General features: G+C 35.8%; 1 protein-coding gene across 1 annotated transcript; it reads left to right on the forward strand.

The window, feature by feature from the left end:
• Positions 1-8429: 8429 nt before the first annotated feature.
• Positions 8430-59547, forward strand: AHR (aryl hydrocarbon receptor). Its single transcript, XM_080817989.1, has 11 exons — positions 8430-9123; positions 20104-20291; positions 36857-36960; positions 39817-39906; positions 42192-42315; positions 43029-43159; positions 44561-44763; positions 45886-45995; positions 46682-46823; positions 53575-54817; positions 57432-59547. Exons 1-11 carry the CDS (start codon positions 9059-9061, stop codon positions 57576-57578), a joined length of 2547 nt encoding a protein of 848 aa, XP_080674115.1. The 5' UTR covers positions 8430-9058; the 3' UTR covers positions 57579-59547.
• The last annotated feature ends 12542 nt before the right edge of the window (positions 59548-72089 follow it).

A 72089-nucleotide genomic window follows, 5' to 3' on the forward strand; every position in this document is an offset into this window, starting at 1 on the left:
TCAGTAATATCTCAGTAGTATCAATTAAGTTGTAACTTTCATGCCAAAAGCTTTTTAAAGGAACTTTGGGAACATATTTTTATTTACCCATTTAATGATCTAAGTACAGAAGTTTTTTACCTATACATTAAAAGAATATAAATTGCTAGATATAGGTCTATTTAGAACTAACAATACAACATTGAAATGAAAAGAAGGGGTTAAATTCATGTTACTATGGAAAAAATTCAGTTTTTGCAAAGTTAACATATAACTCAGAAATATTCAAGGATAACTAAAAAGTCAAAGTTTTCATTTTATATCTTTTGTCTACTTTCTGTCTATAGTGAAAGTTCTTTATCAGGATTCAGATGACCGTTTTTACTAATACAGGCGTATGTTGACTTTATTTTTTTTTGGTGATGGCAGTGGTGGCGATTTGTTTCAAAGAACTGTGTGAAAAGTAGGCAGAAATCTGAGTGCTCATGAAATCTTAGTTTAAGCAATATGGAAAAACACAACATCTAATAAATTAAATATTTGAAAATCCTGGTTTCTGAAGATAAGGATTGTTTGCATGACAAAATAATCTAGTTGGCATTTCTTTAAATACTGACCGATTCCAAAATAATTTTTTGATATTCATGCTCTTTTTTAGAAACACATTTGCTTTCCGTGATTCTTTATTTGTTGATTTAGATAATCTCCGAAAAGGATTCAACCCAAAGCAGGGACTAAAGGAATTGAAAAGATCTGTTCAAAACTGGGAATGAACTGAAACCTTCCAATGGGTTTCCATCAGGACTCCTTACCTCTTGTAAAGGCATATGGGAAATCCATCTATGTTCAGACAGGAAAGAAACTCAACTAAAGTTTTACAAGGGAAATTCTTTCCCCCTGCCTTAGAAGGGAAGGGTGGAGAGCCTGCTATTATATGAGACTCTCCACCCTTAGCCCTAGCCCCTTGATTCATTATGTAACCAGATCTCCTTTATCATTGTCAACTTACCAGTCAGGTGATGGCAGATTTTTACTATGCTTGGTATAAGGTTTGACTGTCCTAAGTAGTCCTAAGAGCCTTACTTATCATTCTTGTTCTGCGAGCATTAATGTGAAAAGATTTAGCTTGGTGTGCAAGCTAACGTTTTTCCCCAAAGATTTTTTTTAAAACCTATTATTTTAGCATATAAGACTTATAGATATAAATCGTGACTATTGATGCATTATAAAGTCATATTCAGGGAGTATATGCAAGACAATTGATTAAAAAATTTCAAATTTGTAGCATAAGAACAAGTAAAACAATATTTGTGAGGTATTAGAAATTTAGAAGAGACTAGGATAAGGACAGAAATGAAATTATTAGCATTTTAGTATGTATAACTAACAAATACAGTAAAATGATTTGTAGTTAGCATAAACCAACTAAATTCTTGGAAAGCACAACTAATAACATATATTCCTCAGGCCACAGATACTACAAAATGGGGATCTTAGTCTTCGAGGTTTGTTCTCACACTGAAGTGCAGAAATTTCATGTGAGTCTTTTTTTACTTATCTTCCATCTGTTTCCTGGACTATCAAGGGTTAGAACAAGATCTAAAGCTCTATCTTAGGAAGAGCTGCGTGATTAATTATCAGTCTTGGCTTCATCTCTCACTGAAACTATTATTAGACTTCGAATAATTATTTTGTTTCTGAATTCTAAACTTGAGAGTAAAGGTTGTTTTTGTCCTTTTTCTTTTTATTGTGAAATTTTTCAACATATGGGAAAGTTGAAAGAATAATACCACAAATAACTATATACCCTTCACAGTTGTATATGGGTATGTATAAATATGTGTATCTGTGTATATGTGTGTGTGTGTGTGTGTGTGTGTGTGTGTGTGTAATTTTCTTTCTCTTTCTTTCTTTCTTTCTTTTCATAGATCATTCTTGGATAAGTTGCAGACAGGATATTTCACACTTAAATGTTACAGCATGCATTTCCTGAGAATAAGGATCTTCTCGTACATACAATACAACTATTATCCCCCCAAATCTTGATACCCACACCACAACCTACACCATGAAATCAAAATCTGTGTAAAGAAACTCTAAACATTAGTATTTTTTAAAGTTTCCAGGTAATTACGATGCATAACAAAAGGTGAGAACCACTGTCTACAGATGAGTAAATCCAAGTTAAACATTTTCCAGAAAGAAAACACTGTTTTTTTTTAATTATGCATAAGAATAAGCTAGTCTTTCAAGTTCAGCAGGTCTAAATTATAGATTTTAGATCAGAATGGTATAATAATTTATATTTCCTTAAGTTTTTCTTAGCATGTTTAATATAACTTTAAAATATGTCTTTAAAAAATAAAAATAAATAAAAATATCTCTTTAATATAAATGTATTTGATCTTCATTTCAGTTTCTTCTATATGATCATTTAAAATGCATAAAATACATATCATTGTAGGAATCCAAAATATATTTATCTGTAAAGTTAAATGGCTTTAAACAAAAAATATTTATATATTTGTATGTTATTTAACAAATATTATAAATCAGATACGAATCTTAGCATATGAAATATAAAACTTCTTCTTAACCTATCCTGTAGTCAAATTTCACATTTGTAAAGTTCCAACAAGCAAAAGTCAAAATCTAAATGGAATGTTTTTTAAAAATAAAAAAATAGAGGGGCGCCCTGGGTGGCTCAGTGGATTAAGCCTCTGCTTTTGGCCCAGGTCATGATCTCAGGGTCCTGGGATTGAGCCCCGCATCGGGCTCTCTGCCAGGCAGGAAGCCTGCTTCCCCCTCTCTCTCTGCCTGTCTCTCTGCCTACTTGTGATCTCTCTCTCTATATCAAATAAATAAATAAAATTTAAAAAATAATTAAATTATTAATTAACAAATAGAATACATGTCAATGTTTTAAGAATGTTCTTTCATATACCAAAAGTCTTATTGTTTCTTACAATAAAACATTATCCCTAAGTAAACAAAAATAATTTTCACTCATAACAAATTATTCCTACATTTTCTTATTGGTGTTAAGATTGGTAGTGGCCCAAAAGGTATTTCAAAAACTCTTTAATACCTGTTAATTACTTTTTGTTTTCGGCTTCTACTTATGACATTGTTGTGGAATAACCAAGCAAGGAAAGAAGGCATAAAACATTTAGAAATAGCCATTAGATATTTATGTCTGCTCTCTGGTGTTAGAATCAAAACACTTGATATATATACTGATTATTTTTAGAAATGAATCAAACTGGTTCACAGTGACTTAAATATTTTTTATTGGAATAGAAGTCATAAGACTTGCATTCTAGGCTATGATAAGCAAGACATAACTTTATCTCTCTGGGCCTGAGGTTACTCCTCTGTTAAATGAAGGGTTTAGCTCTGTTACAGATTCCCAGACTTTCCCAGTTCATGGTATTCTTAGTGTGTCAGTAATTTTTTCACAGCATCACAGGGTAAAAGAAATACCTTACAATTCCATTTATTAAGCAGTTATGTCCAAACTTATTATGTATGTCTATCCTAACCTCTTAGTAGCTATTTAAAAAAAAATAATGCACATACTTTTTAAAATTTTTATTTCATTCTTTTTAAAAAATTTATTTTATCTTTTCTTCAGTGTCCCAAAATTCATTGTTTATGCACCTCACCCAGTGCTTCATGCAATACACGCCCTCCTTAATTTTATTTCATTCTTAATGAGATGTGCACATCTATCAGACATGTTACACATTCTTAAACCTTGGAATTGGGCTGGTAACCACTACCCTCATTTCCTATTTCATAATCATTTTCTTGAGGTCCTTGTGTTTTATAACTACAACTTACAAAAACCCAGCATCACAAAGATATGTTGTCATTGAGTGAAAGAAGTACTGAACTACATGGGTACTAGCGGCTTGCATGGTGTCCAACCAATGTCATTGTGTTGGCGAAATGAAACGAATGAATACACGTACTATGACAGAATAGGGTTAGCATTCAATTTAGTTATTTTTCCTTTATTCTAAAACAGCTGCTATTTATAATACCATTCCTAAAACTTAGTTTGTTTTCTTATAATACTTAGCAGGAAAAAGGAACTCATAGACCTATAGCTGCACCTGAAATCTCAGAAAGTAATCTCACATAAACTAAGTAAAAGGCTAATGTCACTTTGGATGAAGCAGTAAAATATTCATAAACTCTTCCAGGCAAATTATTTATTATAAGAAAGAAATCATGTTATTTCATAAAAATTGCTCACAGAAAATTTTAAAATCTGACTGATGGCTACAAACCACACTTTGAGAAATATGTTCAACAGTGGTCATGTTAGAGGTAGAAAGTGATAGTTTCTAGAATATGGCTACCCTTTTTTTTTTTTAATTGAATTATACTACAAAGACTGATTTCATTGACATACTAAGCAAAAATTGTCAAAGAAATGAATGGTGTTACTATTAAAGTGAAATAAATTCTGATAATCTTATTCTTATGATCTATTATACAAAGATCAGTTACTAAACTAAGACTGTAATATGTATAGCATCACAGAATTTCTGCATAATGAAAATAGTCCTGAAGTCAAGCAGAAAATTACAGTATGGAAGTAGGACAAAATAAGAGAATGATTATGCCAAGCAACTAACAACTTTAAAAAGGGTAGACATTTTGTAAAAACACTAAATTAATATCAGTTCATGGGAGTTAGTACATTTCATTTATCTCTTTTCTAAAAGAAGTTTTAAGCTACACAATAAATAAATTAAGTTTCAATATGCATTTTTACCCCTGAGGTTCTTTTGCTAGGAGGAAATTATTTATTTACACTTTATACATTTTAGATAGAATGGTGATGGACAGGAATACAGGGATGAAGGAAAAAAAGAGAAGGTAAAATAGAGACATCAAAGTTCCCTGTATGCACCGTCATCTTTGGTTCCCTCCTTTGCCTTAAACTGAAAATTTACTTTCACTGAGGCTATCATCTTCAGAATGTTGCCTATTTATTTTCTTTCATCACACATCCAGGATATAGGGTTGATGTCCACCTAGTTCCCTGTTGCCATTTTCCAAATTACTTTTACTTCCTAGACTTGTAAAATTAAAACAAAAACCATCAACCACAAAACACACCTGGCTTGTTTGTAGATCCTGCTAGAATACCGGCCTCATCACATCTCCTTCATCTTTCTGATCAAAAATTACCAGTCTACTACATTTCACCTACTGTCTTCCTTTCCCCCAGCTTCTGTGGAGTAGTGCTTCTCAAACTTTATGTACACTTAAATTACCTGAAAGATCTTGTTCAGTTCAGATTCTGACTCAGTAAGGACAGCCAGAGAGTCTGCCTTTCTTATAACTCTCTAACAAGCTGTGGACCACTATGAAGAGTAAAGCGCTAGAGGAGCTATTTCCACTATTACCTAATCTTCTATATACTCCTAATTCCCCTATTCTGCTGTGGCACTCATTCCTTCCTGTCTTTACTATTTTTAATAGCTTCCATTGCTCCTTATCTTTCTTACACTGTCAATCTCAATCTCTCCTCTCAATCGCTTGAGTATCTCCCATTAACTAACACACACACACACACACACACACACACACACACACACACACATTTTACTCCCCTCCTAGCTACCATACTAGGTCTCTCCCTTTCACAGCCAAACTTAAAAAAAAAAAAAAATTGTCTGTGTTTGCTTATGCCCTTTTTCATCACAAATCCAATTCTGTGTCCACCAACATAATGCTCACTACCAACATAATGTTCACTAAAGTCATCAATGACTCCATACTGAAAAGCCAACAGACATTTTCGGTTCTCATCTTATGTGAACCTATCAACATCATTCAATACTGTGAACCACTCCTGACATTTTTCCACTTTGTTCTCCATGACACGGTGATCTGCTTATTTTCCTGTTACCATTCTAGTGACTCTTTCAATTGTTTTTTTAGGTCCATCATCTTCTATTTAGCTATAAGATATTAAATAGAAATTCTTTAGAGACCAGTCCTTCTTTCCTAGCATATATTTGTATCCTAAAACCTCCATGCTCTGTCAACTAAATGCAAATAACTTCTAAATTTATGTCTCCAGCTTAAATGACTGCTTTGAGTTACAAACTTGTGTATTCTATGGCCTACCTGACATCTTCCCTTAGATATCTCAAAGGTACCTCAAACATGAGAGATCCATGCTGAATTAATAATTTCCCAAAAATACATGCCACGTAACATAGGCAGATACATAGTCCAGAAAACTATTAAGTTTTTGATACTTCCTCTTCCCTCACTGTCATATGTCCACTCTATCCTCCAAGACCTCCCAAATATCTATGGAATCTATTCAGTTTTCTTCATCTCCACCATCCTCTCCCCTAGTGTCAATAATTGCCATCTCTGGGGTAGTCTACAGCAAACGGTTTCTTAAGGAGTATTACTTTCATCCATGCCACTCTGCTCCTCCCTCTTTAATCTGTTCTACACCCTGTAGATATGATGATACTTTTTAAAAACAAATTTCACATCCCTCACACCTGCCAAGCTCCTTCTGACTAAAGGGATGTTGCTTGTACTGTTGCATTGGCTTGGAATGCTCTTGCCCTATTTTCTCCTAGGTAACCCTGTTTCTCCTTCAAATCTCAACTCAATTACCATTTTTTGGAAAAGCCTATCTTTGCCTTAATGAATAGGTCAAATTCCCTAAAAGATTACAATATTACAATATTCCTGGAAAGCATGGTACATTTCTGTTTTTTTGTTTTTTTTTTAATTTTTTTAAATATTTTATTTATTTATTTGACAGAGAGAGAGAGATCACAAGTAGGCAGAGAGGCAAGCAGAGAGAGTGGGGGAAGCAGGCTCCAGGCTGAGCAGAGAGCCTGATGCGGGGCTCTATCCCAGGCCCCCGAGATCATGACCTGAGCTGAAGGCAGAGGCTTTACCTACTGAGCCACCCAGGCGCCCCTACATTTCTGTTTTTGTTCACCATTATCTCCCCAGTACTAGCACAATTCCTGACACAAATTTGTTACCTTCAAAATAGCTCTTGATGAATTAAGGTGTGGAGAGGTTAATATCAGTTTAAGAATCCCAAATAGTATGCCATTTGGGTTGGGCACTCTATTTCTGTAATTATTGAAGAATAAATGGAGGGAGATGAATTAGGGATATTGCAAAGACTAAAATGTAATAGCATTTGCTGTAATAATTAGAACTGGAAGGGAAGTTGGAGATATTTCATAGGTGATCTACAGAATGGCAGAGCCAATGATAAAGCAGTTTCAGCTAAACCAAACAATAAGTTCAGTTTATTGATGCACCAAATTTGAGGTTACAAACTCACCAGGTGGAAAAGGCTTGAGGACATATCAAACTGTAGGAATGGATATGGTGGGAGATATCATCTAGACATCTTAGTCCGGATATCCTTCTGTTCCTGACAGGTAAACATATTTCTCTCTTTGTGTTCACCATCCTGGTTATCAGCGCAGAGTCAGAAATCTTGGAGACATTTGAGATCGATGTCTTCTTCTATTTCCTTATCCCATTCTATCATCATCTATTCATTCTTTCTTCTTTCTGTCCTACTGCCACTTCCCTGGACTTTGACCTGGACTGTTTCAACAACTCTCTTACTTCTCCCACTGCATCCAGGCTTGCTCTCCCGTAATTGAGTTTGCACGTTCCTCCCAGAGTGACTTTCTGAGACACTACACGGTCACTTCCTGCTGAGTATCTTTAAAAGGCTTCCATTGACTACAGGACAAAATCTAGAGTCTTCGTTAAGGCTTTGTGATTTGGTCCTAGAATTCCTGAACTTCACTTCCAGCTCCTCTCTCCAATCTACCAGATTACTTATTATTTCCAAATGCTACGTGATGTCCTTCTTCCTTACTTCCTTTCCATCCCACTGAAATCTGACTGTAGAGTAACGAAGTTATTCTGGCTGGGGAAAAGATACGATATTGTCTAGCATGGGGACAAAACAAAACAAAAGAGAAGGCCAGGGAAACTCTTAGCCTTCAAGTTCAACTCGTATGTGGCCTCCTGAATGAAGTCTTCCCCTCTAGGAAAATATTTAGAGTCCCACTGGTTATCTGCCAACTCACTCTAATTCTTAGCCAAAAGTTTGCCGAGTCACTCTCACGTAGGTGAAGTTAAGCTCACTATTTGGTATGTCTGTATTGCGCTACTCTAGCTACAAAGAGTTTGGCTACTACATAATCTGTTGTCACACCTCTTTTCTGGACTGCAAATGTTTCCACAAAACCCACCCCTTGACCTCAAGAAGATGGCTACTGGAAGGGAGGGCGGGGGCGCGTCGTTACGTCTTCCGTCATCACACGCAGGGAGGGTGGGGCCCTCAAGGGAATGGAATAGAGGGGCGGGGCCAATAGGATGGGGCGGGGCTACGATATGCTGGGCGGAGCCCGAGAGGGGTCGGGGGCGCGTCTGCTATTCAGCCGGTGTGTGCCTCGGCGAGAGGCGTCGCAGGGAGAGTCCACTCGACGCTCGGTCCCGAGAACGTGACCAGGACCAGAGACAGCCGCGTAGCCGAGCGGAAGCTGGTGGCACCGGAGTGCGGCCGGAGTCCGAGTTCTGCAGGCGGGAAGCATCCGAGATAGGGGAAGCCCCAGGAGCAGCGCGGCGGCGCCTCCCTTACCCAAGGGGCCGCGGCGACGGTCACGGGGCGCGGCGCCACAGCGCGCGACCCAGGCCAGGATTCCAAACAGGCGGGCCAGGCTCCTCCTCCACCCGGGCCGACTCACCTGCGGACTGCGCAGCGCCGCCTCCTCCCGTGCAGACGGCACCTGCGCCGCTTCGCTCACGGGTCTCCGCCCCTCGCCCCTCCGCTCCAGACACGGGTAACGCACCTGGCCGCGCAGGGCTGCTGGAGCCCCGGTTCGGGGCGCGCGGCGTCTGAACCACCGCCTCGGGAGGACGCAGGTGGAGCGGGCGTGACTTCGTGGAAGCCGGCGCCGGCTGCTGCAGTCGTCCGGGTTGCTGCCGGATCCCGGGCACGGGGCAGTCTCGCCCGCTCCCGGGGAGGAGCCGCCGCCGGCTGGGCACCATGAACAGTAGCAGCGCCCACATCACCTACGCCAGTCGCAAGCGGCGGAAGCCGGTGCAGAAAACGTGAGTGTCCGGAGCGCGTCCCCTGTGCTGGTGCGGGGGGGTGCCCTACTCCGCCCCCAAATCCTCGCCGTCTAGAGATTAGGTTCATTCCCGATACAGTCTGTGGAATCGAGATTGGGAGGCCAGTGGAGAGACCCAGGCCTTGGATTTTTCCATTTTTAATTACTGCATTTAAAAAATTGCGCGCGCCCCCGTCCCCGACGCGCACGCACCCTCTCGCACCCCCATCCTTCTGCACCCCTGTTCTCTTTTCTGTGTTCCTAATTTGTTGACAGGTCTAGCCTGCCCTGTGGGGCTGGTGGATTAGTTAACATAAAACCGTCTTGAAATCCCTTCCACTTTTAATATCCTCATGGGTTAGGTTAAAGTACGGTTATTATTCCCATTCCTTGGTAGGGCCAGATGTTTTAAAGAGCTAAACACGTGTCGTCTGTAAGAAAGGCTCTGAGTTCCTGTGAAGATATTTTTCGTTCCCTGCAACTGGGTTTCTGCTGCGCTTCTATTTACTTATTTGGCAGTAATTTTGTACCGCTCAACGTGATATAACAGTAAAATATATAGAGGTGGTAGCGGGGATGAGTGAGTGTGGTGGACAGGATATAGTGGGGGATTTGTATGTTCAGCCACCCTTTGGGGGAGCTTCCTTACACTTTTGAGGTGATTTTAGGGTGTGTGAATTGAAAGATTTGGAGCTGGAATTATTGAACCAGACGTGTGCATTCCTAGCATCTTTCTTTAATTACCTTTTCCTCCTGCTTCAAAGTTTTGCAAATTCTAATAGAGCTATTAGAAACTTAGATATTTTGTTTGTTTTGGTGAGATATTTGTGTAAAATGGTAAATACTTTAAGATAACGTTTCAGAAAAAAATCTGTGCTTGACACAGATTGACTGCTGGGAGTTGGCTGTATTCATGTGTTTATTATTAATGGTGATCTTTGAGTTACTTAACATTTTTCAAATTTTCATAAACCATTTTAAGAACACAAACGTTTACTCAGCACAAATCAGAAGTGTGCATTTTGCTTAAAACTTAATTTAGGTCATTAATCCAGCTCAGAAAAATAACAGTTTAAAATTTTGATTTGGAACCAGTAACTGGATTTTTCATTATGTGTCATTATTCTGGAGTTTTAATTTCCTTTTAGAATTTCAGTTATCATAGTTCTTCAGATTTAGGGTTGGCATTAACAGAGGACATTAACCTATAAATATACTGATTAAAATTCGAAGTCTTATCCTGCAGTGGGGCTGACATTAGGAGTACTGCCTAGTCAGCAGTTTTGTGTCTTGGCAGTTCTGTGACATGCATTTTGTGGAGTGGTTTCTTATATAAAAATGTATTCACCTAACTTAACCTTGTCCTCGATGGTTATTTAAAATTGAGAGGTATCCCAAATGCCTGTTCTATGTATTTATTAATACAGTAGTACACTTAGCATAATATAAAATAGAGACATCATGGGTTTTATGTGTATGATTAGAAAACTTGAACATCTCAGTGGTGAATTTTTAGGTTTCAGTCATTGTTGTAACAAAGTATCTGCATGACCCTTAAAAAAAATCAAACGCCTTAGTATTGTATTCATTATAAAGTTTAACAACTTTGGCTTTAATTAACATTCTATTAAAGATCTTCCCTTTAAATATGTTACATTTTTTATTTGTATAAGATGTACCTTTCATTATTTTATCTTAACATTTTAATAGACTTCCTAAAACCTTTTAATATATTTGTATTTAATAATCTCTCATAATACAGTGTAATTAAAGCATTTTCCACATTCACCTTCATCTTATTTTAGTTAGTATAGATGTTTATCAGATCTTTGTTGAGCACCATGCATTGCTTCTAGTCATATAAATACCTCAAAATGTCACTACATTGCTTCCTAAGAAAAGCCTACTACTGGCATTTACAGAATCAGGTGAAATTGCTTATAACTTTTTACCTGAATGAAAAATGGTTCACTCTAGAAGGCAGTTAATCAAAGTTCATTTTAGGAATGTGGCCATTAAACCTGGTATTAAATTTAATATGAATTTTTAGTTACTAGTTTTTAGCTAATGAGGACTTAAATAGGCCAACAGTGTCAGAAAAATAGATCCAGTCTGAGCTGAAAATGCTATTGAGATCTATTTAATTTTAATCCCTTAAGTGAGAGTCATTTTATTTTAATGAAAAAATGTGCTATTATAATTATAGGACTGTTACTTAGACAGCCATTTTAATATACAGTTCCATAAAATTTTGGAATCAAGTAGGTGGTAACTTTAACCTAAAGTTCTTCCAGTCCATCTTCAGTTGAATTTATCAAACAAGATAAACTCCCTCTAGTGGCAAATCTCACATTGAAAATTATCTAATTGGTAGGAAATACAACTTCTATGTGTTCAATTTAATCCCACTAAAGTATCTTGTACATAGTAGATGCTCAGTAAATGTTTCCTTTCTTTTTGGAGTAATTAAATTAGGAAATTAAAGCATATGAACCAAGCTTGCACCAGACCCATATTCCTAAAGGAATTTTCAAAAGATACCCTTAGCAATGGATTCTTTTGTAACTTTCCTTAAAGTGTTGCTCTCTATATGTAATAACCCTGTTTGGAAGGCAGACAGGTTTTTTGTTTTTTTTTTTTTAACTTAAATTTTTTCCTGTTTTATTTTCTTTGGAGGTGAAAGTATTTTCATTTGCTTACTTTGCTTAGTTAACTTTCTTAATTTGTCTCATCAAAATAGGTTAAAAGCACACTATTGAGTTAAACAGAATCTTTTTTCTTAATAATAACTTTATATATTTTTATAGTTTTAAAAATTTTATTACTACAGAGAAAGTTTTAGTGGAACTTCAATTTACTGTAATTCTAGAAAGGTATTACTGATCATTGGTAAATAATAGGTGTTGAGTAAATACTATCTATGCTGAAAAATGATAATCACAGTAATGGTCAAAATAGCCATCATGAAATGTCAGAACTGGTAATAACTTCTTAGTCTTAGATGATCCTTTTTCCTTTATTAACATAATAATAATGTTATATAATACAAAAGAATGGTCTTTCTTGCAATATTTGCTAAATTGCTATTCTATTTAAGTCCAATGAGCCTCATTTATATAATAGTAGAATAAAATTATGTATTGTTTTACTAAAAATGTTTTATATAAATGTACTATGATTCCATTCTAAATAGCTTTTAAAATAAAAAGATAAGTCTTTTGAATTACGTAATTATTGCTTCACCATCATTTTTCTCTCAGATGGTTTAACTTAGTTTGTACATAGTGACTGTAGAGACTCTTACATATTGGAACTGTGAAACGAGTAAGTGAAAGTGTTCAGTTATCAGCATTTGTGGAAAATAAATGGCAAATAGAGGGAAAAGTGAGAAATAAATTGAAGGAGCTTTAGGTCTAAGTTAAAGAATGAGGTCTAGTTTCCTTGCTTTCGTAGATCTGAGCAAGTGATTGACCAATAGAGCAGGACAGTCAGCACCTACACTGCCACTTTCACAACTAAACTTAACAGAACAAAAGCTTGTTATAAACTGTAAAGGTTGTTAATGATATAAATGAAACGGAAATGTAAAAGTCTATTCTTTAAAGATTTCAGCTTACGTTATCACAGAACAATCAGTTCTCCTGTAAGAGGCAGTATATGATTATGTTCTCAGTTATGGTTAGGCTGAAAGGTGCTACTCCCCTGACAAATAAACTTACATAGTATGTGCTTAGCATGTATGTAATTAGGACAAGTACTTAGAAATCAATACCATGCAAATCTCTAACAGTAGTACATTTCTACTTCCACACTTCTTTGAAAATGGATTTTTTTGCACAGTGGTTTAATTATCAAAAAGCTACTGTTTGTTAGGACTTACTGTGATATTTGTGTGCAAGGTGCTTTATATACATTTTATTTTAAAATGGTAGTATGAAAGGTATTATTATTTGTTTTATAGATGGAAATCTGAGGTTCAGATTCAGCATTGTCAGGTAGTAAATGAAAAAACCTGAGTTTGAATATCAGATTTCAGGTTTTATGGCTCCAAAGCTTATGTTATTACCAACTTCACAGTATTGCTCATGTGAATAAGTTTAGTGATACATAGGGCACACCTGTATATTAGGGATTTCCTGAATGTCCAGTGTTTCTCCTTACATACTTAGTGTTCTGAAATAAATGACTTACCATTTCCCAGACTTTTGTTTAACTCCACACTTGCACTCATGCTCTTTCCTCTTAGTCTTTTCCTACAATCTTCATAATTTACTACCTCCCTCCCTCCCTTTAAAATACTGTTTTCAGGGGCACCTGGGTGGCTCAGTGGGTTAAAGCCTCTGCCTTTGGCTCAGGTCATGATCTCAGGGTCCTGGGATCGAGCCCCATATCGGGCTCTCTGCTCAGCAGGGAGCCTGCTTCCTCCTCTCTCTCTGCCTGCCTCTCTGCCTACTTGTGATCTCTGTCTGTCAAATAAATAAATAAATCTTTAAAAAAAAATACTGTTTTCAGTGGCTGTATAGTATTCCATCATGTGAATATTCCATAACTTAACTGTTTTTCTTTTGGGAGTAAATTCTGTTATTTCCATCCTTTTAATACTTTAGTATTTCAGAGAATACTCCTGAGATACATGAATTTCAGGCAAATCTTAGTTGTTTCCTTACGAAAAATTCCTGTAAGTGGAATTTGGAAGTTCAAAGTTTTATATGTATACGTTCAAGGTGGCACCAAATGTGCTCTGAAACATAATGTCAAATTACTCTACAGAAAATTTGTTCCTGTTGGTTATATGTGAGAGTGTCTGTGCCCTTGCATTTTTGCTTTAAAATGTGGTTTGCCAATTTCATAGGCAAAAAAGATAGGAGGGGTAGGTAATTGAACATAAATGTTGGGAATGTAAATGTGTATATGTGTGGTATGTTGTAGTCATAGTAGTTAGTGATAGTATAAGTGGAGATTTTTCTTCTTGAGGTATCCTTTACATATTGCTTTGCTTTGTCTTATATTTTTCAGTTGTTTGTTGGCTTTCCCCCCTTTTTTTGATTGAATTTTTTTTGGCAGTGTATTCCTATTAACACATGCACGGTTAAGAAAGTCAGTAAATTTAAAAAAAAAGTCAGTAAATTGTGTATAATGCTTTCTTCTTTTTAGCATATCAGGTATTATCTGTTGATCTTTTATTGTGATAGTTATTAGTGTTCTTTCATTTCTCCTTTGCCCTCATCTTTCTTCACCCTCCCAATATGACTTTATCACTACTTTAGATTAAATACACTTTTGATGCTTCATTATTTTTTAACTGTAAATATTGTTTACTGCTGAGCTAATATGCTATGATTACATTTTCCTCCCTCCTGTTCTATGTTATCATTGATTTTGTTTCTAACTATTTTTCATCTTCTTATTAATATCTGGGTTTAGTTCTCTGTTAGGTTTATTGTTTCTGTCTCATGTTTTCCTTGTCTGGCATGACTTGTTTGAAGAGAAGGGTCTTTGTAGACCTTATAGAAGGGCTATATGCTCTTCGGTTATGAAGCTGGAAGTGAGTTACCTGTCTTTTAAGATCTGATTTACATGTCACATCTTCATGAAACCTGCCCTCATTACTCTACCTGCTCTTACTTTTCTCAACTCTTGGGCATCACTTTCCTGGCAACTGGATTATTGTATGATACATTGTGTTTGATTTTGCCTTATTACAATGCATCTCCTCCTAGTAAAAAAGATAAATTCTTTAAGGTTAGGTCAGTCTTTTATTTGTCCTTGTGGCAACAAGAGCTTCCTAGTATCATGCACAATGGTATTTGAGCATTGTTTACTAACTTAACAACTGACCACTTACAATTTTTGTTTTAGTGCTTTAGGTATGGTAGATATATTTTATGTGTGTTCCAATGGAAATTTTTTTTTTTAAAGTATATTAACATAAGAAGAGGTAAAGAGCAATATTTTCAGTAACTTTTTCCAGGATTTTGGGAGTAACCGTGCTTTCTAGGGCATATTTCATGGTCTGGTTTTCACCTATAAAGTCCTAGAGAGACTGTAAAGTATTTTTACGTTATTGCCTCTTGCCTCAGAAGAAAGGACTTATCACAGCTATAGAGTGACAGCAAGAGAGTAACTGAAGAAATCTGACTCATTAAAAGTGGCTTCCAGCTAGAATTCTCCAAAGTTTTTATAGATGTTTTTCTCCCCATCTAGGGAAGTAAAATATTCACCTGTATTCAGCTTGCCAATGAAATTTTACTTCATTTGTGTTAAAGATCACTTCTCCAACATTACATTAATCATATAATTTAAGACATTACACGTTCAGCATTTACATTCAGAGATAAATAAGTGCACACTGAAGCCATGGGGTGGAAATGATGAATGAATGGCTTGAGTATAGTCACTAGGGAAAGAGATTTACTGAAGAATATTTCAATTGGCTGTTGGCTTGAGTGAAGAGTAGTACCATATCACATGGAGAGAAGGGGGTGCCCAAGTTCTGGAAAATATGAATGAGAGACACTGGAAGTAAAGACAAACAATTTATTAGTATGTGGAATAAAACATTTGGGAGTAGATTAAATCACTGAGAGGAAAATGCTGATAGAGCAGACTCAGTACTGCAGTAGGTAATCTCTATTAGAAAATGTTGCTTTAATCTCAAAGGATTACTGAAACTATATCTTTGCATGTCATTTGAGGTTTTATGATAAATGTATAAAAACAAACATTTATAGTTATGGTAATTTTTATGACTAAACTGGGTTAAAATTTTAACTTTGCTTTCTGCACTGGGCACTAGAGATGCCCCTAAGACATTCTACACTGGGATATGAAAAAGGCTTTAAAGATGGCCCTCAAACTGGCCTTGGATATGCTGTTGAGCTTGTTAACAGCAGTACTAACAGCACACAGGGCTTTAAAACAGAAGCACGGCAGGCAGTCACCTAGAGTCTTGATTTCACAACAGTTCTGATTTGCAGGTTGGGACAAGGTTTCTGAGGTAAAGTTTAAAAAAATATAATAAATAGCTCCTTTGCTATATCAACATCAGTGGTCTCTATTTCAAGAGATATCTACTTCAGATCTTTCAAATCTAATCTTACAGGGATGTTTGTTTGTATTTCAAATGTGGTTTTTTATTTAGATAGATGCTTGGCAGTGTATTTTGGCATAGATTTAAAGGCAGTAACAAAAGTAAAAATACTAGTGTAACCAAAGTCAAGTGTAATGGATGTAAGTTTACTCTCTATAATTTATTATATGCATCTTTAAAATGTATAGATAAGGATGAAATAGCTTCACAAAATAGTTCTGAATATTTCTTACAAAATCAGTGAAAAAGCATGTCATGTCTGTTACTTTAGCTTTTACAACAGTGTATTTGAAATGCCATGCCCTCTGGATACTTCTCAGCTCTGACCTTACTTCATTTTTCTGTACATTTGATTTTATTGTGTAACTTTTAAAATATTCTGCCCTGGATCTTTTCCCATCTTCTTATAATTCATCCTCTGTTGTCTTTGCCTGTGCCTCATCCTCAACCTTATACCTGAATTTAGTATCATCTAGGTCTGTCCTCAAGTCTCTTTTTCTTTGGTGTACCATCCCTTAGGAATATAGTTATTACCTCAAGCTACAAATTTCAGTAATTAGCAACCTCTCCCTCATTCATTGTTTTCCTCTTCCATACTTTCTGTGCCCCATCAGCAAACGTTTGTGTCTTGGTATATAGCAAACTTCATGGTGGGCACAAAGTGCTATGTTTAAATGTTTCATGCCAGGCCTTACTATGTGTACTGTCACTGCCTTTGTGAGGCTCTGATTACTTTTTTTCTGGATGCTTCTGATCAGCAGACATTAATTGAAAGTTCAGTCTATGTCAAGTACTGTGCTGAGCAACAGAGATACAAAAATGATAAAAGCTACATAGTAATAAGAACAACAAACAAGTATATGTAACACCGGTTATGTAACTTAGGAAATTTGATCGCATGCTAAACCTTCCATAATGTGCATAATAACACACGGGAGCTGTGGGTAGTTTGACATCTTGCAAAGAAGTGTTTTGCCCTGGCTCAGGGTTGAAGTTGGAGGTTGGAGCCAGCACGAGATAGGCAGCAGTACCACATGGAGGAATATCTTGAGTGCTCTTTTTCTTCTCTGTGTCCTATCAGTTTGTCTTGCCTCGAGGTTTGTTACTGTGTTCTCCCTGATGTTTTATAATCATTGCTGGAAAGCTACCAGGAGTGCAGGATTTCAGTTTCAGCTTATTGGAAATGCTATCTGCACAGGATATTCCTTAATGGAATAAGACATTTGCATCTTATGCCTAAGGTACAGAAGTAGTACAGGAAGGATGTGTTGTGAGGAGGGCAGGGAGGACTTCACAAAAGTGATCGAATTGAGCAGGGCTTTGAAGCTGATGGAAGAGAACAGGAGGATTCTGGAGAGTAGCATGTAGGAAGCACCAAAGTATATATTGGTAACAAAGTAATTTCTTCTCTCTGGCGTATAATGGACAGGAAAGGAGTTGGTTGGAGGAATGAGGCCAGATGATAGTTAGAGGACCGTAAAAGATCCAGAAGCCTTTTTTTTTTTTGCTAGGCTAAGGAACATGGACTGTGCAGAGCCAGTGATGGGTTTGAATCCAGGAGTGACATGGATTTGTATTTCAGAAAGCGGTGCTAGTTTCAGTGAGAGCTGCCCTGCATTTCGTCCTCCCCATAACCAGAGTCAGCTTAGTAAAATACAAGACTGGTCATGTAAATCCCAGCTGAAAGATGAGTCCTAGATACCAAAGTCTAACTTTATACCATTTCTGGGTGGAAATTTGCTGTTTGCTCTGTCTTCAGCATTTTTTCATCAGACACCCACAGGGCTCATTCTTTGGCCGTAGCTATGTCAGTGCTGCAGCAGAACACCAGAGACCCTTCCCAGCTTTCAAAACCAGCACCCTTGTCATTCCTTAATTCCTTCTCTTGCTTATTATTTTTCTTCTTAACACTTACCAGCCCCCAAAGTCTTATGTTTGTTCATTCATTTATTTATTTGTGTCTTCCACTGAAATGTAAGCTTCATGAGAACAGGAACTTTAGTATGCATTGTTCACTGCTGAGTCGTCTGTGATTGGCCCATGGTAGGCAGTCACTGTTGCAAGAATGTGGCCTAACTAGCTTCCCCCTTCTCCTCTCTCTTGCTCTCTGGGCTTCACACTCCACACAGGGGACTTATCACAGTTCATTGTTTCTCAGTCCTGCCTCCTCCTGAAACCTCTTTCATCTTTAAAGGCCCATCTCAGATATTACCTTGTCTATAAAAATCTTTTTTAAACCTTTGCTCACATACTTTGCTCCTATCATAATTTTTGAATATGTAGGAGAATGTCTTCCTAGACTACCCAGGACATGATAAGTACAAGGAAATATTTGTATTAAGAAGTGATTAATCAGTAGAGAATTACTCAGTGAGGTCAGCATGCATTATAGGTAACATTTGGAATTCAGTTGAAATTAATTGAAGAAGTTTAAGATAACTTGAATTTGAGTATAAATGTAGTATGATTAGGGGAAAACACCTAGAGAAATAGTCACCAATTTCCGTTAAGTATGCAGTTATACAGTCTGCAGAAAGTACCTGATTTATTTTGTATTTATGCCATATACTTTATCAATTTATTAACTCTTATTTTTGAAGAAATAACATAAACTATAATAGAAATAGAAACAGACAAGTTCTAGAAATTATTTGTTAGGGACAATATTAAAACATTTAAATTTTATATTGACTTGTTAATTTATATATAAAGTATTCACCATATATGACATTGAAAACAAAGTATCTAGAAATATTTGTGATTAAATCAAATTAATAGCACTATATTCAAGCCAGTTTCTATTTTTAAGATACTATAATTTGAATTGTTGAAAATGTCTTTGTTTTCTCAATAAAAACTGGGGTGGGGGAGTCTTTGTTGTAAGAATACCCTGCATAAGTTTTTATTTTATGGCAAATGGAAAGGTGCAGAAGCATGATCTACTTTGCTTTATAATATCTTCTCTGTATTTCAGTATGGATGTCTGATGATCTGTAAATTCACTTTAAATAGTGGATATCTGCTGTGAAAACCTGACTAAGCCCTTTGTGTGAAGTTACCCAGGTTCTCATTTCTAAGCTCAAGTTCTACTGCTAACCATAAATATCTTTTCTCTCTTATGAAAAACATGCTAAGTGTTGGAGTTTCATTGAATTTTCTAATTGAGATATTAACTATGAAAGCTAATATTTATTTGGAATTATTGACTGGTCCTAAAAGCAAAATTTGCTAGTAATCACAGTTAACATCTGATATCTGTTGATCAATGAGTATAAATAAACAAAGTCAATTTTTTTTTTTTTTTAAATGTTAGAGGACCCCATTAGATGCTGGACGACCATCTGGAGGTACCAGAGGGCTTCGAATACTTGTCACTGACAGGTGAAAGTGTTAAATAAAGGAAGTTGGGGGTGATAAAGATAAGCTTCTTATTTAGGGTAGCTCTTATCTATCTACATCATAAATTGTTCCAAGATGCTTCTTGTAGAAGATAGCAAAAGAAGCGTAATTTTCACATAATTTATTACAGATTTCTTTTTTTTTCTTTCCATAACAATGGCTGGGTTTGAAGAAAAATCCATTAGGATTTGTTATTGGGAATCATGATACCACAAATGTATGAAGTAGAGGAAGTATGAGGTACATAAGATGTACTCAGCATTTTCTTAAGATGGGTCCATAAGCTTTTAATAAAACATTATGAGGAATTTTACCCACTCCCTTGTTTTTCTTAATTAAGATACGAAAGGAGTATTTTGAGAGGATTTATGTTAACTTGAAGTAGATTTTAGGTGTTTGTTTTATTAAAGAAATATTTAGGAGCTATAATACAACAGAAATTTTTGCTCTATGTAGTTTAAAGTATTTTGTGGTATTTTGTTTGTTTTTCAGTGTCAAGCCAATCCCAGCTGAAGGAATCAAGTCAAATCCTTCCAAGCGACATAGAGACCGACTTAATACGGAGTTGGACCGTTTGGCCAGTCTGCTGCCTTTTCCCCAAGATGTTATTAATAAGCTGGACAAACTTTCAGTTCTCAGGCTTAGTGTCAGTTACCTAAGAGCCAAGAGCTTCTTTGATGGTAAGAAGTTTTGTTCATTAATGTCTGGTAAAAATTTAAGTAACAAAGCCAAACTTTTAGTATTTCTAAAAATAAGTGTTCCAGATTCATTCATCAAAAAGATGCTGCCACTTAAATGACATGTGGTGTCACATTTGAAAATCGTGTGTTTGAATGTTATGCCCCTATTAATTCATCAGATTCCAGTTCTCTTTCTTCCAATTCAAATTTTGAAAGTTTCTTTCTTTTTTTTTTTTAATGGACCAAAACACATATACTATGACATATTTTTGCTGATTTCCTTCAATATGTTTTGTGTAGATATTTCATTTAAAAATTAGGTACACTTCTACTTTATGTTAACTGTGTAATTTACTCCAGGAAAATGTCCTTAAATTTTTTTCCACCAGAAAGAATATGTTATTATAGGAGTAAGTAGAATTGGATTTCACTCTCCATTGTGCCAATGACAGACTATTCGATTTTAATCAAACCACTTAGCTTCCCTATACCTCATTTTACTCAGCCCTGAAGTTAGTGATTTGAGCTAGGTGGTTACCTTTTAACCATATGTTATTTCATAGTATTTTAAATGGAAGTTTTTGTTTGAAGGTAATATTTCAATGTATCTTCTCGTGTAAAATAATTCCTCAGTTTCTCCTTTTATCTGTTTATAAGTAAGACATAGATTTTTTTTTTTTTCAGGAAATGTTCAGTCTTTTAAATATATCATGTTATTTTACAAACAGCAGTAAAGAATTAATGGTAGAAATCTCAGTGGCCTGTCAGGGCTTCTCAAACTTTAATGTGCTTACAAATCACATAGGGATCTTGTTAAGATGAAAGTTCTAATTCTGTAGGTAATTTCTGGTGGTAGCCAGAAATTTTGCATTTCTAACAAGCTCTCAGATGCTGCTGCTACTGCTGCCCTAGACACATTTACAGATGCTTGAATTTATAATTAGTGTTTAGAATATTGCAAAGCAGTTATTTCCCTTTAGGTTTATATTTAAATGGTTTGAGTGCTTAGTCTGGACATTTTTTTCCTTTGCTTGCTGTGTATGTTCTTTATCTTGGGTCAAAGCCATGTTGTTTAACAGTTGTGGTTTGGGCAATATACATTGATATGAGGATGATCCTTTCAGGGAAGATTATGTGGTTCAGGGTTTATAGTGACACTTAAATTTTTTCTGACCTATCAAGTCTTTGAGTTTTCCGTTTTCATCTACACCAGATCCTTCGTCTTGGAGATGGATTATGTGGTATTCAGTGGTGTGCATGTGTATGTTTATCAACTAAATAGTCATTTTGTGATAGTGCTGGGACTAGAACCCTGGTTTCTAGATGCCCTATGTTGTTTTTCTGAACCATATGACAGTTACTTCTCTTTTCTAGGTATCATTTATATAGTGGAGTCCTGAAGACTTTCCCCTGATCTGTGGCTCTCAAAGTGCCATCCCAAACAAGCAGCAGTAGTGTCACCTGGGAACTTATTAGAAATGCCAGGTCTTGGGCACCACCCTAGACCTGCAGAGTCAAACTCTGATCAAGTGGTGGGGTTAGATGCATGTGGCAGTTTGGGAGCCCCTATTGTAGACTGTAACCTCGAGGCACTCCTGGCTTTGTGGAATGCTATCCTAACCCTCAGCATTTGTTCACATGCGGTGCTCATGGCTTGATCTTTGGGTGGAGGGGTTCCATGACATGTAGGATGTGGTCCCTGCCCTTAGAGATTTTATAGCCTAGAAGCCAGAGAGATGTTATTCCTTGACTCTGGTAAAGATGAATTGATGTTAGTCATTTTGCCCTTTTCTTTTTCTGCTCCTCTGTAATGGGAAATGAAACTATAAATGTTAAAAAGTGAAAAAAAATGTATTTTTTGTGCTCTGTTTAAAAGTGATGGATCAGGATTGAAGCACTTAACGAGTAGCCAGCTGCCATTTACATATTAAAATCATTACTGTTTTCTAGGCAGTGTGTGTGTGTGTGTGTGTGTGTGCTCATGCGCGCACGTGTGCATGTGTGCTACTTAATATATGCGTATTTAATGTATAAATTTATATATATATGCATATATATGTGTGTATATTTTTTTCATGGTTAGACATGTCTGTCTTGTTCAGTACCTCAAGTAAAGGACATTTTAAGCCTACCTTATAAAGAATGCAATAGCTTAGCAGGGCTCGTTATGGAGTTCTTAGGTGTTAAAAATTATTTCCTTAACTTTTCATTAATGAGTTTATTTTTTATTCTGGTTCAGTGTATTTAACAGAAGGATCTTATTACCCTATTTGTGTGTGTGTCATTCCTTCATCAATTATATTACCTTTAATTTTAGGTCCTTTGCATTACTGATATTTTAACTTCATTATGTATGAGAATAACATGGAAAGCCTATTAAAACTTAGCAGATTCTAGGGCATGTTCCTCTTATGCTGATTCTGTGTAGTTCCTATGTAGAACCAGGGAATCTGTATTTTTCGTATGCATCCTAGGTGAGTCTGAGGCACTGATTTAACTTGGTTTTGATTATGTCTGAATTACTTAAAATTTTTTTTCTTTGCCTTCAGAAAGACAAACTGAAATGTATAAAATTTTGGGAAGACTGTAAATGTGTTTGCTTAGGTTTCAGTGGAGTGCATACCCTAAGTAGTTTCTTAGGTTTTTCAGTACAGGTACAGAATTAGGTGGAAGGTGAGGGAAATAATCAGTAGAAAAGATCCCATAGTCTTCTCCAGACCTCCATGATCTAGGAAGGCAGTGTAGTAGTTTGTAAGGACAAAGACAATAAGTTTTTCAAGATAATTCCTAAGACCTGAACATATACTAAGTGGTGCAAACAAAGAGACTTGGAGCATGTTGACTGATGAGGATTTTTATGTGTAGTTAAACCAGTCTCCCACTATGAGGGAAACAGTATAGCGAAGTGAAGGGAAGCTCTAAGTGAATAACAGGATGCAAACAGGGGGTGTGTGAATTCCTGCGGAAAGAACAATATAAACGAGTAATCATACAATCTTGTTAGAAAGGAAACTCAAGTTTTACTGTAACAATAGATATTTTTCCAAGAAAATACATCTATTTATTGCGAGTTTAAATAATCCAGGTTGGGTGGATCTTCTTAAACTCTGGAGCCGTGACCTTATTGCTCTGACAGTCTGAAAAGAGCACTTCTAGTTTAAGTACAATAGTATCTATCCATTTCTAATTAGTCAAAACATTGTGAAATATAACTTTGAAGTACTTGAACAAGATTTAGGTATTTTTCAGTTATGGTAAAGTAAGAAGCAATTTCTTCGTAATTCGATATTGCACTTTATTCTAAACGGTGTGGGTGCCACATTCACAAAAAGGAAAAAGAGGGAGAAAAAGATTTCCGTTCTCTAATAGTTCTAATAGTGTCTCAGCAACTGTGACATATAGAGTATGGGAAACCCTTTAGAAATGTACCTATTCAATATTATTAATGCAATACTTAGCATTTTCAAGGGAAGTAAGATCTGAAGTTTTGTTAGATACTGGTTTTGGTTTGAGCTGAAGAACTAATTGAGAAAATCTTTGGATGTTGAATCCTTGAAAACTCTTGAACTGTATATCTTCTAGACAATGAAGAGACTCATCAGGGAATTATTTTTTACTTCATACTCTGTTTATGCTGCAGATGAGCTAATCATAAAATTTTTCATTTCTATATTATCATGCTGTGGTTTTTCTGGTGTACTGAAAAGTACTGCGCCTGTTTCACTAAATATAATGGAAACTCCTTGGGGATATTATGTGTACTGCTGTATCTTAAGCACTTAGAGCAATGTCTGACCCATGGTAGGCAGTCAGTAAATATTTATTATCTAAGTTTCACTAACTTATATCTGAAAGACAATGTAAAATGCAAAAATTGAAATTCTAGATTATGTACTTAAAAATACAGGTCTGGAACTTACTGTAAGACGTCAATATTTTGTTCTTTCCAGATAATCTGTTAGTAGCCAATTATAGTTATTCATTACATAAGTTATCTTAGTCTTTATTTATAAATAAACAGATGTGAGAAATATTTTATGGAATTATAGCAGTAGAATTTTGTACATGGCCTCTGATTGGCTGGCTCGTACAGTGAAACGTGTATAAGGATTTAAGGATGCAAATGTGAAAGCTACATACATCTTTTTAGGACAAATTAGTATCAACTGTTACTGTTCTCAAATCAGTACTCCCCTTTGCATTCGTTAGCTATCTCTGCTCCTTTGCCTTCTCTTTACGGGTATTATCTTGTTCGTGGTTCACTGGTTGTTTTCTTCTTCGTTGGATGCTCCTTTTGTACCTCCCAGCAGTCTGGCAATCTTGGTACTTTTAAAATTTTTGTCAGCATAGATGGAATGTGCAAATAGACTCAGTGTTTTTTAAAAAAAATCACTCCCTTTGTAAATTTGATAGGTTAAAAATTCCAGAATAAGGTGATACTTTATTATTCATTTCTGCACAGTGGACACATGTAGACACGTTTTAAGGATTAATAACCTCAATATATTAATAAGGAGAGACTAATTAAAATACCAAAAGCTGTTTAAGTTCTATTCAGTTTCCACAGTAACACTGTTCTTCTGTGTTACCTACTTTTTTCCCCGGAAGACTTCTCGAAATTACGTATCTTCGAGGTTTCTCCGTAGAGTCTTTAGTGTTTTTTTAGAAAATAAATACCCCAAATCCAAAATTGATGTTTTCTGATGTTGGTAATTAAACATGGTAAAGGGCCATTTTTGCCTCTCAAGACGGATTAAATCAGTGCAGACCTGAAGACAGTTAAATGACCAAATGGAGCTGTGATCTGACAAGTCAGTGTGGACTTAGGTCCTGGAAATACGGGCTGAAAGCCTAAAGTCTTTAACATTATTTTCAGACTTTTTTACCAAATTCTAGAATGTTAAGATTAAACCTTGCTTTGTTATAAAAAGAAAAGTGGAGCCTTAAAGTCACAAAGTAGGTTTTGTTTTTGGTTTTGGGGTTGTTTTTTTTTTTTGCACAAAATGAGTATTAAACTCAAATACCATGTTACCTCTGAGAGGGAAGATATCTAGTAAGTTTAAATAACTTAATGACTATGATCAATAATAGTTTATTTGGGGAGACTAGGATTTGGGTGGTTACAGCCCAGCCTCTGAAATTGGTTGATATGAAGGGAAAGGCTTGTTTCCTCCCGTATTGTGTCTCTTAGTCCCAGGTCAAACAGCGGACATTGGGCTTGTTGACCAATCGGAATCAGTATGGTAATGTTTTATTCTTAGAAAGAGCAGTTGCAGCACATAAAAAAATGTGAGTTAGATTTCATTATCACTTTTTAAAACATGCATCATTATGTAAGTGTTTGTGTTTAAATTATTTTACCTTTGGACAACATCCCCAAAATTAAAAACATGGGTATGGTTAATTCATATCTCTGCTGAGACCCAAGTATCTAATGAGGTAGAAAAGGCAGAAAAGTTTTCTTTTAGTGAGGCAATAGTAGGGATCAGTGGCATGTAATATTTGTTATTTCAGTAAAATATTCATAGTACATATCACACCACTAAAATTTAATTGTTAACTGTGAGGTTTTTTACTTCCTCCATTATATCTAAGTCATGGGTTATTCTTTGTGGCATCTTTAGAACTGAGGTCTATAAATTTAATCTGTGGTAAGGAAACTTAGAAACAAGAAAGAGATAATTTTGTCTAGGTTTTAGGAAGCCTGACAGAAGTGAGTTTGGGGATCTGAGTTTCTAATTCCCAGCTCCTGCCTATATTTATAGGGAACAGTTTCTGGTTAGTTTAAGAACTAGGTGACAGAGGAGAACGACATCCGATTCTTGAATCATTACACATACTTAAAACAATCATCATTTTATAAAGTGTAGTAATATTTACATATTGGAATGTTCTAAATTCAGGAAGTCAAAAAATACTCTGAGAGGGGACGATGATAACAGGTAATTTACATGATGTGATGAGCTAACATTTATTCGATCTCATTGTTTACCAAGGATCTTTGTTGACTTTATTTTAAATTTAAAAATTATCTGTGCTCTTTTCTTCTTCTTCCTTTTTTTAGTTATTTAACAGTTCATTTCCAGTTCATTAGGTTTTCAAAAGAGAGCTATTGTGTTTATTCATCTTCAGCTTGTGTGTTTCTCTGGATTTCAATCCTGTTTTGCTGTCTGTGTAACCCAGAACACTATCTTGAGAAACATACATGTGAAAAATGAGTTTGAACAAGCAGAGAAATGAATTATATAAAAAGCACTTGTTTGTGAAGGTTGAAGCTTTTTAAAGTTTGGTGGTTTTATATGTATGCTTTTCATTCATGGGATTTGTATGCTACTTTTATCTGCATTGCTATACTTTTAAGTCACTGTATACCAAGTAGTTTACAAAAATTTTGTTATCAAAGTATTACAGCAAATGTGATTTCTTAATTCTAGAAATATCTGGGTGGTTTGCCTAAAAGATGAGCACATTCAAAATCATCATATAGTATTGAGTTTCTTTTATCTCTGGTATTATCTACTTTTTTATAATTGAGCCTTTCCCCCCCCAGAATTCATATTCTAAAGGATGTAACTAATTATAACATTCATGATAGCTTCCATAACTAAAGCTATAAAATTTATAAATTCTTTTAAATTTTAATGCATGGCCTTTATTCTCAAATCTATGCAAATTGAAACATGGTTGAATAAAAAGAATAGTAGAATATTCTTACTGAGTCTAGTTGAAGTAGTATTTAAATCCTGGCTCTTACATTTAATAATACGATCTTTTTGGATAAGGAATTTAATCTCTCTTTTCTTCAAATATTCTAACTTACAAGATTCATTAGGTTCTATGAATTTTTTAAAATTTATTTTTAGAGAGAGCATGAGCAGGGGTGGAGGGGCAGAGGGAGTGGGAGAGAGAGAATCTCAAGTAGGCCATGTGCTCAACACAGAGCTGGGATGCTGCGGGGTTGATCTCATGACCTGAGCTGAAATCAAGAGTCAGATGCTAAACCAACTGAGCCACCCAGGTGCCCCAGATTCTATGAATAAATTTAGTATTTTATGATATTTTATATAGGATATTTTCATCACTGAGTATTCATTTGCTTTGACAAGTATTTTCAAAAAACAAGTAGTTAATTTGTTTGATTTTTTGTGTGTGTGGCTTTGTGATTTGGTTAATAGAAATCTACAACATCTTCCTGTTACAGTGTTTTAGAAACTGTATTCACATAGAGCACAAAATTGATCACTTTAGAGCCTGTGATGAAATGCAGTTATGTTACCACTAATCATTTTATGTAGTAGTCATGTTTATGTCTTATTTTTAAAACATGCTCTTACACAGCTTTTCTCCTTTTTGATCAACTATTTTAAATCAGTAACTGAAATTCATTTATTCATAGCTGGAGATTTAGATTTTGGAGTCACTGTAATAAGTGGGAATAATACTCTAAATTATGAAAGTGAATAAAATATTCCAGAGGAGAGCAAATAGAATAACAGGAAAAATATCAGAGATGAGATGTTTTAAGTATGAGCAGAGGTTGAGGAAAGCAAATCTGTGTGTATATAGAATATAAAACTGTGCTGAGGTGATAGTTGGCATAAAGATGCCTTCATTTGGTGTTTCAAGTTCTTAAATTAGGGGGTCAAAAGAAAATTGCACTTGAAAGTATAAACTAAAATGAAATTAAAGTCCATACAAAAAAATCATAATACTACAGGAGTAGTATTATGGTCCTTGATTGTCCGTAGAAGCCAGAAAACCATTTAGGTGTTTGCAGTGGGAGGTTGAGAAGGGAAACAAGCAGTCACATCGAATCAATTTAGCCTAAAATTGTATTGAATTATTCTGGTTTCTTCTTCTCAAATTTTCTCATATTAGGTGGGAGTGCCTTTTATGGTCAGTTTTACAGATATTCTTTTGTCAGCTGGATTGTTGGTAGTGCCTGGTATCACATGTCTTGGTCTATGTGTTATGGAGGCAGCGTTCCTTCTCTTTAACTTAGCATGGTGGAGGGAGATTGTCATAGAACAAAAGCACTGACAAGCAGGAGACATGGAGGCTAATCCTGTGGCCTTAGAGATGACCTTTAACCTCACTGTTGCCCAGGGTCTTCATCTTAGCAGAATGGACAGTAGGAATGCTTGTGTGCCCCATGCTTTAAGTTTGTGGTGGATTTATCCTAAAAAATGAGATGTGTGAAATCAATTTTATAATTTAAATTGTTATATAAATTGCAATTATTTCTTGTAGAATACTATTTTACTTGTTTTAATGGATAATTTTGTGGTCATTGTGGAATATGCTTAGAGGCCTTTCAGACCTGGTCGTCATATCATCTGACAATCTCTTAAATTAATTTTGTATTTTGATTTAGAGATGGAAATTTGCTAATAAACTTTTTAGCCTTTTAGCATAATATGTAATAACTTATTCCCCCATATTGTTTCCTTTTTCAGCAGTGGCACACACTTAAATCTAGACAATTTATTCAGGGAGAGGTGACATGGCTTGCTTTGGTGAGGCTATAAACGCCGGGCGGAGTGCCTACTTGCTGTATTTGTATACATACAGAATTCTAATTCTTTGTGTCAGTCTTAAATTTTGTGCTTCTCTTTTGATCTTGGTAAAATTGGCATTGAGTTATTTCCTGAAGACATTCATATTAATAAGAGCACTCTTTAAGTAGAGGAATGATAATTTTAGAAAAGAATAAAGCAATGAGATCTGTAACATTTGTAAGTTATTTCCAAAACTGTGAATTTCCAAGATCATGAATTTCTGAAGTTACTGGTTCTTAAAATATGGCACCTGGTCCTCAGCATCACTTGGGAACTTCTTAGCAATGCAAACCATAAAACCCCACCCTAAACCTCCTAAATCAGAAATTTTATTTATTTATATGTTTTTTATTTTATTGTGTTATGTTAATCACCGTACAGTACATCATTAGTTTTTGATGTAGTGTTCCATGATTCATTGTTTGTGTATTAACACCCAGTGCTCCATGCAATATGTGCCCTCCTTAATACCCACCACTGGGCTAACCCATCCTTCTACCCCGATCCCCTCTAAAACCCTCAGTTTGTTTCCTGGAGTCCACAAGTCCACAGTCTCTCATGGTTAGTCTCCCCCTTTGATTCCGCCCCCACCTTCATTTTTCCCTTCCTGCTCCTAATGTCCTCCATGCTATTCCTTATGTTCCACAAATAAGTGAAACCAGATGATAATTGTCTAGGTAAAGCAGAAATTTTAGAGTGAAAGTGCAGCAATGTGTTTTAATAGCCATAGCCTTCCTGTTGATTCTAATGTCTGGAATTTTGAGAGTCACTGCTCTACTTGATTATAAAGTCTGCTGCAGAATGCAGTTTGAATTCCACTCGTGTATATGTGGAAAGCTCAGTGCAACTCCTTCCCCACTGAAAAGGTAAACTAACTGCTCTTGTTGGTTCTGTTAATTCAGTGACCTAACACAGTTGCATGGAATTGTGTATAACGAAATGTGAAAGTGGGAAAATGTTAAACATCTTTGGAAGTTGGTTTCCACTTAATTGAGAGCTGGAATAGGTCTAACTTTTAAGGACTTACTCAGTTTTAAGATGATTTTTTTTAGATTTGCTAAAAAGACCGTAAACTACGGTTATGCAACCTACGTTCAATCATAAAGATATAAACAAACATTTGCATTTTTAAAAACCTGAATTTAGTTTCATTCTGCCTTGGTGATTAGAAATTTCTAGGTAGGAAAAAAAAAACTCTAGTATCATGAGAAACTATTGTGTAAACTATGTAGACCTAATCTTTGTGTTTCAGAAAACTTAGGCTATAGTGTAGTCTTCTTTAGTTTCAAACTCTTCCTTCTTCCCCTCAAAAGAACACTGTATTTACAAACAAATAAAAACTTTGTGTTGAAATGAAATATCTCTCTCTTACCCCAAAGCACATAGAAGAACCTCTCCTTAGGTACACTTAATATATTATTTGTAAATACTAGTTCATCCTGTACTAAGCTAGGACTGTTTTCCTTATTTTTGAGAAATACTGTATTATTTAACTCTTTCTAATTGTAGAAGATTATGTGGTTGAATTTTATAGTGATAGCTTTGCTTTCCTTTATGATTCTATCACTGAGGGAATGGAATTTAACTTTTTCTGCCAGAAGTAATAAAGGAGATGATAAATATTATTATAAAATAAATTTAATTTGTATCAACATAAAGAGATTTAAAAGTCTTATGCTTTTTCCTGGCACAAGATATTTACCATGTCATCTTTCTGTTTAATTGAAAACTATAGTAACATTCAAAATATAGTTTACCACATGCCAGTATTTCTCCCTTATGAATTTCTCTGTTGAACAATTCAGAGCATGTTTTTCAAAGAGGAAATAGCTTGTAGGGAGAAGTGGAAATCCAAGCTTAGATGTATAAGGAAGGAAAATGCCATATAGGAAATGGATATGGTTAAATACTTGTGGGAGAAAGACTTGAATCAGTCGGTAAAATGACCATTTGATAATGCTCTGATAATATTTACATTCTAGATTCCTTCATCAGTTAGATCAAATTCTTGTATAGTTGCTTCACTCATCTCCCAAAGAGGAAATAGTTGAAATATTTCAGTGCTGTATTATCTTAATATTCCACAGGCTGTCTAAAGTCAGATCTTCATATTTTGGAAGGTATAGTGTTCTTGCAGATGGGGAGGATTTTATCAAATGTCTGTTTGTTATAGCAAATGCTTCTTAAGTAGCAGAATTGGCTGTGACTTATTTTCAGATACTACATTTTGTTCCTATCAAATGTGAATTTAATTCTAGTGATGTAATGTTTAAAGTGTCCTATGCAATCTGATTATGCATATAATTTTTGTAATAACTTATAATTGTGAAGTACTTTCAAATCTATGTTGTATAGTCGTCATAGCAGTCCTAATAGATGCTCATTTTTAGTGTCAGCTTTTCTTTTCTTTTTTTTTTTAAAATTATTTTTATTAACATATAATGTATTATTTGCCCCAGGGGTACAGGTCTGTGAATCATCAGGCTTACACATTTCATAGCACTCACCATAGCACATACCCTCCCCAATGTCCATAACCCAACCACCCTATCCCTACCCCCTTACCCCCAGCAGCTCTCAGTTTGTTTCCTGAGCTTAAGAGTCTCTTATGGTTTGTCTCCCTCCAGATCCCATCTTGTTTCATTTTTTTCCTTCCCTACCCCCCACAATCCCCTACCCTGCCTCTCAAATTCCTCATATCAGGGAGACCATTAGATAATTGTCTCTCTCTGATTGACTTATTTCGCTCAGCATAATACCCTCTAGTTCCATCCACGTCATTGCAAACAGCAAGATTTCATTTCTTTTGATGGCTGCATAGTATTACATTTCATATATATACCACATCTTCTTTATCCATTCATCTGTTGATGGACATCTAGGTTCTTTCCATAGTTTAGCTATTGTGGACACTGTTGCTATAAACATTCCGGTGCACATGCCCCTTGGGATCACTGTGTATCTTTAGGGTAAATACCCAGTAGTGCAATTGCTGGGTCATAGGATGCCTCTATTTTCAACTTTTTGATGAACCTCCATGCTGTTTTCCAGAGTGTCTGCACCAGCTTGCATTCCCACCAACAGCATAGGAGGGTTCCCCTTTCCGCATCCTCACCAACGTCTGTCGTTTCTTGACTTGTTAACTTTAGCCATTCTGACTGGTGTGAGGCGGTATCTCATTGTGGTTTTGATTTGTATTTCCCTGATGACGAGTGATGTTGAGCACTTTTTCATGTGTCTATTGGCCATCTAGAGGTCTTCTTTGTGGAACTGTCTGTTCAAGTCTTCTGCCCATTTCTTGATTGGATTATTTGTTCTTTGGGTGTTGAGTTTGATACGTTCTTTATAGATTTTAGATACTAGCCCTTTATCTGCTAGGTCATTTGCAAATATCTTCTCCCATTCTGTTGGTTGTCTTGGTTTTGTTGACTCTTTCCTTTGCTGCGCAAAAGCTTTTGATCTGATGAAGTCCCAATAGTTCATTTTTGCCCTTGCTTCCCTTACCTGTGGTAATGTTTCTAGGAAGAGGTTGCTACAGCTGAGGTCAAAGAAGTTGCTGCCTGTGTTCTCCTCAAGGATTTTGATGGATTCTTTTCTCACATTGAGGTCTTTCATCCACTTTGAGTCTGTTTTTGTGTATGGTGTAAGGAAATGGCCCAGTTTCATTCCTCTTCTGCATGTGGCTGTCCAATTTTCCCAACACCATTTGAAGAGACTGTCTTTTTTCTATCGGACATTCTTTTCTGCTTTGTCAAAGATTAGTTGACCATAGAGTTGAGGGTCTATTTCTGGGCTCTCTATTCTGTTTCATTGATCTATGTGTCTGTTTTTGTGCCAGTTTTGATCATTTACATACTGTTTTGATGATTTACAGCTTTGTAGTAGAGCTTGAAGTCTGGAATTGTGATGCCACCAACTTTGGTTTTCTTTTTCAACATTCCTCTAGCTATTTGGGGTCTTTCCTGGTTCCATATAATAAATTTTAGGATTATTTGTTCCATTTCTTTGAAAAAAATAAATGGTATTTTGATAGGGATTGCATTAAATGTGTGGATTGCTTTAGGTAGCATAGGCATTTTCACAATATTTGTTCTTCCAATCTATGAACATGGAAATTTTTTCCATTTCTTTGTGTCTTCCTCAATTTCTTTCATGAGTACTTTATAGTTTCCTGAGTACAGGTTCTTTGCCTCTTTGGTTAGGTTTATTCCTTAGGTATCTTATGATTTTGGGTGCAATTGTAAATGGGATTGACTTCTTAATTTCTCTTTCTTCTGTCTCGCTGTTGGTGTATAGAAATGCAACTGATTTCTGAACTTTGATTTTATATCCTAGTGTCAGCTTTTCTTAAAGATTCGAGGGTATATCAACTCAGCATATAGCCCATTATCTCTATTCTGGGCTGGAAATTGTGGCTTCCAGGCATTACTTAGGTACTGTACATCTTATTTTAGCTCTAACAAGAATTTGGTATCATTGTCCTCACATTCAGATGAAGACATTACAGGTGACAGGTGGTTGGCATAGGGAAGAGGTCCAGCATTTGGTTAGTAACTGCATGAACATGTAGGGTCAGGCTACCTGGGTTTAATCTAGGCTCTGTTACTTCAAACTCTGTGACCTGGAGACAGTTTCATAACCTAAGTCTCAGTTTAACTGAAAGGACAAAATAATACCAGTCTCATAAGGTATTATAAAGATTAATAAGATCTAATATATGGAAACTTGTTGGCATACAGTATGTGCCCAGGAAGTATCACAAATTATTACTAAAGAAATTATTTAAAGTCACTTAGATGGTAGGAAGGATACTGGTGACAGAACCCCACGTCATCTTAGTCTTCCTTTCTAATCAAGGCAAGAAATGTATACATGAAAGTGGCGAGTATTAAGGTGGTTTTAACAATTTTAAGAAGGTCAAGAAATAGAGGAAAAATTTCAAGGAAGGGCAAAAATTGCATAGTTTGGGTCAAGAGGCCCCAACATAAAATAAGATTCCTTAAAAGTCACATTAGTGTATTTTTAAGATGAGAATGCAAAGGGAATTCATCTTTCCTGGACTCATCTTTGCACAGTATTTACCTAAATCCTTTACTAGTTATTAACCTTGAACATAAGAACAACAGAAATATTTTTAGAAGAACTCCATAGTGATCCTTCCTGAGTATGCACTTGTCACTTTTCCTACTTAACATATTAAATATTTAACCTCCCAACATTTACACCTGTAAGCACTGTTGTTTAAAAAGTATGTTCTCTTTATTTTTTCATTCAAGTTCCTGTGATACTTTAATTAAATCCCATTGTACTAAATGTTTCTGACTTTCTTTTCTAGTTCTTTAATTCCTAACTTATATTCCCAACTAAAGGCAGAGTCTGTCTGATGTCTGATTATGTTGGTCAATATCCCCAATACAAGGCCAGAAACAAATCATAAATTACTCTGAAATGAATGGTTTTAGTGGTCCTATAACTCTAGTTGGAACTGACATCAATTCTATTAACTAAAAATTAATTTTAAAAGATTCCTAATAAGATAATTTAGACATTTTAAAATTTGATACTAGTAACATCTATCCATTTTTACAATTACTTTGCTGCTTTTTGCAATGTGAGGGTTTGGGTTTTGTTGTTTTCTTTTTAATGATAAATCTTACTGGTATTTGCTAAAACTCTTAAATGTTGCCTCATACTGGAGCTTTTGGAAAAGTAACAGTGTAGTTAACCCTGACATTGGGAGGTTTTAATGGATTCAATGAAATTTGCCCATTAGAGAGCAAGCAGCAGCAGAAAAGGAAGGGAGAAAAGCTCTTTTTCTCTTCTTTTCAGTGAGAGAAATATTAAGCATTTCCTTTGGTCTTGATTAACTGTTAGATCAATTTATGTACTTCAAACTATTTTTTGGCCTAAGGAAATATGTTCTCTGGCCTTTTCAAATTGTTACATTCAGAGGCCAAACTTTTGGCCTCTTCTTTAAAAGCGGTGTGTTTCAGGTTCTGCAAAGGCAAGAACTTGGCATAAGATTACAGTGTGACACATGCACTGATTTACCAGAAAATAGACTTCAGCATGAACATGTGTTATATGTGAGGCTTTGCTCAAACTGAGAGAAAATCTGGTTATTAGTAAATCTCGTTTTTCACCGAGCCAGATTATCTTTGGCACAATAAAAATCTAATGAAATAAGTCTTAAAAGGAATGTCAAAGTCTACTTCGTTTAATGATTTCTCTTATTTAAATAGTGAAGGTTAAAAAATAGATAAGAAAACTGGAAATATATTGTAATTGTATTGAAAAAGTTATACTTTATAACAAGATAGTCTACAGGATCTGGGAAACACTGCTAATAATTAAAGTTACCATTTATTGAACTACTGCCGAACTGCTGTATGCCAGGAACTTCACATATATTCTCATTATTCTTCACAGTAACCTGGCAAGATGGTTTTTTGCTGTTTGTTTTCAGTTACCAGTTCAAATTTTGGGACATAAGCTCAGAGAGGTTATTTAGTAAGTTGCAGAACTAAGATTCGAACTTAATTCTGTCATTTACCAATATTAAATGAAATGATATTTGAGAGTGCTTAGGAAAGTTCTAAGTAAGTACACAGTAGCTGTTATTACTCTTCAGAGATGTTGCCACCTAGACTAGACACACGCAGGAGGGTACACACATCCACACACACGTGCAATGAAGAAGAGAGATGGGAGGGGAGGAGAGAAAGCCTTACAACCTGCTACACCTCCAGAGGCATCCTGCCGTGACATCAGACTTTCCCTTACATACCCAACCCACAAGCAGTTAGAAGATAATAATGAAGAAGAAACCACTTTAGAAGACGGAATATGTAGGAATAATCATAAAAATTAATGTTCAAATCTGTTTTGAGAACAACTTTAAAATACTCTGGTGGGACAAAAGCAGATTTGAACAGAAGGAAACACATATGTGTTCTTGGATAGAATGATTCAAAATCATAAATATGTTAATTCTCCATGAGTTGCAGCCATCAAAGGAAATGAAATCTTGCCATTTGCAATGACATGGATGGAACTAGAGGGTATTATGTTGAGTGAAATAAGTCAATCGAAGAAAAACAATTATCATATGATCCAGTTGTTACGTGAAATTTAAGAAACAAAACAGGATCATAGGGGAAGAGAGGAAAAAATAAAACAAGACAAAAGTAGAGAAGGAGACAAACCATAAGAGACTTAATCATAGGAAACAAACTGAGCGTTGCTGGAGGGAAGGGGGTGACTGGGTGATGGACATTAGGAGGGGGCGTGATGCAGTGAGCACTGGATATTATATAAGACTGATGAATCACAGACCTGTAACCCTGACACTGGTAATTATATAAATAAATAAATATAAAAACAAAAAATCAATCCACCTTTAAAAAAAAAGTGATACCAACACTTTGGAAAAAAAATTCTCCATGAGTTGATTTATAAATTTAACAAGCTTCTCGTAACAATACTAACTGCTTTGTACTCTAAAGCTAGACAGGAGGATTCTAAACTTAAAGGAAATATATTTCATAATAAGGCTGATGGTTGATTCTTTCTCCTCACCACTGCAAGTTCACTGTTTAGATCTATATATAGATACTTAAATCTTTTTTACAGTTTATGTTCTAAGGAACCTTATTCTCATAAGTAAAGGAGTAGGAGCGGGAAGAGTTTTTATAGTGTCACCATGCAGTTCTTTAAAACTCTTAAGTTATATGCCAGAAATCATAATGAACTCATCACCAATGATTTTTAATAAATTATTTTATTATTTTTTATAAATTAATTATTTGTAATTAATTATTTTTAGCAATCTGTCCACTGATTTGGAAACCACTCACTGACAAAAGATTATTTACTTAGTACTAATGGGCAACAATATTTTAGATTGTGTCTTCGTGAGGTATATAGAGATTTTCCATGATAGTCCTTTGAAATCAGTTATTTGGGAAATTACTTACTATTATCATTGCTTTTCCCTTTTCTCCATAGTTGCATTACAGTCCTCCCCAGCTGACAGAAATGAAGTCCAGGAAAACTGCCGAACAAAATTCAGAGAAGGCCTGCATTTGCAAGAAGGAGAATTCTTACTACAGGTAAATTCTGGTAAATAGAGTTTCTCATAATAAAGACATGGTAAATGAAAGATTAATGAGTCAGTCTTTTAGTTGCTCCAGTTTATTTAGAACTCACCCAGTGTTTCATGTCACTTTTATCCTAACTGCAATAGTGGTGTAATGCTAGTATATGAAAAAATGTAATTGTATCGAATAGATTAGAAGTCTACTTAGCAATTTCCCTGTTGTATTTATTTAACTAGCAAGACCTCCTAGATTATTTTAAAGGTTCTCATTTAAGACATTGAATTTATATATGCTTTTTCAGGAATAAAGCTTTATTAAAACAGTTAATTGTATTTATTTAATAGTTCAAAATTTTTCTTAACCTGAATTTTATTTTTCAATGCATTTCGTAACTGTATTGTCTCTTAGCTGTGGGGTCTGTCTTATCAACATGCTAAAGATTTTTTCAATAACTAGAAGCCCTAATTTTTGCTTTAGAACTCAGAGAATATTTTAATTTTTTTAATTTTTAAAAATATATTTTAATTTTTTATGCTCTATTTCTTAAAACTAATATGATGCTTGATTCTGAACTAAAATTCTCAGGTATTTTGCCTTGTTGAAAAAAAGATAGAATGGAGATATGTGCTGTGATATATGCTATTACTGTTACGTGATCATTTTTGGTTCCACCCAGTGAATGGGGTGAAGAACCTAATTTGCCGTCGTGACAAAAGTAGCCATAACTTTTAGTAACTCCATTGATGCATTCTGAAAATGCTTATGTGTAACCCAACAATTTGTAACATTTTTTTATTATTTTTGTAATCGTGAAAATTAACTCTTGTCCTCATTAGGTTAAACAAATTAAATATATTCAAGCATGAGTCTTCTTTCTATCCCTGGCTGAGGATTTTTAAGCATATAATAGCTTGAAACATAAAGACTCTTTATTCAGGTCATAGGAAAACATTTTTATAATAGCTGCTTTATGTGATTACACGCACACCTTGGCTTATAAAGTAATAAGGAAGTCCTTTATTTCAAGTGAAAATAAACAAATATGGAATGTTTAACATTTGGTAAAGCTGTTTAAATAATGGGCCAATGATTTTATTTAGGCAAATTATAAACATATTCTATGTCAAGGACAGAGAATAAAAATAATGCTAATGCAAGACTAGTGTCTTTTTTAATGATCTAAAAATTGGAAACATTTAGGTATTTAAAATAAATGCATCTGTTATGAATTATATTGGTTATCACTTGTAAATAGGTTTCTAGTAGGAAACATTGCATATTATGTGATTTGCTAGGACCATGGTTGGCTGGATCTCTTCTGGAAGAGACGATCAAAAACACTGTAGACATATGAAAATGGCATATTTCATTACATGCAGTTGCCATAATGGCTTCTAACTTCATACTTTCAACACGTGATTATCAACTAAGTATCCCTGATACTTAGAGAATGTTTCCAGAGATACAGTATACTACTTGCATTAAACTTTAAATGACAAATCATTTCCTTTAGTTTTAACAGAGGAGGTACATGAAGAAAATGTTAGTTTTATTAAGAACTTAAAATACTTTCAAGCTTAGCTTAAATTTATTGCTATTATATAAAGAATGAAAATGAAAATAAAAAGACTTTTGTATCTTTTCATTATCCATTATTTATTTTAGTCATTTTCATTTATTTAACCATGTTCTGCCCAGTGCTATTTACTGCTGTGCCTAGCAGAATCCACAGTTTCGTTTTTGAGTTAACAGCTGTTGAAACTATAAATAACACTATCAATTGCAGTTTATTTCTCTTATATTAAATAGTAAGTGAGCCTCATCATGACATTCAGCTAAGTAGGGCAGATCTTTTTGACTAAGACTAAAGAATGATAATCTCTTTAATATGTAATGACCATATTCTTTCTGTTCATTTACTAATAATTCAATATAAGTAATAACCTTGTTCTGTATGGTATTTAAGATCATTTGAGATATACATAAAATTGGTATATGTATATTCTTTTTAAAGGCTTTTTGGTTAATTTCTGACAATTAACATTTGTCTAAAAGTGTGCAATATTGTACCTTAAATTATCTTTGTGCTTTCTGGCATGATGAGCTTATAGGAAAGTACTAAATTCATTTGACTATTTGAACAAGAATCACACTTTACAAAATAAAATGCAGGGATGCCTGGGTGGCTCAGTCGTTAAGCGTCTGCCTTTGGCTCAGGTTATGATCCCAGGGCCCTGGGATTGAGCCCCGCATCGGGCTCCCTGCTTTGTGGGAGGCCTGCTTCTCCTTCTCCCACTCCCCCTGCTTGTGTTCCCTGTCTCGCTCTCTCTCTGTCAAATAGATAAATAAAATTTAAAATTAATAATAAAATAAAATGCATACAATCATTGGATACGCTTCTCTACAAAGAAAATATTTTCAGAAGGAAAAAATACAAAAATGGGTGTAACTGTTACTGCCAACTGAAATTTAAGACAATTTCATTGTGAAGGTGTTAATTATTAAACACTTGAGTTTCCGGTGGGTGCCACCACCATTCATCCTGGGGGGACTCACCAACTACTACATTTATAACTGCTGAAAATCCAAGGCAGGGGGAAGAAGAAACCAATTTTTAATTGAAGTTACTGTAATTGAGCATGAGGTCGAGCTGTAAGCTTTTCCTTATCTAAATCAAAAGGTATGAATAGATTCCTCTCATTCCACGGTAGATGGGTATGTCTGTGTTTATGAGATGTAATCATTTTAACCATTTCGAAGAGAAGAGTTTCCAGCAGTAAAAATAATAGCCTTAACTGAAGTCAGTATTTATGAGTGGCAATATTGTTATCTAGTCACATCACTAATTTTACATTTTTGTCCTTGTAGGCTTTGAATGGCTTTGTGCTGGTTGTAACCACAGATGCTTTGGTCTTCTATGCTTCTTCTACCATACAAGATTACTTAGGGTTTCAGCAGGTAAGCATATTTTTCTCAAGCCATATGAAAAAAATTTTTTCCAGAAAATTAACTCTCCTTTATATGTATCATATGTTTTATGGATATAAATGATAATTTATATATATAAAATACCAATTAAAATATGCTGTAGAATAAAATTATATATTTATAGCTGATAATTTTTATATTATTAATAATTTTCTTAAATATTTATGAGATTCATGGATATTGTGTTTCATATATATAAGAAACTTCCATGTTAGGGGCAGATAGGCTCTGGATGGGCGGGGCAGGGGGGGAAGGCTGGCAGACAAGAGAATATTTGCTGTCACACTGGTTACGGATACCAGAGGGCATGTGGCATCAATGAAATGAGTGAGGTCATATGTAAAGGTGCAGGTAAAAATATCATGGCTCATACCTTTCATTCTGACTTAAGCTGATTAGGGAAGCTTTCCTGAAGGAAGTGGTATCTAAGCTAACATAAAGAAAGCATAAGATTCAGAGGGGTAGACAGTTGTAAAGGGACCAACAGGAAAGAAAGGATGTAAGTACTGTAAACAGTAGACTGGAAAACCTGAAGAGATGAACGTGTTTGGTTTGTTTAATGTTATTGAATAAATGGTGCATATATGGAGTGGTAAGATATGTGTCCTATGTAAAGGACAAGAACATCTAATCTGAGAACAGTTTTTGTAAGTACACCTGAATGCTAGCTATTCTTATGTATCAGTTATTTCTTAAATTCTAATGTGTGTAAGACTCACTTGAAGAACTTCATATAAAACTCTAAACTCTTTGGGCCTCACTTCCAGATACTCTGATTTGGTAGGTCAGAGTGGGGCCTATGAATTTTTATTTCTGACAAGCTCACAGGTCATGCCAAAGCTGCTGGTTTAAATAGCAGTGTCTACTGTGATATATAGTCTGATGTTTATAAATTATGTGATATACACAGTAGAAACCTCCAAGAGTTTTTGTTAAGGGAATGTGTGTGCTGCAGTCTGTGTTTTAGATGAGGACTCTGGCAATTGGGTAATGGGTGGCATCGAGATGATTTAATGCTAGATTAAGTTCACGGGGAGGTTTGAGTCTAGATGGCTAAACTAGGTAGATAGTGGAACCTGCCCTGCTACAAAGCCTGACTTGCTGAGAGGCAAGAGGTGGAAGAGGGATTCTGAGCTTGTCAAGGCATAATCCATCACTCTTCTGGAGTCTACCAGAAGTAAAAATTTAATATAAAGAAAATCAGTAGAGGACAGTTAAAGAAATACATAATACTTCTAAGCTTCAGAGAAGTGTAAGATGACTGGATTTTCAGACAAGGTTTTGTGAAAGAAATAGGATTTAGAAGAAGTTAAAAATAGAGCTGCCCTACAACCCAGCAATTGCACTACTGGGTATTTACCCCAAAGATACAAATGTAGTGATCCGAAGGGCCACATGCACCCCAATGTTTATAGCAGCAATGTCCACAGTAGCCAAATGGTGGAAAGAGCCCAGATGTCCATCAACAGATGAATGGATAAAGAAGATGTGGTATATATACATACAATGGAATAGTACTCAGCCATCAGAAAGGATGAATACTTAGATTTACATTGACATGGTTGGAACTGGAGCATATCATGCTGTGGGAAATAAGTCAATCAGAGAAAGACAATTTATCATATGTTTTACTCATACATGGAACATAAGAAACAGTGTAAAGGATCATAAGGGAAGGGAGGAAAAACTAAATGGGAAGTCATCAGAGAGGGAGACAAACCATGAGAAACTCTCTTAATCATAGGAAACAAACTGAGGGTTGCTGGAGGGGAGGTGGGTGGGGGAATGGGGTAACTGGATGATGGACATTAAGGAGGGCACGTGGTGTGATGAGCACTGGGGGTTGTATGCATGTGATGAATTATTGAACTCTACATCTGAAACTAATAATGTACTATATGTTACCTAATTGAATTTAAATTCTAAAAATATTTTTAATATATATATTTTATCAATAAACGGATAAAAAATGAGAAGTTAATGTGTTGCAAGTAAGCAATAAGAAGGTGACCTACCTGACTGAAAAGCATTCAGGTAGGGAAGTGATGGCCGGTAACTTTTGGCTGACCAGTCACAGTGCTGCCCTCTCGCTGGCTCTTCCATCAGGATGTCTGGAGAGCTTTGTGACCATTTGATGTGCGTTCCTCACCACTGACAAGCACCCAATAATCTAGCTACATTTTGAAATTAATTTAGTAAGCTACATTGTTTTAATCAGTACTTTAAAAAAGTTTCCTGGTATCTTTTTTCTTTAGTCTGATGTCATACATCAGAGCGTATATGAACTTATTCACACTGAAGACCGAGGTGAGTTTCAGCGTCAGCTACACTGGACATTAAACCCTTCACCGTGTACAGACTCTGGACAAAGAATTGATGGTAAGAATGCAAAGGAAAGTACAGTGATTTTAAAAGATATATTTTTTTTTTTTTAGAGACAGTGTGCCAGTTGGGGGAGAGGCAGAGGGGGAGAGAGAGAGAGTAGACTCCCTGCTGAGCATAGAGCTGGACACAGGGCTTGATCTCACACCCTGAGACCACGAGCTGAGCCGAAATCAAGAGCCGGACATAATGGGACTGAGTCATGCAGGCGCCCCTCTCAGTAATATATTTTATAAAAATCACTTAAACTATTGAGAGAGATTGGAAGAAATGTATAAGGTTGATACTCAGGTATGTATAAATTGTTCTGTCTGTAAAATGGACCAAATACAAAAGCAAACTAGAATGTGTAAGTACACAAAAACTTTTCTCAGTGCAACGCTTTTACTTTAATTTTTTATTGAAGTATAACTACCATACATACAATGCTTTTAGAAATCTCTGAAAGTCTTAAGATAAAAGGCATCGGAAAATGTGGATATTGTTGACAATAGAAATAAAAACAAAACTGAATAAAGTTCTATGCAGTAAAAGTGATACTCCATACATTTTCGTTTCTTTTCATTGGCTACTCTTCTGAAAATTCACAATTATTCATTTTTGTATTCAGAATAGAATCCAGTTTAGAAATTAACACAGATTTCAGCTATCCAAACACTTGATTATACAGCAAAATGACACATAAATTTATATTGGTATTATTTCTACAGAGGCTAATGGCCTGCCACAAACAGTAGGCTGTTATACCCCAGACCAGCTTCCTCCAGAAAACTCTTCCTTTATGGAAAGGAGCTTCGTGTGCCGACTAAGATGTCTGCTGGACAATTCATCTGGTTTTCTGGTAAGGTACAAAATCTTATGATACGGCAATTACTATTAAGTTTCCGAAAGCAAAAAAGGAAACCGAAACCATTTTCTTTGGTTAGATTTGAGTTTGGTTTTTAAAACTCCTTTGTAAAATAATTTCATGATGGAAGGCAACTTAGATTACTTTTTTCAGATTTCTAGTATCTTCTGTATCTCAAAATCTCAATCTTTTGGGATGTAGTAACAAAGACTAAGTGAAATAATGTAGAACCTTGTATTTTGCCTATTTTTAAGACTTTTTATTATATAAGACCGAGAAGTTTGTAGCCCTGTTTAGCAGCAGGTGCTTACTCTCTTTGGATTTAGTCCTTGCCAGACAGAAAAATTACCGTGGCCTTCTGTACACGCTGCAGTAACTGGCATCTAGAAAAATGGTTATATATTCATGATTGCAGGATCGCCACATGGTGTGAGCTACCGGCGTGCAGCCTGAACCACGTCATCAGGGAGCCGCTGCAGCAGAATACTGGCAGTGGGAGTGGTCTTTGTCTTTAAGACAGTGCTCTCCTCTGGGTACAGGAGAAAACAACAGCAAGCATGATGCATATTACTTTTGTGAATTATCAGGAATTTGAGATCTATAGTAAAATCTTAAACATTAGCAAACAGTGATTTTGGTGATGTGTTTATTTCTGAAGATAATTTGGCTGACCCAAAGGTACAGTTGTGCTTGGAGATAGTTTTCCTAGATCAGTTAATAGATTCTTCTCAGATGGAATTTGTAGCATTGGGTCTTGTCTTCTTTGTGTTGCTATCGTATACTGAGATCAGAATCATCCCTTAGCCTGGTTAATACACTTTTAAGCAACTAAACGGATCATGTTCCCATTTAAATTATTTTTGTTTCCTCTGTCTTCTAAAAGTGCCCTTTACTGTCAATAGACTTCTGGATTCTTGGCGTGATTTTTTATTATTCATTGCAGTGTTTTAATAAAATTACATTTTTATCTCTACATAAAAGTTTACCATGCGTTATGAAATAGACTGTGAGCTCCAGACTATACTTATCTGACTTTGAAAATTAATGTGTACTTGATGACTTTATCACCATTCATTCATGGAGGAACAACGTACTGAATGCCAAGTGTGCGGGGACTATGCTAAGTGTAAAGGGCAGGGCAGTTGTGAGCTCGGAAAATGACACAGGTGATTTTGTTGTGGTAGTTCCCTTGTCAGCCCTTTTAGGATAGTGTTCGGACTACCTTTGGGATAGTTGTAATGGGCTTCGTGTGGAGAAAGTCATTTATGACAGCATTAGTCAGCTTCAGGAACTTCTACGGAATCACCAAGAATACTGGAAATGGCCATGATTGCGCCTTTTGAAATGAACAGTTTTAAAGTGTTCATTGTAACGAACTGGTTTTGGTTTTTTAAGGCAATGAATTTCCAGGGGAGGTTAAAGTATCTTCATGGACAGAACAAGAAAGGGAAAGACGGATCGATACTTCCCCCGCAGCTGGCTTTGTTCGCAATAGCAACTCCCCTTCAGCCGCCGTCCATCCTTGAGATCCGGACCAAAAATTTCATCTTTAGAACCAAACACAAACTAGACTTTACGCCTACTGCTTGTGATGCCAAGTAAGTAGAACTCTTGCAGTTTCACTTCACTAAATGTATATTTTGTTGCAGTAAATCTCTCTTAGCATGTACGACAGAGTGTAGCTTATAATGTTTGTTTGTTATTATGTGAGCTGTTCCTTCTTACTCTCTCAGTATAGGCTTTTAAAGTAATTTCATCAGGCTCACAGATCATCTTAATGATTTTTTACAATACTTGTCACAGTTTCTGTATCATAGAGATGATTTGCTTATATTGGTAAGATTCAGTATCCTCATGACTTTTATTGTTGGTTTGTTTTATATTTTTAAAACATACAAACTTTATTTGATTTTTAGCCCTAGAAGTTTAGTAACTTCCAGAAAATTATGAAGTGGACTGTGATAGTAGCCTTCGTATCATATCAAAAATGTATCATTGTTTTTCTTCTAATACAGGATTGCAGACAAGTTTTAAAAATTTTGCCCCTCAGGGACGCCTGGGTGGCTCAGTTAGTTAAGCAGCTGCCTTCGGCTCAGGTCATGATTCCAGCATCCTGGGATCGAGTCCCACATCGGGCTCCTTGCTCGGCAGGGAGTCTGCTTCTCACTCTGTCTGCCTGTGCTCTCTCTCTCTCTCTCTCTCTCTGAGAAATAAATAAATAAATAAATAAATCTTAAAAAAAAAATTTTTGCCCCTCAAAATGGAGAATAAGCATTGTCCATTTTTTTTTTAAAAGATTTTATTTATTTATTTATTTGACAGAGATCACAAGCAGGCAGAGAGGCCGGGAGAGAAGCAGGCTCCCTGCTGAGCAGAGAGCCCGATGCGGGGTTCGATCCCAGGACCCTGGGATCATGACCTGAGCCGAAGGCAGAGGCTTTACCCCACTGAGCCACCCAGGTGCCCCGCATTGTCCATTTTTATTAAAGATTTTATCTACATAATCTGTTCTGTTAGATTCATCTTTGACCGTGCTAATTTTCATTTTCTTTATTCAGAAGAAAATCATCTAAAACTGAATTTAGCAGCCATAAACAAACAAAAGTAGTTACATGAATGAGATTGACTGCTTATGCCTGCTAATGTAAAATTCTGAATGTCAAGGAAAACATAGTGCAGAAAATTGCATATAACCAATTTCTTCTATTTTTTTTAAACAGAGGAAAACTTGTTTTAGGCTATACTGAAGCAGAATTGTGCATGAGAGGATCAGGATACCAATTTATTCATGCTGCTGATATGCTTTATTGCGCTGAGTACCATATACGGAGTAAGTTGTATTTCCTTATAAACATGCCTGAAGACTGGCATAAGTTCTTGTACATACTTCAGAGTATTACATACAGTGTTACATACAGTGTTTCAGGCAACTATTTGAATAAACTTATACTCAGTGTCATACCATTATATTAATCTAAATTACGCTCGTTATTAACTGCTGTACACCTGCCACACAAGAATATATAGTAGCTTAACTACTATGAAAATGACCATTTTATCCAATGTTTTTCTCCATTTTAATAGTATTTTAATGGTATCACTAGTTTATAAATCTGCTAGTGTATATTAATATTTTATTACACAATCTTAAAGCATCAATGGCAGAAATGTTCCCTTTTTAAAATGAAAATAATTTTTATCTTTTTATTTTCCCCAAACTGGATATTCTCTCTCTAGTTTCATGTGTTACCAGAATTTTCTGACCTAATCATCCCTTTAACCTACTGAATAATAAATTTAGTCTGAAATAGAAAAAAACAGTTCTGAAGAACTATTTCCATGCATTTTAAGATATTGTATTTAAATTGTCAAGACATTTATCACCTTTGGTGATAAATATATTCAAAAATATATTAGAGAAAAAAAATTAAAAAATATATATTAGAGAGGCTTTCCTTCAGAGATTTTCTTTAATATGTTGATTTTGGGTTTGATAATTTTTGTATTTGATTTTAGTGATTAAGACTGGAGAGAGTGGCATGATAGTATTCAGGCTTCTTACCAAAGATAATCGATGGGCCTGGGTTCAGTCTAATGCACGCTTAGTGTATAAAAATGGAAGACCGGATTATATCATTGCAACTCAGAGACCTCTAACGTAAGTATACAGACAGAATGTTTTACATCTTCATTTTATTTTAAATAACACTTTGGTTTATAAATCCTCTTACATGTAAACTTCCAAATAAATTCTATGAGAATTTCCAGCAAGTAAAAACTGAAAAGATAATCTGTATAGAAAGAAGGCATAATGAAGGACATTGACAAGATAGAATTGACAAACTTTACTGAACAACTAAGTATGTTAAATTATAGAAATAAACAATGAAAACTCTAGGGTTTTACTCTAGTCTATGAAAGAATGACGAAAAGCTAGTGCCAGGTGAAAAATAAAGAATGCTGTGTCTACTATATGCTTTCTAAGCAAACAGTAGTTTCTAAGTTTCTTACATATTCTGTAAATGAGTGTTTTGTCAGATACCATACTGCAAATAATTTTCTCCACTCTAGAGAGCTGATGTTTGTATTTGCCTTGAGGTAAATATCAACATTGATAAATTTTTTGAAAAGGCCATCTTTTCCCTGCTATACTGTATTTTAATTAGGGGAATCTGTCTGTGGTTCTGTTTCTGGGTTCCAGGAGTCTATTTGTCTTTTCTCACACCAACAGCACATGGTTTTCATTGCTCTGTCTTTATAGTAAATCTTGATCTCTCAGTGTATGCTCTCCATCATGTTTGTTGAGGATTTTTTATTGTTCTCCTTCAAGATTGTCCTCTTTGTTCTTTACCCTTTTTATTTTCATATATATTTTAGAAATCATTTGTCACTTTTCACCAGAGTATCTGTTGAGATTTTGAATGGAATTACATTGAAACTATAGCTTATTTTGGGAGAGTTAACAGCTCTATAATATTTTCCAACCTGTGAAGATGGTGAATGTATGTATGTATATAGGCATATGGGCACATGAGTATGTACCTATCTTTGTTTCAGTAATGGGTTGTATTTTTCCTACCCGCGTCTTACATATTTTTCTTAATTTTACTAGATATTTGGTCTCTTGTGATAGTATTCTAAATGCTCTATGTGTATAACAATTCCTAATTGTTGATTTTTTTAAATATTGGCTTATATTCAGTGACCTTCGTAAAATCCATTTTTTCTCCTAATTTGTCTGGATTATTCCAGATTTTCTAACACGTACCATGTATGTAGTTTTTTTTTCTTTTTAATCTTCAGACATTCATTATTTCTTAAAATTCCTTTATTGCACTGGTTAGGCCCTTAGTAAAATGTAAAAGAAATAATGATACCAGGTTTCATTTTTGTCTTCTTCCAGCCTAAGAGACAAATCCTTTAATATTTTACTGTTGAGGATGATGTGTGTGGCAATGTTTTCTTTTGCCATTTATACATGCATGTATTTTTTTAATTTAAAAGTTTTCCTTCTCTAAAGTTTACTAAATATTATCATCATGAAAGGGTATTGAATTTTGTCAAATACTTCCTCTGGATTTGTTGTCATGATGATGATTTTTCTCTTTTGTACTCTTTTCTTTTTACTTAAGACCTATAGTGATTAGGAAACATTTCCTGATACTAGAAATTTGTGCTTTCTCTCTTAATATTGCTAGGCGGCCATTGTTTTTAGTCTTCTCAAGGATCCAAATTTGTTGATTTTTCCTATTTTATGTTTGTTTTCTACTTCATTTAGGTCTTCTTCTTATTTCCTTCCTTCTCTTCTCTTTGGGTATAATTTGCTATTTTTCCAACCTTTTCTTTAAGGTATTGATTTCCCTTTAAGTACAACTTCAACTATAGTCCTAATGTTTTGATAGGTCTTGTTTTTTCTATTCATGATTTGTTTAGAAATATAGAGTGGTATGTACTTTATACGTTGGGGATTTTCTAGTCTTTTTGTTACTGAGTTTTAGGCCAATTTCACTGAAGTTAGACGACATTCTCTGATTTCATTTCCTTGAAATCTGTGGTAGCTTATTTATGATCTAACATATGGTCATTGTTGGTAAAATATCCCATGTACTTTCATTAAGAATATATGTTCAATTGCATGTATGGTGTTCTTCATATACCAGTCGTCTAGTTTGTGCTGTTCATATTTTTATTATTTGAGTTTTGTATTTGCTTGTTCTTAGTTATTAAGAAGTTATTGTTGTGTTTTCTCATTACTAATGAGGCAGGACGTCTTTTTATATCTTTCTAGGGCATTTTCCTTCCATGAATTTTCAGTTCCAATCATTTGCCTGTTTCCTACTGGGTTGTTTGGCTCTCTCTTGGATGTCATTGAAGCTGTTTACTTACTAATATGGATATTAAATCGTATATATTTATACACACATTATATGAAATAAATATATGAATAAATATATGAAATAAATATATGAAATTATAAATATGGCATATTTTCTCCATGCCTTGAACTTGATTTATGAATTCTTTTGCCATGTAAGATTTTTAATTTTTAGGTCAGTTACACCGCTATTTTCCTTTAGAGAGTCTACTAAGTTTTTTACTTAGATATGACTCTGCCCACTCAGATTTCTAAAAATTTAAGTATAATTAACATGCAATGTTAGGTTAGTTTCAGGTGTACAACATAGTGATTCAACAATGTTATACATTGTGCAATGCTCACTGTAAAGTGTACTTACCACCTGACAGCATATCAAGTTATTACAGTATTATTGACTGTATTCCCCATGTTGTACTTTTCATCCCCATGATTTATTATACCGGGGAATTTATACCTCTTAATCCCATTCATCTGTTTCACCCATCCTCCCACCTCTTTCCTTCTGACAACGACCAGTTTATTCTCTATATTTGAGACTGTATGTGTTTGTGTGTTAATTTTGTTTTCTAGACTCCACATAAGTGAAATCATGCATTTATCTTTCTCTTATTTCGCTTAGCATAATACCCTCTAGGTCCACCCACGTTTTCACAAATGGCAAGATTTCATTCTTTTTTAAGGCCGAGCACTATACTGTATCTCCTGTATCCTTTCATGTAGTGATGACACTAGGTTGCTTCCATAATTCAGTTATTATAAATAATCCTGCAGCAAACATAGGGGTGCATTTATCTTTTCGAATTAGTGTTTTCATTTTCTTTGGTAAATACCCAGCAGTGGAATTATTGAATTATATGTTATTTCTGTTTTTAATTTTTTGAGGAACTGCCACACTGTTTTCCACAGTGGCTGTACCAATTTACAGTCCCATCAACAGTACACAAGGGTTCCCTTTTCTCCACATCCTCAACACTTGTTACTTCTGGTATTGCTGATTTTTAGCCATTCTGACAGGTGTGAGGTGATACGGCATGGTAGTTTTGATTTGCATCTCCCTGATGATGATATGTTGATAATCTTTTCATGTGTCTGTTAGCCATCTGCGGGTTTTCCTTAGAAAAATGTTTATTCACCTCCTCTTTTGAATCAGATTGTATTTGATGCTGAGTTGCACGAATTCTTTATATATTTTGGATATTAACCCCTTATTGGATATATCATTTGCAGATATTGTCTCAAACTCAGTAGGCTGCCTTTTCCTTTTGTTGATAGTTTTCATCACTGTGCACAAGTTTTTTTGTTCTGTTTTGTTTTGGTATAGTCCAAATTGCTCATTTTTGCTTTTTTTAATTTCTTCTACTAATTTCTTACAATCATATGTATTTCTGTAGTGTCTGCTGTTTATTTCTGACTTTGGGTTTTTTTTTTCTTGTTCCTGGCTAAAGGCTTATCAACTTTATCTTTTCAGAGAACCAGGTCTTGGTTTCATTAATCCTTTTTATTATTTTTATTTTTATTTTTTTATTTTTTTTTAAGATTTTATGTATTTGACAGATCACAAGTAGGCAGAGAGGCAGGCAGAGAGAGAGGAGGAAGCAGGCTCTCCGTGGAGCAGAGAGCCCGACGCAGGGCTCAATCCCAGGACCCTGGGATCATGACATCGGTTAAAGCTGAAGGCAGAGGCTTTAACCCACTGAGTCACCCAGGCGCCCCCTTTTTATTATTTTTATAATCTCTATTTCATTTATATCTGCTCTGATCTTTATTAATTTCCTTCCTTCTACTAACTTGGGTTTCATCTGTTCTTTTTCTAGTTGCTTTAAGTGAAAGGTTTTCTTGAGATAGGACTATATCAGCATGAACTTCTTAGAACTACTTTTGCTATGTCCCACCATTGTGTTTCCATTTTCATTTGTCTGTAGATAATTTCCTTTTTCCTTTTGTTTTCTTGGTTGACCCACTGGTTGTTTAATAGAATATTGTTTAGCCTCCATGTGTTTGTGATTTTTCTACTTTTTTCCCTTGTAACGGACTTCTAGATTCATTAAAAAAATGCTTGATTTTTTTTTTTAAGATTTTATTTATTTATCAGAGAGAGTGAGCACAGGCAGACAGAGAGGCAGGCAGAGGGAGAAGCAGGCTCCCTGCTGAGCAAGGAGCCCGATGCGGGACCCGATCCCAGGACCCTGGGATCATGACCTGAGCCGAAGGCAGCTGCTCAACCAACTGAGCCACCCAGGTGTCCAAAAAAAAAGTGCTTGATTTCTGTCTTAAGTTTATTGAGTCTTGCTTTGTGACCTAACATGAACTTGGAGAAAGTTTCATGTGTGTATTTTCCTTCTTTTGGATGGAATGCTGTGTGTATACAAGAAGTCCATCTGGTCTAAGGTATCGTACAAAGCCAGAGTTTCCTCATTGATTTTCTGCCCTGATGATCTATCCACTGATGTTAAGTACAGTGCTAAAGCCCCACTACTGTTTTATTACTGACATTTTCTCCTTTTAGGTCTATTAATATTTACTTTATATATTTTAGTGCTCTTATGCTAGGTACATAGATGATTACAGTTATTGTATCTTTTCTTTGGATTGATCCCTTTATCATTATGTAATGCCCTTATGTCTTGCTCTAGTCTTTGTTTTAAAATTATTTTGTCTGATAAGTATTGTTACCCATCCCCCCTTGTTTCCCTTTCATTTGCATGGAGTATTTTTTTTTTCCATCCCTTCACTTTTAGTCTTTGTGTTTAGGTCTGAAGCTAATCTCTTGTAGGCAGCATATTGAAGGATTTTTTTTTAATCCCTTCAGTCAACAATCTTTTGAGTTGAACATTTAGGCCATTCTGTTATCAATAGGGATGTATTTATTGCCATTTGTTCATTTTTTTTCTTATTGTTTCTGTAGTTGTTCCCTCTTATTTTCTTGCTCTTTTCCCTTGTGATTGATACCTTTCTTTAGTGTTACACTTGGATTCCTTTCTTTTTTTGTGAATATGTATCCAGTATACATTTTTAGTTTGTGAGGACCTTCAGATTCACATATAACATCTCAAGTATATACCAGTCTATATTAAGTTTGAACATGTCATATAAGCACTGTTTTTACTACCCCTCCCATTCTTCCATCTTTTGCAATTCCCTGATTTTATAGATAAAAGATAAAAGTGGTAAAATCAATTAACAATCATAAGGTTAAATCAATAATTTACAAATGATTGATTGATCAACCTCTACTATAGGTTTCTCAGTGAAATTTTTTCCTTGCAAAATTTTCTTCTGGTTATGCTTTATTCTTTTTTGCTTAAAGCACTCCCTTTAACATTTCTTGTAAGGCTTGCTTAGTCATGATGAATTCTCTAACCTTTGGGAATTCTTCTTCTCTTCTTCAATTCTGAGTGATAACCTTGTTGGGTATTCTTGCTTATAGATTTTTTTTCTTTTCAGCATTTTGAATATCTCATGATGGTCCCTTCTGGCCTGCAAAATTTGTGCTGAAAAAGCGGCTGACAGCCTTTATGGGGTTTCTTTTGTATATAAGTAGCTGCTGCTACTCTTGCTGCTTTTAACTTTGATAGGGCTTGGTGTGGAGCTCCTTGGGTTTATTGTTTTTGAGGCTCTCCTTGATGCCTGTTTCCTTCCCCAGCTTAAGGAATTTTTCAGCTATTATTTCTTCATATATGTTCTCTGCCCCTTTCCTCTCTCTCTTCTACTGGGATCCCTATACTGTGAACATTCATGTGCTTGATGTGGTCACAGAAGGCCCTTAACTCACCCTTTTTTTCTTTTTGCTGTTCGACTTGGGTGCTTTCCATTGCCCTGTCTTCCAGGTCAGTGATCTATTCTTTTGCATCTCCTACTATGTTGCTGATCTCGTCTATTTTTCATTTTAGTTATTGTATTCAACTCATCTCTTTGTTGAACTTCTCACTGAGTTCATCCATTTTCCCACTTACCTTGAAGTCTTTATCAGACTATTTAGTCTGTTACTGCTTTTGCCCTACTCTTTTATTTGGAGCATATTCCTCTGCTTTCTCATTTTTGACTTTCTAATTACCTATTTCTAATAGGTAAAACAGCTGCCTCTCCCAATCATGAAGGAGTAACCTGTAGGAACCTCTCCTGTGTAGATTGCATGTCTCTGGCACCTTTCAGAGAGTGACTGCTGCTGTAGTGGGCACAGAATCCTGGATTGCTCTGCACAGGGGGCAGCCTGGCCAGGATGGTTAATTCTTAGTTTATTTTTATATTTGGATCTTTATTCCACTCAATTTATTTTTTCTGCAGGATGTCAGGGACGAACACTTGAGTGTGGAAATAATGACTGGACTAAGTTTTGGGGCAAATTCTAAATCACTTCAATTTGTCTAAAAATTTTTATAGCACTGGTCATTAGGAAAAATGTATGTCAACATTAAGTTCATGCTCCCTACTATCAAACTCAATGCGAGTGGATTTTGCTTGCTGTTTTTCTTTTAAATTTATGTTAAAAACTCTTCCTAATATATACCAATTTCTTTATACCCAACTTTAGAGAGGAAGAAGGAACAGAACATTTACGAAAGCGAAATACAAAGTTGCCTTTTATGTTTACTACTGGAGAAGCTGTGTTATATGAGATAACCAGCCCTTTCCCTCCTGTGATGGATCCCTTACCAATAAGGACTAAAAATGGTACAAGTGGCAGAGATTCTGCTACCAAATCAACTCTCAGTAAGGATTCTCTCAATCCCAGTTCCCTTCTGGCTGCTATCATGCAACAGGATGAGTCCATTTATCTCTATCCTGCCTCAAGTAGCACACCGTTTGAACGAAATCTTTTTAATGAACCTGTGAATGAATGCAGTAATTGGCAAGACACTGTCACACCAATGGGAAGTGATAGTATCCTGAAACATGAGGAAGTAGGTCATTCTCAAGAAATGAACCCAACACTCTCTGGAGGTCAGTCAGGGCTCTTTCCAGACAACAGAAACAGTGACTTGTACAGCATTATGAAACAGCTAGGCATTGATTTTGAAGATATCAAACACATGCAGCAGAATGAGGAATTTTTCAGAAGTGACTTGTCGGTTGAGGATGACTTCAGAGATATTGACATAACAGATGAAATCCTGACATATGTCCAAGATTCTTTAAGTAAGCCTACCTTCGGGTGCTCAGATTACCAGCAGCAGCAGTCCGGGGCACTGAACTCGAGCTGTATGGTACAAGAGCACCTGCGGCTGGAACAGCAGCAGCAGCTCCAGCCCCAGCAAAGCCACAGAGCAGTGGAGCAGCAGCAGCAACTCTGTCAGAAGATGAAGCACATGCAAGTGAACAGCATGTTTGCCCAATGGAGCTCTAACCCGCCCGTGCCTTTGAGTTGTCCTCAGCAAGATCTACAACAGTATAATGTCTTTCCGGACTTAACTGGGACCAGTCAAGAGTTTCCCTACAAACCTGAGATCGATCCTGGGCCATACACACAGAATTTGATTCCCTGTCATCAGTCTGTGTTACCACAGCATTCCAAGGGGACACAGTTAGACTTCCCCATAGGGAATTTTGACCCATCCCCATACCCTACTACTAATTTAGAAGATCTTGTCACATGTTTACAAGTTCCCGAAAACCAAACACATGGACTAAATCCAGAGTCAACCATAGTAAGTCCTCGGTCCTGTTATGCCGGGGCCATGTCCATGTACCAGTGCCAGCCAGAACCGCAGCCCAGCCATGGGGCTCATATGGCCTACAACCCAGCAATGCCAGCTCCACAGGCATTTTTGAACAAGGTAAGGGTTTTAGCAGACTCTGAATAAACCCTTTCTGGGATTTTTCTCACATTAAAAATACACGAGTTATAAACTTATGTCTGTGACTACTTTTTTATAAGCCAGGACTTTTCCAGTATTGCTATGTTGCTAATACTAATAGATTTTTTTTTAACCTGAATTGTAAAGGAGAAACAAGTCAAGGGCTAAGGCAACATGAATATGTCCATAAGTTACCAGGTGAAGTTAGTGAAGAGTTTTTTGTTTAAGATCCTTGGGTTTCTCTCTCTCCTTTTTAATTATATGTCCTTTAAAAATTCAGAGTTCAAAAATATATTTGCATTTTTTGAAGTTATTTCTTTACGGGCACCTGGGTGACTCTAGCTCTCGACCTTGACTCAGATCATGATCTCAGGGTCATGAGATTGAGCCCGGAGTTCCACTCCATGCTGGGTGTAGAGCCTGCTTAAGATGCTTTCTCTCCCTCTGCCCCTCCACACCCCCTTACATTCATACCCTCTCTCTCTCAAAAAAAAAAAAAAAAAAAAGCTCAGTCTTGTTAAATGGGTTGTCATCAGTATAGTTGTGCTTTCTTCAAATGCTTTCATCCTTGGTGATCCCTGAATTCAGTCCTCATTTCCTCAGTATTCTCTGGCAGTATGCCCATGTTATCTGCCAGACCCTCAGTTTATCCTTTAAGATGGAATGTTTTCTTCTGACATTTTTTAAAAAAGCCTAACTCATTGGTTTTTCTCTCGTGTGGTCAAACTTGAAACTGTATTCTCATTTTATTTTTTAAATTTTTACTTATTTTTTTTTTAAGTAAGCTCTATACTCAACCTGGGGCTTGAACTCACAACCCCAAGATCAAGAGTTACATACTCCACTGAGCCACCCAGACACCCCTGTTTTTTTTTTTAAATTGTCATTAAACTCTACCGGCAACCACGGTTTAAATTTAAAAGTAATCACTTAAAAAAAAAAAAAGTTAACGATAATAGCTGCTCTCTATGGCTCCCTGGGAATGTAGGTTTACATTCATGCTTTTCCATTAGAAAATATTTAGTTCATTTTAAAGTTTAATTAAGTAGGCTTCTGAAGAAAATCCTGATCCAAATTAAGTTCACTGGTCTCTATTTACTATGTATTAAAGTTATAGATTAGCAACAAAGATTCAAGTTCATATTTGTAATCATTTTTTATTTGTAATCATTTTTTTATGACATCTTTCAGACATTTGGTCTGTAGATGAGCTTTGTAGGAAACAGCAGTGGAAGTTTTTCCTCTGATATGTCCAATATATCCTCCTTCCCAACATCCTTCAACTACCTCAAAATTTAGTTTTCAGTTACAGTGTGCCTCACAACCTTGCTGTGATGTGGCATAGGTGGGTAACTTTAGTAAACTGTTGACAAGCTGATCATTGAGTTTAATTTTTAGTTAATCATAGTTTAAAATTTCATTACCACAGGTTCTTCATTTTCTCCCTCTACTTTGTATTACTTCTTGATGAATAGTAAGGTAATAGGAAATCTCTGGACCTGTATATTCCCCCAGGGAAGTTTTAAACTTCCCTATGTGGTTCACATTATGTTTCTACTGGATAGCACTTCTTATGACAACATATTTAAAGAGAGTTGCTGACATACATCGTGTTATGACTGATAAGAGTCATTTATTCAAAGCTTACCATTCTCTGAACAGTAGTGGCTTCCATTTGAAGACGCCACATGGCTACCATTCACTGAAGACCTAGATTATGTGACTTTTACTATATATTTAATATATGTTCTGGAGGACATTTTAAGTCTAATGTTAACATCCAGTCTAAAATTACATAAGCTTTATTTGAAGCAACTGAAGGTACGATTTCAACCTATTTGAAAGTTTCCACAACTTTCATGATATACTAAAATACAAAGGTTCTAGAATCTATAAAGCCCTACTGACCTCTTCCCCCCGCTCAAGAGCATTACAGACTAATTAGACTAATTTTACTGTAAGAGGATGAGAGCAGGAATTTTATTTGGTAACTTAATCTATAATTAGGACCATTTTAATAGTACTTGTTAAAAGCATGTAACAAAAAATTGGTTTCAGAAATCCTACCCCTTTCTATAATATTTTAGGAATATTAAGACATCTCCATCAGAACTGACCTCTTACAGGAAAGTCCTAGTTCCACAGTCTGGTGTATTAATTTTGAATGCAGTTCATTCATTGGTACCCAGAACTTGACTGTGATGAAAGCTGGGCAAAGCAAACCTATTTATGTCAGAAAAATACAACTGTGAGTCATAGCTGGTATTCTCTGATCCGTCAGTTCCTATCCAAATCAAAGGCAGTTTGTTCATCAAATACTCTTCTAATGTATGGAATGCCATATCTGAGCTGAGACCAGTGTATCATATATCTCTACCATCTAATGGAGAAGCCAAAGGTTATAAATGTAACACATAGTATGGGCTCGGTTGGTCTTCACTGAATAACTTAAAATGTAGCAACGGTAAAGAATTCGAAGTTTAACAATATGCAAGGCAATTATTTTAAAAATGCATTTCAATGTATCATTTAGTGGCTTAAGATGCTTGAAAGATCTAGTCTAATTGATTGCATTGCTATTTTTGTCTTGCAGTTTCAGAATGGAGGAGTTTTAAGTGAAACCTACCCAGCTGAATTAAGTAATATGAACAACACTCAGACTCCCACACATCTTCAGCCCCTTCATCACCCATCCCAAGCCAGACCTTTCCCTGATTTGACATCCAGTGGATTCCTGTAATTGCAAGTCCATTTTAAGCACCTTGGTTTTTGGATGAGTTTGCAGAAGATTACAGAATAATAAAACTGTCAGTGTTGGTCATCAGCAAGTTTACATGGAGGCATTGTTGTGTGTTGTTCATGCTCTTTTTCCAAATCAACCTTCAATGTTTTTAAGAGTTAAAAATATTATCAAAAATAACACATCCTGTAGTTATTAAAATAGAAAGTGTGCTGCCACAGAGGCTGAGATGCCATCTCTATGTCACGTGATTTGGAGTACCAGAGAACATACAAAACTTACTTAGGGGAACTTTAGGACACTTTTTAAAAAGTATTTCATTTTTTTCTCCTGACAAATTTCCAAGTTTTTAACTTCTAAGTTGTCAATACACCAAATACAAAATTAAACTCTTTCCTTTTATCTTTAGCTTCAGCTTATATCTCAGATATTAAAGTGGTTTGGTGCTGTTATAAAAGATAATCTCAGTGCTTCCCTCCTTCATTGTTAATGTAAGTGCCTCACAATTTTTTATACCTGTAACACTGTAGGATGTATATTTGATAGAAAATATACTTTTTTAAATAACATTCTGCACATAAATATTATTTGTATTTCTTAAATTCAGTCATTTTTATTATTCCAAGCATGTTTTAACTGCACTACTCACCCACTTTCTTCAGGAAAAGGGCAAATAATCATTAAAAAGGTATTTATTTTATAATCTAGTTGCTTCTAGACTCTAAATGTTGCTCTGTGCCTTATGTTGAAAAATTTTGGAAGTCAAATGTGTTTCCGAATTATAAACATTAAGACTGCAGCACTAAAATTTCAACAGTGTTTTCAGAAGAAAGAGATATACTATCGTTTACCTTTACTAAACTCTCCATGATCGTTGAATGTTGCAATGTGGAAAATCTGCTTGAATGCAACGGTGTTTATTAACTTGCAATGAGGAGAAGTAGCTTTATTTCTAGCTCTTTAATTAATCCCCTTTTCAATGTGTATAAATTCTTTAAAAGCTATTTTAGTCCTAGAATGAGCTTTAAAGTATAGTATATTGACTTTATAAATTTCACTTCTTAGTACAGTGGAAACTGTTTTTCTCATATTTGAGGAGTGTTAAGATTGAATATAGCAATGTTTGATGCAAAGTATTGTTATGAGTGAAATGAATGGTGCATTTATAGTTTATAATGAACAAAATTATTTGTAAAATATTTTCAGTCATTCATTTAAAAAGTCTCTACCATATATATGCACCTAATTTGGGTCTTACATATTTTATCGGTGTGTCTTTTTAAGAAATCATATAATGAATTTTACTTCGGTATTAAGACAACCATGCAGTTGTCTGAACTTCAAACATGTTGTTTACATGATATAATGACCTTTATTATCAGTAAGGCAAATTAATCACCCTACTAACTTTACCGTCCTCAGGTAATTTTTTTTAAATACCCTTTTCTTTAACTGTGACACCTGAAGGGCAGACACAGACTGCATGTATAATATAAAAACATTATGGAATCTCAAGCTGAGATGTAGTATTAAAATACAATATTTTTCATTTTTAGTAAATTAATGTATATAAAAGTGGCTTCAGATGAAATATGTCAGTTCTATACATTTTCAGTCAAAAATTTCAATCTGTAGAATCAACTTAAATGTTGAAAAACCCAAAATTATCTAAAACATTTCATAATTTGTTTTCAGCATGAGGTATCATTAAAGATTTAGACCAGGGTCTGCATTAATATTCCATTTTTTTTACATTTAAGCCTTTCATTAAGAGTCCTCATGTAACCATTTTTGTTAGTCTTTTCCACATGTTATTGGTTGAATTATTTAGCAGAAAAATAGGCTTATTTTAAATTGTGAATAGAATAACAGTTATGCACTTATACAGTTATAAAATTTAAAGCAATAGTGTATATTTTTATCATATAAAATGACTAAAATGTATCTAATAAAATCACATTAAACCAAGTACACTTTTGTCTATATTGCTAAGTGCCAAACAAAGGATGCTCTGTGTGTACCCGCTCTGACGAGGGATTTGTTTCTACATGATGTGCACTTCGGAGGATGTGGATGTGTCTAAGTTGAACTTCTCCTATACCAGGTTGTTCTTACAGTATCTCAAGATTTGCCAGTGTTCCAGTGTATTAGGAAGCTTTCAATCATTACTATGCACCAACTCATGTTTCTCAGTATTACCAAATTCTACGTAGATGTTTTCATAGCTTTTCTCTTTTCTTCAAAATGTTACTGCGTACCTATGCCATGCATACATTTTTGTTTAAAATATGATTTATAACATCCTTATTAAACAAAATTGTATACAATAATATATGGTAATAAAATAATCACTAAGTATAAATAATATGTTTTAATGTAAATTCTTTCTGGTCCATATAGAGGAAATGAGCATATTTAGAATATTATAACTATGTTAGCTGAAGGCAATCTACAATATTTAAGGATACATTAAACAATAATTTATAAACTTACTAGGTTTTGCCTCTGGATATTTTAGCCTTCACCTGAATTTATATTTTTTATAAATCACTCTTCAAATAACTTCATAGATTAAAGTGCTTCTGAAATAGAATGTTCTTTTAAATCTTGAATTAGTGTTATGGATATAGTGATATTAATATCAGATTAAATTTTAAAATTTCATTTTCATATTTTAAGAATATTTGACAGATTTTTAAAACAACTTGTCATGTGCTTAGATTAGAGTAAGTATGGCTCAAGCCTATATCCTCTAACAGACACAAATGATACAGTAAGACTTAGGCATTAAATTCCCGACTGTTAAAAACATTCACCAAGAAATCTGCAGTTAGAATTACTTGAAGAAAAAAGCATGAGAAAATGAAGTTTTCATTCTAACATTTTTTACATTAGTCTTATGTTCAGCCTTTATAATTATTAGGTTCATGTATCAAGATGTTGACAAAAATCCCTAACAAGTTAGTATCATACTTAATTGTGAACATTTTAGAAAGACTGAGTCTTTTACCTAAGGGTGACATAAAATAATGACTTTTAACCATCTGACTTGAGAGCATCCCGTACCAATCCAGATTACCATATTTTTGATCTTTACTTTCACTCATAAGGCTTCTATTAGCAGGAATGACTTCAGCTTGCCCCCTTTCACCAAGCCTACCACACACTGACCCGGCAGTGTTAGCTACTCACAGGACTGGGTAGATACCTCACTGATTCTTCCCCCAGTGCCTGCAGATGACCTTGCTGGCAGTTTTACTAAAAAAACTGCAATCACCAAAACCCCTCACACATCCCCAGGGTGCCTGCAAATTCAGCTCAACCCTCTCACTGTCCTTGATCTCTGAGGCTCATCTCTGGTCTGTGAGGAGAGGCTCCCCTAACTCCAAGGTGAAGGCCCTTCCTTTCCAAGCCTTGTGCACAGATCATCTACATTTCCCCGTCCAGTCTTGGCTCTCCCTCTCTATAAACTTCCTTGGGTACAGGTTCTCCCTCCGTCCTGGAAATAACTCATGTGACCCTGCCACGTTTTCTTACTAAATTCTTTTCCTCTTTTCTCTAAAACAATTTTTGATCTCCTGAGATTTGGTTTTATTTTCCACCCTTCTGTTACACTGCTTTGTGGAAATTCACTTCGTTCCCTCCTTGCTGTAAGCTGATTTGCTGTGGCCCAGCAGCCAAATTGAACCCTCAGGGAATTTTTTTCCTTCCTTAGTTTGCGTGATACTAATTCTGCAACCTCCTATCACTCCTTCTCTTTCTTTTGTGAGCTACTCTCCCCCCTTCCCATCTGGCAACAGGCTTAGTTCTGACCATTTGTGATTTTGTTTCTCTCTATACTGTACCTTTGGAAACACATGCATTCTGCAACTCCTGCCTTTATGAATTGCTTCAAAATCTGTTATTGCACCTCTAAAAAAGGGGGTGAGATAAAGACACCTCATAACTGACTGACATTTGTGGAACATCCTTTTCCTCTGAAAATGTAGCAAAGCTAAGCACACAGGCCCTGGAGTCACATTCCTGGCTTTCCACATGTATGATATGAATTGCTGGGAAGGTTTGTTACTCTCTGAGTCAGAGTTTCTACAAAGTAAGGGTAATGGTTAATACCTGCCTCCCTGAATTGTTGGAGGATTCAATCAGTAATTCGTGTAAAAATATTTAGTTTCCAATGGCCAAAACGGGAACAATTTGGCCAACAAATAATAGCATTGGGTTAAAACCTAAAGAATAAATATCCATGAGTCCATCCTCATATATATATAAGTGATTAAATACATAAATAAGTGAGCAAGAAGGGGTAAATCTTCCTCATGAAGAAGCCCGAATATTTGTAGATACTATACTTTCCAATCAATGGAGATTAATACCACCTCCTCCTGGGTAGGGGCTAAACTCAAGAACTTGCTTCCCAAGAACAGAGTAGAAAAAGGGGGCGATATAATGAGTTTACTTTATAGAAATCTGACAAGCACTCTTTTAACTTACTGATAGAGGTTGGCATCACCAATGGTTGAGTCATTGTAGTCTCTCTAAAGGATGCTATGACACACACACTTCCGCTCTATGATGCTTCAGAAACACGTAATCCCAGTCTAATTGTAAGAGAATATCAGACAAAACACAAACTGAGAGACATTCCACAAGAACTCCTTGGAGTATTCTTTAAAATGTGAAGGTCAATGATAGCAGAGATGGAGACACTATCACAGACCAGAGGAGAGGAAGTAGGCATGGTGACCTAATAAGTATGGTGTCTGGGACTGCATCCTGCCACACAAAAGGACACAGCTGCAAACAAGTTTGGGTCCAACTGCACAAAGAAGGCAACAACCACAGAAATCCCAATAAAGTTTCACAGTGGTACACAACTATGAACTAATCTCCTAGTTCCACCCACGTCCCGTGGCTGTGGGAGACGTTAGTGTTAGAGGAACCTGAATGAAGGACATACAGGAATTCCAGATTTTTGCATCTCTAATGTAAATCTAAAATTACTCCAAAACAATTGATCTAAAAATCATTTTCCTATTTAAAATAAACCACATAGTTTGTTGATTGCCACATAGTAAGTCCTCAATAAATAACTACCTGCCATTCCTCTTTCCCTGCGATAGTTAAACAATCTCTTCTCAGTCAGAGGTAAATCTTGCCCATGACACCAATCCTTCTCATTCTGTTTCACTGATGATTTGATGACTATCTTGGTTTTTAGTCTCCAGTGTTCCCTTCCACTTTTACCTCCTGACATCATCCTTACCAATGATCCTCCTAGCCTTATTCCTGAAACTCCTACACATCAACTACAATAGTCCACTTTTCCATGCCAGACGAGGACAACCACAAATCAGACTTGCAACATTTGTGAATGCCTTATCTCTGTGAACTTGAAATTTCCATTTTTAATCACTATCTTCTCTCCTTTCCCAATCCTGTCGTCTTTGCTTACCTAGCCCTTCTGTCTCTAGTGATCTCTGGTCCCCAGAGGACACATTATTCTTTTTCAGTCCATCAGCCTGGACCTCGCTATCAGGAGTTCAGCAATACTACTGCTTGTCTCCTGGAATTGCTCATGGTAATGGCCACTCCAATCCATAGCCCTTGACAGAATATCTTCTTTTCCTCATAAGCTGGAAAAAGTGACAAAACTGAAGTAATTGGCCTCACCACAAACTCTAACCATGCTTATGGCAGAGACTGACAGTTACCAACATTAATAGCATTTCCCCTGCCTTCTTAGAGAACCCCGGCTTTATTCTGATCACACTAAGGGAAAGTGACTACATTTTCCAGCCTCCTTCATAGAGAGGTTAGCTAATGTGAGTTTTGGCCAAATACAGGAAAGCAACATGTGTGTGATACTTCCAGAAAGTCTGCTTAAAGAGACCTAATGTGGCAGCAAGGAACCTCCATTGCCTTTTCCTTTCCTCTGCTAGCCAGCGCATGGCATGTGACGAAGACAAGAGCAAGCAGTTCTCTCGAACTGGGGAAAGAGAAGTGGGAAACTAGAAAGGTAAAGCAAAACTAGGATGAGCCAGGGCTCCTCAAGGTTTGGAGCCACAAACCACCCCCTGTCTGCCTACCTCTGGACTCTCTCCCTCCTTTTCTCTCCCTCTCTCTCCCTTCCTTTCTTCCCCTTCCTTTCTTTTTCTTTCTTTCTAGAGAGCACATGTGCTTGGGAAGGAGGAGTGGAGCAGAGGGAGAGAGAGAAAGAATCTTAAGCAAGCTCCACGCTGAGTGTAGACATGGGACTCAATCTCACAACCCTGAGACCATGACCTGAGCAGAAATCAAGAGTTGGACATTCAATTGACTGAGCCACCCAGGTGCCCCCAGACCTCTTTTACAATAAAAGATAACTAGACTTCTAACACAGTTAACTCATCTTTCTAATATCTACCCCACCCCCCACTCAATAGCATCCTCATTTTCTCTCTTGCTACCATGACAATATCTCTAAATTGACTGAAAGTAGTCTGATTCAAACTTCAGTTTTCCACTCTTTGACTTTTACATTTCTTTCAAACATCCTCTCAGATTTCCCTTATTCCATTTTTCTCACATCTTCAGGGCACTTGGCTTCTTCAGCATACAAGCATAACCCATTCTCTCCTAAGAAAAAGAAATCGAACTACTCTCATTCTCTTGTCTTGTGTTCATTACTTTATATCTGAATAGAGCAGCTAGCTCAGACTCATTTGCTTTACTTCATCACGGACCTCTTATGAGATCTTTACATTCTGGATTTCATGATTCCCAATTTTATGTGTACAAAGGTGCTATGGAGTCACAAAGTTTATCATCCTCAATACTTTCTTTCCTTGGGTTCTATAAGCTTGTACTTGATTTTCTTGACTTCTGCTGACTCTTGGTCTGCTCTTCCACCTTCTGTAACTCTACAGACCTCTCTTCTGAGTTCCTGCCCCAGATTTTCCGTGGTGTATTTTGTATAATAGATAGTATAGTCTTAAATACCCTACCAGTACATTCAACTATCTGAATGAACCATTTTTCCTCCTAAGTCTGGGGATTCTCCATCATTTTTGTGTACACCTCCACCTCTATGCTTCTAGTAGCCTAAACCCAAATCCTTACATCTTTCCTGCTCCATTCCCACAGTAGTCAGTTCCACTGGGCAATGGAATATTTTGCTTCTGTCCTTAAAAGATCTTAGACACTTTCGACTGAAATCTTAGTTAGGAACTCAGCTAGAATAGTGGGTTGACCCACAGCAAGAAAAGGCAGACTAGGGGAGAAAAATACTCTACATGAGATAGGAAAGGAGTGTACGGGAGTTACAGAGATTGAGAGAAGTTTTAAAATTAAAAACATGTTTTTAACAAGCAAGGATTTAGCAATAGTTAGAGAGGGGGAGCAAGGAATCATTCATTCAACAAACATTTAGCTAACCAGTGCTATCAGGAACAGGTCTAGGTTGAAGATATAGCATCCAGTTAGAATAGTTTCTGACTCCCTCCTGGTGGAACACGTCTGTATCCCTAATGTATGGTCCAGGTCCTTAAGGACTTGCTGTCTCTGATTTCAAAAGAACCAGAAATCATGTATTTTATTATCCATGGGCCAACTTGCCTCCGTATCATTAGGGGAGTGCTATAAAAATAATATTTTTGAAGACACTCCATGTGCAAAGTCCTGAGAATCTTATTGTTAATAAGTATCTGTGATGATTCATATATATATTAAAATGTGAAAAAACAACAACATAGTCTTATGATGGAATTATTAGACTATGGAGGCTGCCATAGGCTACATGGTCTTTAAGATCCTGATTGACACTCTGATTCTCACCTGAGAAGCAAAATCACCTCATTAGGTATTTTGCCCTTCTCTCCTAATATGTGATCTTTAGGATATCAATACTTGTTTGGATAGAATTTAAGTCTGCCCAATTAGCTTTCCTGTGCTGTTAGGCTTAAACTTTGAAAACTCCACCTGAGGCAGAACCAGTTTTGACTTGCTTCCCTCCACCTCCAGAGCCACCACCAACATCTTGGACAGGATCCATAGCCCTTAATGATCAGTTTCTGACACTATGCCCCCTACCTCCAACAAAATTTTTCAGCAGGGGGAAAGACAGAATTCTATTTATGGTATCTGATGTACGGAGTCCTACATGAAACAGCTCACATTTCAAGACCAACTAGAACTGTGAAGGAACATAAATTCACATACTGAAGAATTAATAAGAATCAGCTATTAAGACATTAGAAGACAAAAGAATGGTCTGTGATATGACTGTCTACCTCAAATAGCTGACATACTAACAATGGAGGAAAACATATTTTTGGTTTTTATGGTATAAAAGTTAATCGAGGATCAATGATAAGAGTTATAAGTTAATAGATTTTACCTTGATATAAAAAAGACTATTATTGAAAGATGCATGGGAGCACATGGGTGGCTCAGTCAGTTAAGTATCTGACTCTTGATTTTGGCGCAGGTTATCATCTCAGGGTCATGAGATCAAGCCCCACTTTGGGCTCCCTACTGGGCATGGAGCCTGTTTAAGATTCTCTTCTCTCCCTCTCCCTTTGCGCCACCCACCCACCCCCTTGGCAGAAGGAAGGAGAGAAGAAAAAAAGAAAAGGAAAGGAAAAGGGAAAAGAGAAAGAAGAAAAAGAAAAGAATGGATGAATGGATGGGAAAAATGGATGGAGATAAAATAGATGGGCTTGAAATTGAATGATCTTCCCTGTCTCTAAAAATGACAATTTCAAATTTATGCTGAGAAAATAATTCAAAATTCTGATGTCATATAAACTATCACTACTAAAATTCCTTCTGAGACTCTGATTCCTTAATTTCTATGTTGGATATGATCTTTGAGATGATGTATTTCATGGCATCTGTTTTACATCTGAAAAGAACAAAGGCCCAGAGACTATCCTGTACAAATTTCATAGTTGGTGATAAAATGACCTCACATATCTTGAATTCTGATCCAGTATTCTTTCCCTGACACAAGAAGTTGGATTTCTACTTAGGAAAATCAAAATTCTCAGGGTACCTGGGTGGCTCAGTTTTTAAACGTCAGCCTTTGGCTCAGGTCATGATCCCGGGTCCTGGGATCAAGCCCCGAATTGGGCTCCCTGTTCAGTGGGAAGCCTGCTTCTCCCTCTCCCACTCCTCTTGCTTATATTCCCTTTCTTGCTGTCTCTCTGTCAAATAAATAAATAAAATCTTTTTTTAAAAAATCAAAATTCTCAAAAACATTTTTAACCTTGATATATAAGGTTTTTTGTTTTCTTTGAGAATTTAGTTTCAGGTAATACTGGATATCCCAATGTTTGAAGAGTGTCTATAAATTCATTCTCAACTCCATTTTCCCAAGATGCTGTATCTTGAAAATGTTTTAAACTCTTTATTGACATTTTAGGGTATTAAAATCTAATTTGGGGACTTTGGCATAAAAATTTATAACTGCAACTGAAATCTGTGCTGTAGAACTAGGCTAACATAATTAGAAGTTATCATCAATTCTAAGTGAGTATCTATTTTTGTGGGTATGAATTTCTGTTGCCTTTGAAGCCACTTCCCCTCCTCCTTATTGCATCTCCTAATATGTAAAAAATCTAGACTAGCTATCTTTGAATACTGACTGAGTCACTGTATTTAGAAGAAGGAAGTTTTACATTATTGTCATGAACTGTGAGTGGGCTGAGATTTAACCCTACAGTCAAACTAACAAGTGAGCCCGCCACAGCCTTATTAATGCTGGCAGAAAGACCTAGGACACCTGCATCAGAGGCCAAGGGCAGTTTACTTCTTACAACAACAGCAGCCCTTCTCTCTGCTGGCTCCCCACAAGAGCAGCAAACCTCCTCACAAGCACTTACAGGAAAGGAACCCTGAATGGAGGGATTCCAAATCATCTTCAGTGGTGGTACACACACCTCACCCTTTGCTCAGAAGGGAGACACTACCTGTATCTTCTAAACTGGTCACCATTCAAACATCTTGAAAAGACCGTTCAGAACAAAAGCAGTCAGTGCCTTCTTCAAGATGTGCAGAAACACAAGAGACCCACAGAAACTCGTTTCCATCACTTATGATTGGTTCCACTTTCACTTTCAAGCACACTGCCTTCCTTGCTTGACAGCCTCCCCATTCTTAACTGCAGAGACAACTGTGTTTTGAGATGGAGAACATGGTAAACCAGAAATATTCTCCATCCTCAAAAAATATTATTCTAAAGTTCCATGGAAATTGTTCTGAAACCCTGACTTTAACACTCCATCCCAAGTCCCTGTGCCAAGCCAATATGCCAGGGTACATTAAGTTTCAACTGTGTAGATGTATGATATGAGGGTATTATTTCAATTTTCTGTGCCTTTGCTCCTTTCTCTGTAAAAAAAAAAAAAAAAAATACAATGAATGACTTTACCTTATAGGATCCTTAGCAGAACTATTAATTAATATATGTAAAGTGCTTGGCATATTCACTGGCATGTGATAGTAAGTGTTAAAAAATTGTTAGCCCTTATTATTAGTAGTAAATAATCTTATTATTATATTTGGAATCTGTATGAGCTATGGTAAAGTCCAAACTAGTATAATAAAGAGATCAAAAATGCATTGTGCCAAAAAGATGTTTGTCAGAGAAAATCCTGAAAGCAGCTCAGGAAAAGAGGTCTGTAACATACAATGGTAGAAATATTAGATTGGCAGCAGACCTATCCACAGAGACCTGGCAGGCTAGAAAGGACTGGATGATATATTCAGAGCACTAAATGAGAAAAATATGCAGCCAAGAATCTTATATCCAGCTAGGTTGTCATTGAAAATAGAAGGAGAGAGAAAAAGTTTCCAGGACAAACAAAAACTAAAAGAATTTGCAGACACCAAACCAGCCCTAACAGGAAATATTTAAAGGGATCCTCTAAGCAAAGAGAGAGCCTAAAAGCAATAGACCAAAAGGGAACAATGACAATATACAGTAATAGTCACCTTACAGGCAATACAATGACACTAAATTCATATCTTTCAATAATTACTCTGAATGTAAATGGGCTAAATGACCCAATCAAAAGACACAGGGTATCAGAATGGATAAAAAAACAAGACCCATCAATATTCTGTCTACAAGAAATTCATTTTAGACCCAAAGACACCTCCAGATTTAAAGTGAGGGTGTGGAAAACAATTTACCATGTTAATTGACATCAAAAGAAAGCTGGGGTGATAATCCTTATATAAAATAAATTAGATTATAAGCCAAAGACTATAATAAGAGATGAGGAAGGACACTATATCATACTTAAAGGGCCTGTCCAACAAGATCTAATAATTTTAAATATCTCTGCCCCTAACATGGAGCAACCAATTATATAAACCAATTAATAACAATATCAAAGAAACACATCGACAATACAATAATAATAGGTGACTTTAACATCCCCCTCACTGAAACGGACAGATCATCTAAGCAAAGATCAACAAGGAAATAAAGGCTTTAAATGACACATTGAGCCAGATGGACATCACAGATATATTCAGAACATTCTATTCCAAAGCAACAGAATACACATTCTTCTCTAGTGCACATGGAACATTCTCCAGAATAGATCACATCCTGGGTGCAATTCAGGTCTCAACTGGTACCACAAGATTGGGATCATTCCCTGCACATTTTCAGACCACAATGTTTTGAAACTAGAACTCAACCACAAGAGGAAAGTTGGAAAGAACTTAAATACATGGAAGCTAAAGAGCATCCTACTAACGAATGAATGGGCCAACCAGGAAATTAAAGAAGAATTTAAAAGATTCATGGAAACAAATGAAAATGAAAGCACAACTGTTCAGAATCTGTGGGACACAGCAAAGGCAGTCCTGAGAGGAAAGTACACAGCGATACAAGCCTTTCTCAAGAAGCAAGAAAGTTCTCAAGTACACAAGCTAACCCTACACCTAAAGGAGCTGGAGAAAGAACAGCAAAGAAAGCCTAAACCCAGCAGGAGAAGAGAAATAATAAAGATCAGAGCAGAAATCAAGGAAATAGAAACCAAAAGAACAGTAGAACCAATCAACGAAACTAGGAGCTGGTTCTTTGAAAGAATTAATAAGATTGATAAACCCCTGGTCAGACTCATCAAAAAGAAAAGATAAAGGACCCAAATAAATAAAATCATGAATGAAAGAGGAGAGATCACAACCAACACCAAAGACATACAAACAATTATAAGAACATATTATGAACAACTATACACCAGCAAATTTGACAATCTGGAAGAAATGGATGCACTCCTAAAGACAAGTAAATTATCATAATTGAACCAGGAAGAAATAGAAAACCTTAACAGCCCATAACCAGTAAGGAGATTGAAGCAGTCATCAAAAATCTCCCAACAAACAAGAGCCCAGGGTTAGATAGGGAATTCTACCAAACATTTAAAAAAGAATTAATACCTATTCTTCTGAAACTGTTCCAAAAAACAGAAATGGAAGGAAAAGTTTCAAACACATATTTTTTTCATGTTGCATAGTATGGCCATTTCACATATTCTTTTTTTTTTATTAACATATAATGTATTATTTCAAACACATTTTATGAGGCCAGCATTAATTTGATCCCAAAACTAGATAAAGACCCCATCAAAAAGGAGAATCACAGACCAATATCCTTGATGAACACAGATGCAAAAATTCTCATGAAAATACTAGCCAATAGGACCCAACAATACATTGAAAGGATTATTCACCATGACCAAGTGGGATTTATTCCTGGGCTGCAAGGTTGGTTCAACATTCACAAATCAATCAATGTGATACAATACATTAATAAAAGAAAGAACAAGAACCATATGATACTCTCAATAGATGCTGAAAATCGTTTGACAAAGTACAACATCCTTTCTTGATCAAAACTCTTCACAGTGTAGGGATAGAGGGTATAGAACTCAATATCATCAAAGTCATCTATGAAAAACCCACAAAGAGTATCATCCTCAAAGGGAAAAAACTGAGAGCTTTTCCCCTAAGGTCAGGAACATGGCAGGGCTGTCCACTATCACCATTGTTATTCAACATAGTACTAGAAGTTCTAGCCTCAGAAATCAGACAACAAAAAGAAGTAAAAGACATCTGAATCGACAAAGAAGTCAAACTTTCACTATATGCAGATGATATACTTTGGTGGAAAACCCAAAAGACTCCACTCCAAAACTGCTAGAACTCATATAGGAATTCAGTAAAGTGTCAGGACATAAAATCCATGCACAGAAATCAGTTGCATTTCTATACACCTACAGCAAGACAAAAGAAAGAGAAATTAAGGAGTCAATCCCACTTACAATTGCACCCAAAACCATAAGATACCTAGGAATAAACCCAACCAAAGAGGCAAAGAACCTGTACTCAGAAGACTATAAAGTACTCATGAAAGAAATTGAGGAAGACACAAAGAAATGGAAAAAATATCTATGCATATGGATTGGAATAACAAATATTGTGAAAATGCCTATGCTACCTAAAGCAATCCACACATTTAATGCAATCCCTATCAAAATACCATCCATTTTTTCAAAGAAATGGAACAAATAATCCTAAAATTTATTATATGGAACCAGGAAAGACCCCGAATAGCCAGAGGAATGTTGAAAAAGAAAACCAAAGTTAGTGGCATCACAATTCCAGACTTCAAGCTCTACTACAAAGCTGTAAATCATCAAAACAGTATGGTACTGGCACAAAAACAGACACATAGATCAATGGAACAGAATAGAGAGCCCAGAAATAGACCCTCAACTCTATGGTCAACCAATCTTCGACAAAGCAGGAAAGAATGTGCAATGGAAAAAAGACAATCTCTTCAATAAATGGTGTTGGGAAAATTGGACAGCTACATGCAGAGGAATGAAATTGGACAATTTCCTTACACCACACACAAAAATAGACTCACAGTGGATGAAAGACCTATGAGAAAAAAATCCATCAAAATCCTTGAGGAGAACACAGGCAGCAACCTCTTTGGCCTCAGCCACAGCAACCTCTCCCCAGGAACATCACCAAAGACAAGGGAATCAAGGGCAAAAATGAACTATTGGGACATTATCAAGATCAAAAGCTTTTGCACAGCAAAGGAAATGGTCAATAAAACCAAAAGACAACCAACAGAATGGGAGAAGATATTTGCAAATGACATATCAGACAAAGGGTTAGTATCCAAAATCTATAAAGAACTTATCAAACATCCAAAGAACAAATAATCCAACCATGAAAGACTGTGGACTCTGAGAAACAAATTGAGGGTTTTGGAGGGGAGGGGGCTGGGGGTTTGGGTGAGCCTGCTGGTGGGTATTAAGGAGGGCATGTATTGCTTGGAGCACTGGGTGTGGTGCATAAACAATGAATCTTGGAACACTGGAAAAAAATAAAATAAAATTACCAAAAAAAAGTAAAAAATGGACAGAAGACATGAATAGACAGTTCTGCAAAGAAGACATCCAGATGGCCAACAGACACATGAAAAGGTGCTCAACATCACTC

Source organism: Martes martes (assembly GCF_963455335.1).
Source record: "Martes martes genome assembly, chromosome: 11".
Classification (NCBI taxonomy): Eukaryota; Metazoa; Chordata; class Mammalia; order Carnivora; family Mustelidae; genus Martes; species Martes martes.

Excerpts from the sequence above, each read along its gene's own strand:
- AHR (XM_080817989.1), top strand. The coding sequence starts at position 9,059 with ATGAACAGTAGCAGCGCCCACATCACCTACGCCAGTCGCAAGCGGCGG. Across the intron at positions 20,292-36,856 it reads AGCCAAGAGCTTCTTTGATG|TTGCATTACAGTCCTCCCCA; the intron begins GTAAGAAGTTTT and ends TTTTCTCCATAG. Across the intron at positions 43,160-44,560 it reads ACAATTCATCTGGTTTTCTG|GCAATGAATTTCCAGGGGAG; the intron begins GTAAGGTACAAA and ends TGGTTTTTTAAG.